General features: G+C 40.9%; 1 protein-coding gene across 8 annotated transcripts; it reads left to right on the forward strand.

Moving 5' to 3' along the window:
• Positions 1–7,746: 7,746 nt before the first annotated feature.
• GPBP1 (GC-rich promoter binding protein 1) lies at positions 7,747–41,628 on the forward strand. 8 transcript variants are annotated; one of them, XM_080574647.1, is made up of 13 exons: positions 7,747–7,903; positions 8,548–9,593; positions 10,422–10,496; positions 24,261–24,380; positions 29,673–29,796; positions 30,257–30,480; positions 31,168–31,234; positions 32,713–32,897; positions 33,690–33,830; positions 34,296–34,460; positions 37,037–37,221; positions 40,290–40,392; positions 41,138–41,628. In XM_080574647.1, the coding sequence occupies exons 4-13, from the start codon at positions 24,318–24,320 to the stop codon at positions 41,294–41,296; spliced, it is 1,416 nt and encodes a 471-aa protein (XP_080430773.1). In that variant the 5' UTR covers positions 7,747–7,903; positions 8,548–9,593; positions 10,422–10,496; positions 24,261–24,317; the 3' UTR covers positions 41,297–41,628. The 8 variants fall into 8 exon arrangements, with proteins under 8 accessions (XP_080430773.1, XP_080430768.1, XP_080430774.1 ...); XM_080574642.1 differs by having other exon boundaries at positions 10,422–10,489; XM_080574648.1 differs by having other exon boundaries at positions 7,795–7,896.
• The last annotated feature ends 30,461 nt before the right edge of the window (positions 41,629–72,089 follow it).

Genomic DNA, 72,089 nt, shown 5'->3' on the forward strand with positions numbered 1-72,089 from the left:
GATGAGAAAAACTCTGATAGCATCCTGATGTTTTAGTTGTTGCAGAGCAGTGCTTGCACAGAGCCCAGGACGTTTCAGCTCCTCGTGCTGCCCTGCCAGCGAGGAGGCTGGGGGTGCCCCAGGAGCTGGGAGGGGACACAGCCAGGACAGCTGGCCCAGGCTGGCCAGAGGGGTGTCCCACACCGTGTGGTGCTGTGCTGAACAATAAACTGGGGGATTTGACTGGAGGGGGAAAGGAGGAAGTTGGCAGGCCACTGCTCAGGGGCTGGTTAGACATCTGTCAGCGCGTGGTGAGCAGCTGCACTGTACATCGCTTGCTTTGTATATTCCTTTATCATAACTATTATCATTATTTCTCCTTCCTTTTCTGTCCCATTAAACTGCCTTTATCTCAAGGCACACATTTTACATTTTTTTCCCTCCTGATTCTCTCTCCCATCCCACTGGAGGGGGGGGGGCGGGGGGGAGGGGAGGAGGGAGGGACGAGGGAAGAGAGCAAATGGCTGTGTGGTGTTGAGCTGCCTGCTGGGTTAAACCACAACACATGGTTTTGAGGATAATATTTGCAATAAAGAATAGATATACCACGGAATTTTTAAATCCCTTAGATGTGTCTGTCTCCCTGTGCTTTAATTTTCATAAGTCAAAGTAATACAATGTTTTACAGTACCAAATAGACTTGCATATAATGTAAGGAAGTTAGACTTTTTCCATCAGAATTGCTGACTTACTCCCATGCCAAATTTTCAAAGAAAATAGTTTCCCTTACCTCCTCCTCAAGCCAGTAAGTGTTCTACCATTTTTATGAAAAAGAAAGTTTAATTTCTCCCTAAAGAACATGGAGAAAAACTTTTAACTGCTTTGTTATTCATGGTAATAATAATATTTTAGTTTAATTTTAGTAATAGGCAAAGCAGCTTTTTTTTTTTTTTTCCTGGTAAGGTTCCCCACCAGGCAGCAGATTTACAGCAAGGATATATTTTACCCAGACTGACAGACAGATACAGCCCGTGTACATATGGAGATGGTGTATGTAAGAGATGGTGAAATGTGTGCATAATTAATATTTTAATTTAGGGAACATTTTATGGTTTCTTTAGTGAATTGAAATCATTTCATTTGTATACAATCATAAAAGGTTGGAAACAATAGGGTAGTGGTTGTAGCAGGAACTTGTGCAGCCTGGCTCTCCTGGTCAATTTACTCTCTCATCTCTCTTCTACCAGAAGCAGCAGTTTTTCAGTGAGCTCTTTATTCACAATTATTCTCTGTTGGAAAAGTTTGTGCTTTTTTTTTTTTTTTTATTATTATTATTATCATTCATTTTCAAGCGCCATGGGGTTTGTAGCTAGCCAATATCTTGTTCAGTTTGCCCTTCACATGTTGCTTACAGAGCTCCTATATTGTATTTCTCCCTTTTTTTAGACTCTGAAGTCTTCTCCATCTTTTTCCATGCATCTGTGACATGGCTCCTCACTTCCTGAGTGGTAAGTCCTTAGCAGGGGATGAGCAAAGGGGAAGAGCCCCATGCACCCTCGATGGCCCAGCTTTCCCCAGGAAAGGCAACTTGCTTAGAGAAAACTGCTTTCTGATTTTCTGGTCAGCACAACATGTCTGTGTGCTGGGACATGACTTCTCTTGCAATCTAACTGAAAACAACTGTTAGCCAACTGCATGTAGAAAAACACGACTGCTTCCTCTGTATGCCTTGCTGTTGGGCAAGGAAGAGTGTAGGAGTTTTTTAATGAAAGGGTAGGTGTGTGATTAAACTGTAAACAATTAAGAGCATGACAAAAATCATCTTCTGGTAAGAACAGTATTGCAACTTGCCAGTTTATTTTCCATAGCATCAGCAGATGTGTCAATTTACAGGAAGGAAAAAAACATCGTGTTTTCCAGTGTCTCCCAGAATATTTTAAACATTGACATAATAGCCATCATAATTTGAACAATATTTGCAGGAAATTTGCTTTTGTTAGTAAAGTAATGCTACTAGCCATTCTGGCAAAGTTAGTATAGTGCAATATGATATTGTTGTTTTGGAAGGAATGAGAAGGAATATTTCCTAAACAGTAAGCCCTGTACTTGTGTGTTGAGGGTGTTTTGCCCATTTCCTCTAAGCCAAGTAATAATAATTAGCAAGATTATAAAAAGTATCATCACTAACTTTTAAAAAGTTCACAAAGATACATAAGCAGTTATATTATGCAGACGTGGAAATTAAAGCACAGAAAAGTTGAAAAACTCAGCCAAAGCCTAATGCAGGATCTCTGGCAGAAGTGAAAATCAAAACAAGACAATGCTGATTTCAAGCAATTGCATCATCTGTGTAGACTGAAGCTAGCATTTTGGTGATTTCTCATTTTGACTAATTTTCCACTTATTTACAAATAGAAAGAGTATCTACTAGCAACATGCAAAAATGACACTGTATAGGAGTATGAGTATCGCTTATGTTGGGTGGGTGTCCAGTTAGAAGGAACCGTATCTCTTACTTATCAATTCTGAAGGAATAAAGGAGGGCCTCTCTGAAGTTTGTTCAGTAGAATCTGGAAAAGAGCATTAGATATCTCCAGGAAGAGAAGTCTTAGAAAATATTTCAGTTGTGCTTGACTGTTCTCAGCCTTTTACTCCATCAACTCCTTGTATTTTTTTTCATCATTTAAGGTGAGAGAACCATGCAAGAGATAGGAGAAACTTCCGCTGCCTGTTTTTGCCCATGAAAGGAAAAACAGAAAAAGAAGAGCAGCTGAGAAAAAGGTAGATTTCACTCTTTTTAATCTTTTGCATTTAGCATTAGAATATTTGAGCATCCTGTGGCAATTCAGTCTGGTTTAAGCATGGAAGAAATTTTCCACTAGTCAGAAAAATGTTTTTGGTCTCTCTTGAAAATACTTGTAGGTGAGTCTTAGGTGGGTCATATGTGATACATTTTATTTTCTTTCTTTCTAAGGCTGTTTGGTAGCAAAAGCTGAACCTACTGTACCGGCCTTGACAGTCATTTGTTTTGGAGATCACATTACAAAACACTGAAGATCTTTGAAGCGTGAGTTATCTCCCACAATGTTTGGTATATAAGAAAATATCTAGGTTTCAAGTAAATAGATCTAAAAGCAGTACAGCTGTGTCTTTTTTTTGGGGGGGGAGGGGAGTGTAGGAGATTTAATATTAGTTATGAAATTATAACCAATTAATATGAGTTATAAAATAATATAAATAAATAAATAAATAACAAAATGACTAATTATTATTAGTTATAAAATTATAACTAATATTAAATTAATCTTTATTAAATTAATCTCAGTTCATGTAGCTGAGAAGACAGTGACAGACTTTTGTACATGCGATTTCTTCATCAGATTTGTCTGTGTATGGAAGTAATAGGTGTGTTGGGCCAGTCTCCTAAAGGAACCATCAGTAGTAAATACACATACTTTTAAAAAACATGAAAATTTGTATGTTAATTGTGGGCAAAACTTGCAAAAAATCCTTCCAAACCTGTTTTGTTCACTTTACTCAGATGTGAAAATTTCCTAAATGAATTTAGTCAGGAAGGAAATAAAATGTTAAGTTGTTGTCAATACAGATTATAGAAGAAAAAAAATGGATAAAGCAAATAGATTTTGCAGTGAAATGAACCTGCATTAAAATATGAGATCTGATTTAATTCAGATATGTGCAAGATCTTGTCACCATACTGGTCATCTGGTCTTTCAAAAATCAACACGCTGTAAGTTCCTAAGTTCAGGTGTATTTTAGGAAAAACATAGGAATTTAATTTCATAGAGAAAAGGATAGGGAAAAGATAAGTAGCTTATGAAAAATTAGTGATTTACTATTGTATGTTGTTTATAGTTCCTTCTCTTTTCATCTAAATTGCCCCTTGCGATTAATAGTTACTATTTTGTGTTCTTTGTGAGATTTAGAACAGTGTGTATTAATTTGCTGTTGTTTCAGCTTCCAGGGAGAAACAGCACATAATTTGAGTATGTTTATGATTTGCTTCCTTATTATCTTAGAGAAGGTTTATAGCATGACTTTATACTTAGAAAAAAATATCATGTAGTAACATTCTTTCAGAACGTATTTAAAGAACTGGTTGTACTCTTTTAACTTCAATTCATTAGCAGGATAATGTACAAGTAAGCATTGCTGCTTAATGTAGAAAACCAATAAAAACAGTTTCATGTTACCCTTGGTATAGTATTTCCTAGTGTTTTTGAAACAATCTTAGAGATTAATGCTTTTACTGGTAAAAGGGAAAAAGTTAATGGTTGGGCTGCTTTTGATTACAATGTGGGCGAAAAACTCAAATGGAGAAACTATTCTTCTAAAAGCTTGATTCTTAATAAAGATTTTACCTTCCAATTAGTAAAAAAAAAAAAAAGTATGACTTCTTATCCTGGCTTTTTACTAGTGTCATAAAGATATCGATTCTTCCAAGTAGAAACAGTCATTACCTTTAGAAATATGAAATGATTGACTGATTTCAATAACATAGAACAAAATTTTTACTTACATGTCATTGGTGATACCTCAGTATTACCTCAAAGTATGAATTCAGTCACCTACAGCTTTATTGAAGTCTGCACAGACTGAATGTTGTTCTTATCAAAATCAATCTATTTTTAAAATTAAAATAATTGAGAAAAGAACAATTTGGCAAGCCCTTATGTTCTAATTTTCAGACATTTTTAGCATTTGCAAGGTGTACTGAAGTGCACTGGACACTGAGATACTCAGAAAAATGAAATAATTAACATATACATGTTATGATGCAAATAATAATGTTAATTTAATATAATCAAATCCCATTCTCTTATTTTTGTAAGTAGAACCCCTGAAATCCTGAAGCAATTAGAAAAGTCATCTTTACTTTCCTGGAAGGGATAATACATATAAATAGACAAGCATAAATTCTTTATACTAGTGTTCATCGTGTTACTGCAAATGATAATGTCTGGATGTTGCTATGTACGTTTGTATAATACTTACATTTTTTTGGGTTATGTTCCTTAAAATGTTTTACATTGCGATCATGCAGCTGAAAGATATTTAAAACTTGGAAACAAGTACTGTTTATTATCTGTGTCTGTCATGATAAATTCTTGCCATGTTTGGAATCTAATTGTACAAATACTCCTGTACCGAGAAAAACGTGCGTTAGAACTTGTTTTTTACTATTAAAATTAGTTGGCCATTTTCTCTCTGTTTTTTAAATCTTGGGCTTACTGTGTCAGAATCTTTCTGGGTCAAATCTGTATTAATAAGGTTCTAAAGCTTCTACACAAATATTTTGATTTTGTTCTTCTGCTTGATTCTTTGGTTCAGATTGATTGTGTGTTTGGCACACTGGGTTTTTAGTACAAGGTTAAGTATTTTGTACATCTTGGAGTGACAATTAAATGTGTAATAGGAAGAAGTTAAAATTCTTTTTTCTTTAATATTTACAGTATTAACTTTTTGAGTATATAATATAATTTTATATATATCTTGTATTCTACTCTAGAACAAATTAAAGCCAAAGATATTTCCAGTGCCTGCCAAAAAACATTTTAAACTTTAGGCTTAGCACTTCATCTCACCATCAAATTTTATGAGCAAAAGATTTAATTTTAAATTATATATATATTCTTTTTCATGTTAAAATGAGCCCTGAGGTTTGTATTTTAAGTAGGGATGGCTAGTATTTCGTGGGAGTTAAAATGTTTCTATTTCTTATACCTCAGCATTTCCAGTAGATTTTTGTTTCATTGTATTTAACAAATGCTCTCAAATACTGATATAGACAATCCCTGAATATGGCTTCACCTATACTACATCTCTCTTCACTTATCTCAGAGTATGTAGTCTGATCTACACCAAACTGAACCTTAAATTATATGTAGTATCCTGAACAATAAATTTGGATTAAAGTTCTAAATGATTTTTTTTTTCCCCTCTCTTCATCAAATTACAGGAAGTACCTCAGTCATTCCAAACCAGTAATTTTTAGCTTTGTTCTTAACTGTCAGTTGTTGTCCAAATTCCACGAGTTACTCATTGCTTTTATCATGGCTCAGTGGAAGGCCTTTTAAAAACATGGGGGAGCATCTGTGGCAAAAATCTGGGCCTACTTGTCCAAGTCTGCCTAACAAAAGAGAAACATTCATATGAAAATAGCACATACTCAGTTCTCCATGACAAAATTGTTCTGCTCAGCTTACCTAGTTTCAGAAGCTGCTTCTGTTAAAATTAGGCCACTTTAATGCTTTAACTTTTAGTGTCTGATATTAAATGTTTATTGCTTGAGGCAAGCTGCTTGTTAGCATGGCGTACTATTATGTTTGTTACTGATGGCATTACATTTATTTTATCTCCCAGTATGTTCAAGTCTTATTAAGCAAATTCTTATGTTTATATGAGTCCCTGAGACCTATGTCAGTTTTATCTCAGTAAATGCAATTAAAATTGAACAGTTTTGACTTTCGACTAAACATTTCTCATGTATAAGTGGTTAGACATTGGAAATCAAGACCTCACAGGTATTCTGAGCAACCAGGTAGGCAGTACAGTCAGAAATGCTACTAGTGCGATGAAATAGGATCTGGAATCCTGATTTATATTTTTATATGAAAAATAGAAAAAAATGTTTGAAAAGCCAAAATATAAGTGAATTTATTTGCTTTATTTTATATATTTTCTTTGCTGTAAGTGACCATCAGTTTAGGTGGTAGCTTTTTAAAATTAGTCATCTTCTGTCACGGGTGGGAGTTGCTAAAATATCCGAAATGGGAATAGGGAACAGTGTGATGGCGTGGCCTATTGTCTGCAAAGGAGGTAAAAACGCTGCAAAGAGCAGCCAGCACGTTATGAAATTATACACTTCGCTCCTGGCATAGCTGGTTTCAGGAATCTGGAAAACACGTGTGGATAATGGGGAGCCAAGAGCTTGCAGTGCGACGGCTTCTTCCAGACAAGGTCTGCAAGACTGGGAAGGATTCCTTCCTAAATTTGAGGACTTGGTCACGGCCCGCTCCGCTGCGCTTTCTGGTCCCTGGCCACGCAAGGCAGAACTAGGAGCAAGCGCTGTGGTCGCACTGCCCTTGATTCTTTAAATTTAAAGTGTCCCTAGGTGCTAAAGCATTATCGGCCCGAAGACTTTCCTAGGCTGTCACCCCCTTCTGTGACAGCATAATCCCAGGTCCGGGCACAACCTTCCTTCAGAAATCGGATGTTTTACAGCCAAAAAATCACTAAAAACACCACTTGACAGATTTACCAGCCCGCCAGCCTCCCGCCCTTCCCCCTGCTCTTTGTGACCGGTGCCTGTATTCACGCCAGGGTTCCCTTACCAGCGAACAATCAGAACGCGCCCGGCTTTTATCGCCGTAGCTTAACGACCCCCGCAGGACCCGCAGTGCCCGCAGCGGCACCGCGGCGCTGCAGCGACGCCCGGTGCTGGAGGGGGGCGTGGCTTATGGGAGGGGGCGTGGCTTTAGCGGAGGGGCGTGGTTTAGGGGAGGGGCGTGGCAGGAGGGGGCGTGGCTGGAAGGAGGGGGCGTGGCATGACGCAGGGGGCGTGGCATGACGCAGGGGGCGTGGCATGACGCAGGGGGCGTGGCATGACGCAGGGGCGTGTCTCTCCGCGTCGCGCGCCGGGGATTCCCCCCGCCGCCCCGCGCGCGGAACCTTCGGGATCGTTCCCGTGACGTCACGGCAGGGGGGCTCCCTCTCGGCGGCGGGGCGGGGCGGGGCGGGGCGGGGCCTTCACCACCCCCCCTCACCGGCGGGACGCCCCGCCCCTCCCCTCTCCTCTCACCCCCCCTCCCCTCCCCTCCCGAGCGCGGCGCGCTCTCGCGAGATTTGCCCGCGCGGCGCTGTCGCGGCTCGGAGCGGCGCCATTTTGGGAGCGAGGCGAGCGGTGTGTGTGTGTGTGTGTGAGGGTGCGCGCGTGTGTGTGAGTGTGTGCGCGTGCACGCGGGTGTGTGTGTGTGTGTGTGTGTGTGTGCGCCTGTGGTGGCGGCCGGGCCCCCGCGGCCCGGGGGCGGGGGGCAGGGGGGATCCGGAGGAGGAGGAGGAGGAGGATGAGGAGGAGGAGGCGGCGCGGCGGGGCCGGGGCGGCGCCGCTGTGAGGGGGGCGCCCCGCGGGGGGCAGGCCCCGGCCGCGCGGGGGGCAGCGGGAGCCGCCCCCGGGCCCCGCCGCCGCCTCACGGCCTCCGAAGGCGCCGCGGGGGGAGCCGCGGAGTGGGTTTGTTTCGGCTCCGTCACCCCCAGTAAAACCCGGCGGTGCCGGTTCCTGTCCGGGTGGTTTCCGCTCCTGGCAGAGCGGAGGGAGCGCGTGGTGCCCGTGGAAGGGCAGGAGAGCGCTGGCACCGCGGCGCTGCCCCCGCTGAACGAGCCCGCTGCCGGCCCGGGGATGCGAGCGCAGGTCTCGCCGGCCCTCAGCGTCAGGGTTCCCTTGGCTGGCTGCACGCGCGCTCGTTTCCTAACGCTCGGCTTCGCCGCTCTGTCTCACGCCGGTTCGCGTCTCAGAAGCGCTGATGGCTCTGGTTCTTTTTCCCCTAGGCAATCCGGATCACAGAGGGAGCCCGGGATATTTGGAGCCTTTTGGTGGTAGGGAGGAAGAACGGTGGAAGTCGACCTGCCGCAGTTGCTTCCTTTGAGAGCGGAGAAACACCGGACGCTGCTCGGGGATTATTTGTCCAAGTGCTTCCTCCTGCAAAGGTTTCTGAAGCAATCACTAGGCATCTGGGAAAGTGAATTGGAAATTTGAAGTCGTGAGCTTTCTAGAAGTGCACAGCACCTCACCCTCGGATGCTTTTGTCCGCATGGCATGGATACGCAGCTGAATTTGTCAAGTTTGGAATGCTTCGGCTGTCAAATAAAGTGCTTTTAGGTTTTTAGTTACCTTTTTTTTTCCAAGCAACGTTCTGTCTGAGTCACAGGCGTAACTGGTTTCGTGGACTGGCTCCAGGTTAAATGTAGCCTGAGTCACTGTGTAGACATTACTGAAAAGTTTCATGGCATATATTTTTACCCTTATTTTATTTTTTAGGTTTTCTGACTTAGCCTTTTGTCATGTTACATTGAGACATATTTTCTAAATGAAGAGTCTAACAGAAATTTGTTTATCATTTCTTCTTTTATATTTTATTTAATATTTTTGTTGGAAAATGTTGTTGCCAATAAGCAATATGGCGGTATCCAGATAGCTGTTGTTTACAAATGCCTCTGCTACCTGAAGCTAGGAAATGTTCCTCAGCTCAGATGTGAAATTCGGATTTTCAGCTTTACAGTTGGTGGCATAAACAGTGTATTTATTTCACCTGGAGCTGATGATTTCTATAGCGATATGTACATGGAATAGACAAGAGAAGAATCTTTCAGAGAAAAAACAAGCCTTTTAAGTCAGAGACTTGGAAAATTTCGGAAATAGCCTTGCAGAGTCTATAAGCAAGAAGGATGGGTAGCTGATTCCTGTGAGGTCAAGTCTATGTAAAACAGCTACAAATGTAGTATCAACAAGAATTTGGGATATTATCTCAAGGAAGACAAACTGGAAGAATACAAATCACACAGTGCTAACACCTTGTGCAGTCCTCTTGGATTAGGTAAGTATTGTAGTGTTCATAAGTCAATTTACACCAGAACATTTTGTCAGTAGAATGCTTAAATCAGTAACATCTATTGCCTGGAGGATGTAGGCTTTTTTTTTAGCGTTGAAATGAGGTTGCAGAATCTAACTTTTTTGTTAGATTAAAAACAACCAATTTGTTGTTTTTAATAATAAATGGAATATCTGCAAGGATTTGAAGAATGCATGCAATTCTACAAAGAGCAATTTCTAAGCAGGAGTGTGGTTTTTCTGGGAGACTTAAAAAAAACAACCCTTCCTTCCCCCCCGCCCCCCCCCCCCCCCCAAAAAAAAAAAAATTGTAGACTGAATCCATACGTAACTTACCCCTTGTATTAATGTTGTAAACTCAACAATGAGCTGTTATGCTTCTTGAACAAGACTGCTGGATGGCTTGTCTTTCCATTTTTGTTAGGCATGTTTGCAGCATGAGGGTACTGAGAGTGTAGCTTTGCTCTTTTGTTTCTTTCCACTGTTCTTTGTCATGTATGGAAGTCAGTTATTTATTACCAAAAGTTAATTTACTGTCTGTGCAAACTGGTGTTCTAATGCATCGATATTTTAAAGTTGTGTTCAGAGTTATTACCTGTTCTATAGTGGGAATGAGACTGGTTTGAAAGTATACTGTAATAATAAATGTGCTAGGGAAGGGTTCAAAACCAAAATATATTGGCTAGCTAACCAATATTACGTGTCATTTTTGGATGTACTGCTGCCCTCTTCCCTTGTAGTAGGTAAATGTTTCTCCATGTAGATAAAGTTTAAATCTGGAAATTAATATACGTTTACAATATTTTCTTTGCAGGTGTGCTTTCAGCTGAATTGCTACTGCCTCGAAGAAAATTAAGATGGACAGAACAACTTAATTCAAGAGTCAGTGGTAATTTTACTAAATACAATCCTCTCCCCTCCCTTGGGTTACTCATAAAGCTTTAAATAATTAAAGCATTATTGGGTAGACTATAAACAGAGTGTCTGGTAAGGGGGATACATTTACCATAGCCACCACCTTTTCAAAATTTTTTCAAAGCTTCTGCAATACCAAAATGTTAGTAACAGGGAGAAGATAAGGAAAATTGGCCTCTGTAACAACATTACCAAGATATTTGGGAAGAAGCCTGGTAAAAAGTAATTTTAACCATGGGAAACTGTATCTCAGAATTGCTACAGTGGATTTTTCCCCTGTAACTTTCTAAAGTTACAGATGAAAGACTGTCATCTAAATAGATATTTTTACATGACTTCTCAGGATCACTGAAATAGTTCTACTCTGCGAGTTGTCAGTTATCTAAATGTTGATCTAGCTTCAGTATTTTGCTGTCTGTGAATGGCCTTGCTGTTTTGTTATTTTAACTTCTATTTCAGTTTCACTGTTACGAAAACATGGAAACTGTAGATGATGAATAGGAGTCTTTCTGTAATCTCCTGTGGCTCTGGCTTGGGGCTTTTCTGCTTAGTGTGGCTGGGGCTTGAGTGAATGAACTGAACCACATCTAAAGGAACCAGAGCAACACAGAAGAGTTATCTTCATTCTTTTAGTTGGAGTAGTCTGTGTTTTGCTTGAAAACCATTTGGTGAATGGAAAGAATTCATGCATAAGTGGCCATTTCATTAGATTTTGTCTATTACGTGCCCACAATGTAGTAATACAAGTACTTTTTCATAAATAATAGAAAAAGTGATGCCTATGTTATTTTTCAAGCTGTTTACTTTCAGTGATATGAGAAACTTACCTCTTGATGGGGAGCTCTCACTGAAATTGAGGAGCTGCATCCCACTAGCTACTCTTGGAATCACATCTTTATCTCTACTCCCTCTTCTGGATGTTTAAAAAAGTTTTCCTTTCAGCTTTATTAAATTATCTCTTTCTTTACATCTTTCTGGCTGCTGGTAGGATTTTTTTTCCTTTTCAAATTGTTTGCACTTGGTAAGTGCAGTTGTTTGTCTGATTTGCATGCATATGTATTTGATGTAGACTTGCGTGTGTGCTTTATGGCTATGCCCTTGTATCCTGAGCAGAATTGATAGTTGGGTGAGGCGCACTGAGAATAAAATGCCTAGCGTGTTGGTTCACATCTATACCTTCTTTGGGCTTTTATTTGTATAGTGCTGACAGTCTGGTAAGTGGTTTGCAGACAAGTATGAAGATAAGGTCCTTGCCCCAGAGAGCTTATACGTTAAGCCTTGATGTAAACATAGCTTTTGTACTGGAATAACTGTCAGCAGCATAGCTCTTCCATGGTTACATTGCTTCTGGTGGATCCTAAAATGGGTAATTTGTGTTGAGAAATTGTTGTGAATGGAGTAGGTTGCTCTATGTGGGGAGAAAAAAAAAGCCACTAGTGGAAGCTTTTAAGTGTAAGCAGAGTTGAAACTTGCAGCAGCGCTGAAGTGGAATTAAATATGTAAAATAGTATAGAGAAATTGTGCAGATACTTAGCTTTCTTAGTACTTCACAAGGTAATGTACTTTAGGTTCCTTTTTTCCTCCCTTCTACTGAGTTTCTTCTGTTTAAAATGCGTGGATAACGCAGTTTGACAGTAATACTTCATCGAGGACTTCTGGGGAAGTTGCTCAAATTTCTTTTAGTACTAGTAGTAAAATTTATCCTACAAGGAGGACTATATGCAGAACTGATTAAAGACAAATTTGAATGAGACTTGGCACACTTTCTGTTTTGGTTTTGTAACTGTGTTTTCGAGCAGTAGCGTTACACACTGACTGAAGACAATGCTGTATGTCCTGCTACCAACTCTTCCCTGATCATTTATTTATTTATTTTTTTTCTTGAGGTAAGCATACTCTGTGAAAGAGCTGAAATATATAGATTTTTTTTTTCTGCTTTATATGCTAGGGATATATTTGAAAACTGCCATCTTTTATAACTGCTTTTTCTTCAGATTGCTCGTGAAGACTCCAAAGTGTGAAAACATTCCCAGTGATTTTGTTATAATGTATTCTGAACTGAAGGGCAATGTTACTGCACTGACACTTCAGCTTTTGGACTCTGAACCTTGCAGAGGGCAAGAAGGTCAATGACTGTCTAGAGTTCCACTAAATGGTACTGCAAGTGTAGGATTTCGAGCAGAAAGAACCTTGTAGTTTACCTTCAAATAAGCAGGTATTCTATGCTACATAATAATTTATTTTTTTGTTTTTAGATTTAGGTTTTGGTACAGTCTGAGAAGGAAAAGCCTTTTTTTTTTTTTTCATTAAAAGTAGGGATCAAGACATTCTAACCTTTCTTATGAACTTGTCTCTTTCTAAAATATCTCCTAAAAGATGTTTTGAATCCTGGTACACTAATACGTTATTCCCGGGAGTGGCCTAAGCCCTGTTACTCGTAAACCATATCTATGTAGAGAAAGAAGACAATACAGAGCAGTAGTTGGGTTTTTAGAACATCTACTAGTTGTTGTCTACTAACATTCTAGGTCCTTGTGCTAAACAAGAGCAGTAAGCACTCTTCACTTGAGTCATTCTCACATAAGGAACTTGGGCCCTAAGTTGACACGAAGATGTGTTTTTCTTGTTTTGTTTGTTTTTGCCAAGTCACTGTAATGTTAGGTCTTCGGGGGCTGTATTTTTTCTAGAGAATGTGTTAGCTTAGATGATGAAAAAAATGGACCGATACAGTTTGACACCATACAATTTTAATACCTTGGTGTGTCTTAAGAGTTCTGGAGGTGTTTAAGTCTGACAGAGGATTTCATCCTATTCCCAGCACAGAAAACCTTGCTTACTCTGTTTTGTCTGTGTCTGTACATCTGTGTGGAGAGAAAATGAGGGAAAATAATCTTTTGTTCAAATAGTTATGCTTTTGCAGCAATTTGTGATCAGTAGAAATATTTCAATTTTCAAAAACTGTAAAGCTTGTATTATAGTTTGAATATTCTTTTATTAATGTACAGATTTTGGGTAGCAAAATAAGTTGAAATTAGCTTGTTTCTCATTGTTCATACTAAATAAATGACAGTGTAAGAAACTTCTCTGATAAGCTGCCTCTGAAAAGGGAATAAAAATTGAGATATATAGGGTTTAAGCAAAAGTACTGTTTAAAGCTTCCACGTGTCTTTAAATTAGCGCTATTTTGACTGGGGATAACAGGGAAGGATATGTTATCACCGGAAACTTTCTGTTTAAAAGAAAATGTGGTTTTGTAGCAGAAGGAAGAAGTTTTGACCTACTTTAATTGTCTGCTTAATTAAGAAAAATCCTGAATAATTCAGTTTACGAAGAACAGAGGCTGTGTAAGTCAGGTGGTTAGGACTGCGTAGTTACGTGGTTAGGATATGTAGTATCCTTGCCTGATTGAGAGAACAATTGTGTAGTTGTTCTATGGCTAATGTATCAGGCACATGAAATGTTTGAAGCTGGCCCGAGATGGGAGAAACGTAGGGTCAATTTATTCTGTAGTTTGGTTATTTCAGAGTTGCTCTGCCTTGTCTTCTGCTTCTCCAGAAAGCTCTTTGACCTTGGCTTTCTCTTTTTGTTGTCATGAAATGCAGTAAGTTGATGCTTGACATCTCTGATAGTATGAACATTGTTTTAATTCTGTCATAGAAAATAGTGTGCTTCCCTCTTCCTTCTTGCTGCCGATGATCAGTCTCTTCTAAGATATCATGCAGACTTTCTTATTGGTCCCCTATGAAACTCATATACACTTGGTTTTGCCGCCTTGACGTAGTAAGAAGGATTTGATATACTTGCTGTAGGTTATTACCAAGGAAGCAAAACAGCAGCAGTAGCGACAAACTTGAGGCAGTGAATAATATATAACTACTTTTTTACATTGTCATAATAACACTATAGTACACTTTAATGCTGGTGGCTTACAACCTTCTTTTACCCCATTTATAAATATATTATAATTACTGTGACAAGATGAGGGTGGATTATCAAAGAAGTTTATAGCAGAGGGGTGGAGTTAATGTTCCCACACATGGTTTGTGGTGTGCTGTACTTAAGGTAATAATAATCTGTGAGGCAGTACGTAAAAGATCGCAGGGTATGTGCTACTTAGATACGTGTACATGTTAATTTTAATTTTTTCTGAAAACTATATATGTGTATATACATGCACACACTTTTAACTTTTATTCTGTTTGTGGATTTCTCTATGCAAATCAGCAGACAAATTCTAAAGTGGTCTTCAGGGAGCATCAGAAAACTTGAACTTGTTTCTTCCTTTATAATCTAACTTTGGTAATTCATGGCTGAATTTTTTGTTGTTGTTGTTACTGACTTTATTATTCCACTCACAAGCTTCAAGCATTTTTACCTATTTGAGTTTATAATTTCATTTTGTTATAATCTTCTAGCAATCTCTGCAATACGCTGTGTCACAGAAACTGTTTTATGTAAAGTAATTTAGGCTATCCTTGGAGCATGAGAAGTAGAGAAGCTGAGAATGCCTAACTTTTCTCCTTGTATCTAGTTTCTGGTGAGATGGTTTCATCTGTCAGCTTTTTTCCTAATTTTTAGCATTAATGTAAAAATTTGTTTTCCTATAAAATTTTAGATGACTTTATTTAAGTAGGCTGTATTTAATACGATAAATCCTTGATGGTTAACAGCGTACAATCTTTCAGTAAATCAGATTTTTAGATTCTGGGGTTTGAGCTATTTTGCTATCGTTCTGAACAGCTTTTTTCTTACTGTAGTGATGCCACTGGTTTTATCTGTCTCTTCCTGCTAGGACATGATGAAAAAGCAAAGCTGTTTTTATTCATTCTGGTAGCTGAGACAACTAGTGTTGCTGTGGGCTCAAATGTTTCGTATGCTGACTGGAGATACCTCCCTCCAGCTGGACCTCTTCAGCACTAGTGGGACTGTCTTTCCTCTGCCTACTGAGTACTGGTTAGACAAGTTAAACAACAAGCTCTTACGGAGCATGGGTGGGGACAGTCTCTGATCTCATGTCCTTGTCATCTTTAAGTTCTGCTGTGCTTTTTTCTCCGCCCTCAGTGGAGGAGGATTGGGTTAGGAAACACTTTAACAAGATTCACTGAAGTGCTTGGGGCCTGACCAGGTGCACCCACAAGTGCTGAGGGAGCAAGGCCCTTCAGTGGTCATCTCTGAAAAGTCATGGTGATTGTGAGAGGTTCTAGAAGAGATCGAACGTTAATTCCTCTCATCAGAAAGAGGATCCAGGGAGCCAGTACTATTTAACACCATTAATGATGTGGGTGATGAGGCAGAGTTTATTCTCAGCAAATTTGCAGATGATATAAAGCTGGGAGGAGTGGCTGTTACACTAGCTGTTTGGACAAGCTGGAGAATTGGAGAGAGAGAGGATCCTTGTGAAGTTCAGCAAAGGGAAAATGCAAAGTTCTGCATGTGGGGAGGAGTAACCATGCATGCTGATACATGCTGGGGATTTGATAAGCAGTTTTATAGAGAAGGATGTGGGGACACTGGTGGGCAGCAAGCTGATTATTAGCCATCAGTGGGTCCTTGCAACAGCAAAGGCCAACAGCGTGCAGGGCTGTTTTAGGAGGAGCACTGGCAGCAAGTCAAGGGAGGTGATCGTTTCCCTCGACACTGCACTCGCTGGTGAGGCCACATGTGGAGCACTGTGTCCAGTTTTCGGGTCCCTGGTACAAGAAGGACATGCACTTACTGGAGGGAATCCGGCAAAGTGCCACAAGGATGATGAAGGGACTGCAGCGTCTTTCATATGGGGAGATGCTGACAGAGCTGGGACAGTTCGACCTGGAGGAGAGAGGCTCAGGGGGATCTTATCCATGTGCGTAACAACTGATGGGAGTGAATGAAGAAAGGGGAGCCAGGTTTATCTCCGCTGTGCCATGACAGAAAGAGAAGCAAAAAGGACAAGTAAAACACATGAATTCAGTCTGAACAGAAGAAAAAACTTTGAGGATGGTCAGACACTGGAACAAGTTGTACAGAGAGGTGGTGTAGACCCAGTCTATGGATGTATTCAAAACCTAACTGGACGTGGTTCTGTTTTTGAAGACGTGTGTAAACTGAAGTTGCAGGATAAAACATTTTGATATTCTAAGGAAGTACAACTCGATCATTCTTTCAGAACTCTGATGTTTTATCTTTTCCAGAAGATACTTCCCAGATTCACAACTAGTAAGCCATCAAACTCTTGTTCTTCCATGTAAAATTTGTGAGGATGCCAACAAGGAGGAGGACTTTATCTTTGTTAATGCTATTGGAAAGACTGGAGGCTGCTGAGACAGGCGTTAAGACAGCATACTGTCAAAAGGTTGTTACATGATAGCAATGTTTCATTACAGGACAATGCTTGAAATTCGTAACTGTGTCTGATAAACCAAAGAGTTGCTTTTCATTGCTAGAACACCTCTAGTGCGTAAGGGGTGTGGACCTTGGAAAACAAAAGGTAGCATTACATGTTTTAAAGCTTTGTTCCAGTGAGTCACAAAACTGTTACAGTTTAATGCATTTAAAATGAGATACTATGTAGTTTGTCTTGCTCTCTTATGAGAAACTTAAACCATTGAAAAAAATGAAAATAGCTTCAAAACCTAGTAGCAGTAAAGTGAGTAGATACTATGTTACTTTCTACTGCCTTTTCAGGATTTTGTAGTTTAAAAATCGTGCTTATTTTTTCTGTTTTGGCCTGTTCAACAAAAGATAGAAACATGGTATCTTTCTAAGTTGAAGCAGTTGAAGAATGCTTCAATTACAGCTGCTTCTCCTGCTATTTGCGCCTGCAGTGTCCCAGAGGATCATTTCTCCCCGACTCCTCACCCCTCACTGTTTGCAGGCTCCCACGTCCCCATACGTAGCCAGTACTGATTGCCTGAGAGGAGTTTTCATGGAAGTCACTTTTCCAATGCCTGAGCTGTATTACACACTTCAGAGATGCCATTTGGCTGTTTGGGATGTGTTATAAGTAGACAAACAGGGAAGAAATATTTCTGCTGCTACACAGAGCTGATGAATGGAAGTGAAGCTTGAAGAAACTCTGGATAAAAGATCATCTTCAGAGTGGGAGTGATCACTTTAATTTTTATCTAACTATAACCATTAATTTTCTCCAGACTTCAGTTTCCTTTGTTTTCCTGATATTTTTAATGCCAGATTGGAGGTGATTGTAAAGAAAATAACTCTCTCTCAACTGTGTTAGCAGGTGCAGTGCTATACGTTTTTGTATGGGTTTCTAATACATGGAGGAAGTCAGACTAGATTGTAAATTGTGGAATCAAATACTAGAGTATTTGTTTTGGAGACTTGTCTTTTTACTTTAAAGTTTTTTTACTTTTAATTGTTTCTAGCCTTTACTAGGTCTGATTGCATGCCTTACCCTTTTGTTCCATGGCTTTTGTTAGCAAAACTGCTTCCTGGTTTATCTCTGCAGCTAAGTCATCTGTAAATTCACCTGATTGTGCCTGTAGTGACTCTACAGTTACTTTGTAATGAGTCAGCTGTGTGTCTGCACTGTATACCCATTTTTGACGTGCTGTGCAGAGATGGGAGCTGGACTAACAGATGCTTGCCAGGGCTGAGCACCATGCTTAGCCTATAGCATTCTTATGCTTCACAGTTAGAAGCAACTGCCACATATTGCCAGTCTGCCTGCCCGTTTAGTGAAATCCTTCGGGAGTGAAGGAGGGCAAAATCTCTAACCAACGTAGTTCTCATGGCAGGAGTCTCTAATTTAGGACAAATGGTTTGAGAATGAGTGAGCATCCTATGTTTTTTTTTTCCACTTCCTGGTAAGCCCAGGGGGGTGGGGGAGAGATATGTATTTTTTTTTTTTAACTGCAAGAAACTATGCAAATTTTATTAGAATATGAGAGTCGATATTAAACCTGAGATGTATTCCATAGCACTGTTTTGGGTAGTTTGTTCATGCGGATCTCCTTGGTCTGTGTATTTTCGTCTAATCACAGAATATCCTGAGTTGGAAAGGACCCACATGGATCATGAGTCCAACTCATGGCCCGCACAGGACCACCCAAAAATCAGACCAGATGTCTGAGAGCGTTGTTCAAACACTTCTTGAACTCCAGCAGCTCAGGACTGTGACCGCTGCCCTGGGGAGCCTGTCCCAGTGCCCAGCCACCCTCTGGGTGCAGAACCTTTCCCTAACCCCCAGCCTGACCCTCCCCTGTCCCAGCTCCATGCCGTTCCCTTGGGTCCCGTCACTGTCCCCAGGGAGACCTTTTGTGTCCCTATTTTATGTGCTGACTGCCTGGAGGTTTTTAGCTAACAAGCATTGCGGACAAAAGTTAAAAGTTAGATGTTTTGGCTATGGCATGGTTTTTCCCATTAACAACAAATTAAAGGTTGTATATAATGTGAAAATTGTAATATAGAATGAAACTTAAGAATTTTGTATATTAATCTGAAAGTTCACGGATACAGGCTGTCTTTTCCTTTTGTACCATGATGAATTCTATTTTATTGCAGGAAAAAAAAGCAGATTCTTTTCATACATTGGTCCCACTGTGGTTTTCACATTTAGAAAGACTGTTTTCTAAACACCGTTGATTCAAAGTAGAATTTTCAGAGGGGAAAGAGGAAAAATCTTTCTGGGGGATCTGTAGTCTCATGTGGTTCCCACCTGAGGAGGAAAAAACTGGCTTAATTATTACAGTGTTATATTTGTGTACACACATTGTGTAATTAAACAGTTTAACATACACCAGTTTCTGACTTCTAAGCATAATGGGAACTGGCAGGTTCAAATATGTGTTTAAAGTCTTAAAGATGTTCCAGAATCTTGTTCTTCTGACCTTCAGAACTCTTTTTCCACCCTAAATCTATCATGACTGGTATCTTCTTGTATTCTCATGGTGTTTGGGATTAAAACGCCTTTTTTTTTTTTCTTAGTGGAATTTACTCCTCAGATGTTTATGACCAGGGTTATGACCAGTTTTAGGTCCTCATTTTGTGAGGCAAAGCAAGTCAAGAAGTTTTCTTAGAGACTTGTCCATGAATACTGAAGTCATTTGTACTCCGTAAAGTTTTGAATTTCTGTGATGGTATTCCAAATGTGGTCTTGCATTTTGTTCTGTGATGATTTAAAAAAGAAAAAAATGATAGTGTAGAGAAGGCTGACTATACTGTTTAAGGCTTGATTCTTCCATTTAATGCAGTAAGCAGAAACTAATCTAATGATATCTCTTTTAGTTCCATCTTTTGATTTTTTTTTCCTAGTACAGAATTTTGGGAGTTGACTTGATGATTTTCTTAGTCTTTTCACAGAAGTCTTGACTTCCGGTTCGTGCAGCTGCTTTAAGCTTCCCTTTTCTCAATCTGCAACTTCTTTTTCTAAAATAGAGGCAATATACGAAGCTTTCCCAGATACTCTTGAGATAGGACAAATCAGTTTGTATAAAAAATGAGTTTTTCCAGCTCCTTTAAAATTGGAGTAAAATAGGTTGTCACAAAGGACCCTATCAACTCAACTGTAAAAAACCAAACCAAAAACAAACAACAACAACAACAAACCCCCTACAACTTTGAGTATTTGTTGATTGTACTTGATGCAGTCTTCTCATTTCATCTGCTAACGTGGATCAAAGTGGGTGACTGTGTTAGCTTTATGACAAATCTCTTCACTGTATTCACTGTACCTTCTTTGGAACTAGCTGCTCATTATTGCTTTGAATTCACTGCCTTATCTTTGGTGATCTGACTTCAAAAAAAAAAAAACAGCAATAGAATTAAATTTGATGTAATTAAATACTGGAATAATTGTTGCATGTTACCTAAAACAGACTTTTCCCAGATGGATCCACAAGAAGCAAAATAGAAGAACTTTTTTTTTCTGCAATCTGTTCTGCTGTCCACATACACAGCAAAACAAATCTTGCAAAGACTTGCATCTAAATTTATGGGCTGACAAAGGAAGGCTTTTTTTCTGAAGTCACTATGCACTACTTGAATCAGACATCAAAAGTGTTGCTGACACGAGTCTGAATATTGTGAGCAGTCTGATTAAAGAAACTTACATGCATTTGAATAGTAAGAGTATGAGGATAGCAGTACGTCAGTGTCTTTTTCTAGCCTTTTTAGAACTGCGCAGCTCTGTATCAATGATAGACAACACAAGCAAAGTTAGCATTTATGATACTTCTATTAATGGCAGGTATGTTTTGAGTTTGTGCTATGACAGAACGATGAATTCATCATTGTGATAAATTTTGGGCCTAATCATCTGTTACCAAGAGAGCTTCTGAAGGCATTGGAATCGCTGCATTTAGATCCATGGAGCTTACCTCAATACACTTACTTCTGATAGCTGTCTTAATGTTGAGTACAAAGCTGTTTTATCAGTGTTAATGAACAGGGGTTGATCTGTTGTGTCGTGTGTACGTGATAAGAGAAGTCTTGCTAGCAGACAAATGAGTTCTTCATGGTCTGTCGGTGTAATTAAAGCAGGTTCTAGTTAATGCTTGTATGAGTGCCTACTGTTTATTTTCATTCTTTTCAGATTCTTAACGTGAATTTTCGGTTGAAACTGGGACAGTCATGTATTTCTGAAAGGCAGATTTATTATTTTAAAATGAGTTGATTATACGTGCTACCTATTTGCCTTAGAGGCTGTTCAGTCTCTGCAGAGGCAGATCTTGTTGGATGTTAAGCTGGATGGATATATCAAGTGACTTTCTAAATAGATGTCTTCAGTATTTTTATTAATATTTGCAATAATGAAATAAAGCATATGGCTATTAAATTTGAAGGTAGTACAAACTGAATAGAGGCTCCAATTGCTTTGGAAGATACAGAACGGAGAAATGGCTCTGAACACTGGATAGCTTAAGAAGTAATGGGCTTGAACAGAAGGGGAAAAAAACACCTTAGGACAAATCTTGTAGAAAATCTGACCTTTCAAAAATAATCCAAGAGCAGCTCAATACTGGGATGTGTTGCAGAAGAAAGTAGTAGTCTTGGTTGTTGGTGCAACTTGATTTGGAAGCAATCAAAAATCAAACTCATGTTCAACAATCAAACGGAGCATAAATGGTTTAAGTGTACCAGTCCTGCCTGCCAACAGAGTAGTCTTCCGTTCTCCCTTTGTGATCTGTTTTCAGTTTAACAAAAGTATATTCCTGAGAATGAAGAGTACTGTAGAACTGTTGCGTATTTGCCAGATCATCAAAACAGAGCTCATGCTTGTAATGATTTTTTTTTTTGGTATTAAAATACATTCTCGGACAAGTTTGTTGGCAACATTAGAAAGGTAGCAACTGTTAGAATTTGATGAAGTGTGGTTAAACATGGGGATTGACAGCTTGAAGCTGGGTGGGCTGTGCACTCCACAATGTAGCTTAAAAGAAAATATATTAATATCTATCCTTTCCTGATCTGCTGTTTGTTTGCCAATTTAGTTATGGATAGGGTATTTGTGCCTATTGGAAAATTGTGACTAAACTTGTTTCTCTATCATTTTGCTGTACTATGGGAGAAAGGGATTGGCTCATCTGACTTAGTGGCACTAACGAAAACCTATTTAGAGCTTTAACTGAGAACATTGGTAAGATTTGAATCTGCTTCCAGAACAATTTTTTGTGGGAAGAAACTGCTTTGCCCACAGTTTTCCAATACTACCATTGTGGTTTAAAAATATTTTCTAGTCCTGGGGTAGTTGGTGAACACCAAGTCTCAACTCAGCCCGTGTGATTGAGCAAAAGATAAAAGCTGGGAATGCTAGTGAATTAAAGCACAAACTCTCTTCATGGCAGTTGGGTAAACAGTAATGTTTATCTTATCCTCGACTAGTTTTCTAAAAACAGTAAAAATAATTTATTAAGAAATCACATTGTTAGTGCCCTTGTCCCATTCCTAATGTCTGGTTCACCAATAACTTGGTAATACTTCATGGATCCTTTCATATGTTCTTATGTGGTTTGTACTGAATCTGTCTGGTTTTTAGACTGTAAGTGCTTTGGTCTGAAGATTATTTTGTTGTTGTGTTGATCTTCCAGTACTGACACCTCTTTGCTCCTTTCTAAAGATTTCATGATTCTCCATCCTGGAGTGGGGAACTGTATCCGAGGGAAGGAGGGGAATCTTTTTTTTTTTTCCTTCTTAGTCAGTTCACATTTAACTTGCTGTTACTTAATTTAGCATCTCTTGCTGGCTTATATGGTAAAACTTACATCCTTTTCCCTTTCTCTATCAATACTGAACATGATTAATCAGCAAAAGTTCCTAACAGGAACTTGGTTCCTGTTTAAGAAAAAAAAAAAAAGAGAAGCTATTTTGATTATGGTTCTGTGACTCTAGAACTTCCTTTGTTATATTCCAGGCTGTCATAATTGGATTCTTTAGATTTTTTTTTCTGGAATTTCTGTTGAGGTTAATTTAGAAAAGCATGTTAGATGATGTCAGCACACTAACTTACAACAAGTTGTTTGGGTGACATGTACTTCTAAACTTGTCTTTATTGAATTCCAGCTGATTAGGTGCATCTTACCTCATAATTTAACTCTGGTATCATAGGTACCTACAAAACCTTTTGTGTGAACTCCTAGCGTAAAAAAGAAGCAGCAACTCAATTAAGCAGTGCAGATTAACACTTAGAAATCTGCTAAGCTTCTTTTTAGTTTTTGGAATGTTCTCTTCTTTCACTGGAAGTTTGCGATAGCCCAATTCAGGCCAGAATGCGACAATAATTATTAGTTATGAAGTTCAGATTCCACAGCTCTTACTAAAACTTACTCAAATTATAGCATTTTTAGATTAAAGAGACCCACATCTGTGCATACTGACTAACAAATCTGCACTCTCTTGTTCAGAGACGTGGAATACTTGTTTTTGCTTCCCTATGACATGCACTTGGATGTTTATTTTTTTTGCCAGCTGAATTTCTAATAATGCATATTATCACGCTTAAAATATATTTGAATCACTGACAGTTTTGCAGTATCTAGCTGCAGAGCATGATTCACATAACCTTATAGTCCATGCAGTGTTTCATCCATTTCTTTCCTTTTAGTGCTATAGTTCAGCTTTAAGTAATATAGTTTGTATTATCTTGCATTCTCTTGCTTCCTGAGAGATGTTTGCCTGCCTGTGAGGAGAACAAGGGGCAGAAAAAGTACTCTTGGGCTTTGCCTTAAGCCATTACCTTCTCTTGCCCATTTTCAAACTAGAAAATTTTACTGGATTTTGGCAGTATTCTGGATACTTAGTCTCTGTTTACATTCAATCTGGAGAAAATTAAGGATTCTTGCTGGCTCTAACTATCTAGTCTTTTCATGAGGAACCCTAATATGGCCTCTGAGGTTAACTTTGAGGGGCTAATTTGAAAAATCAGCTTCTAGGAAGCTGATGAAATGGTTCCTGCAGTCCATTCTGGACAGTAACAGAAAATATTTCAACGCAATAATTTTGACGTTTCTGATCAGACCGTACACAAGATGCTTCATCCCATCTGTAAAAGGAAACGGAGGAATGAATGTTACAGTTTTATTTCCATGATCCTTGGGAAATACTTGATTAGTGTGACACTTCTGTAATAAAAGAACAAATGTGATGCCATGATGAGATAAGGCTAGTTAGATTTCAAACCATATCTGTTTGAGAAGGCAGTACCAGAAAACAGAAGGGAAGTAATGATGAAAACACCACAAGTGTAATATTTTTGTAAGTTAAACATCTGAAAAGTACTCATTTCTCATTTTTCCAATTGCAGGGACTTGCCATGAGGTGCTGAAGCCTTGTTTCATTGATTCGGAGAGACTGGACCTAAATGGCGCAGCATGACTTTGCTCCAGCCTGGCTTAATTTTCCTACTCCGCCATCGTCAACAAAGGTACGTTCTTTGCTGTTCTTCTGATCAGTCAGTTTCACTATTAGAGAAGTCTAAATGTCATAACCTTAATCACAGTAAAAATACATATATGTTTTTGAATGTGGGAAGGGTGATAATAAGATACCTACCAAGTCTCGGTCATGATGTAAATAGTTGAACCTTGATTCTCAAGCTCCTATCTTCAGCAGGGGTTTCTGCTTTAACAGCTGAGTTGAAGGAAGGAAGCACCTGGACACACTGTCAGAACTGTTGTTGGATTAAAACTTCCTCCATAGGTAGTTTAAAATAAGAAACTGAGACTGAGGTGTGTGCTTGATGGTGTTCTTGCTTCTGATTTTGCTTTGTGTCTTACACGTTTTAGAGAATGCTTTTTCTTACTGCATCATCCAAGTGATTAAAAAAAAGTGCTTTTGAAATAGGCTTTCTGAAATGTCTCCTTGGTTGGTGGTGGTAATGTGTGGTGCTTTCAAATAGTTGTGCATCCTCACTGCGGTTGTTCAATCGAGACTGCGATTACTCAGTTTATGAAATGGAATAGTTTGCTTAGGAACAAGAAATAGCACAGAATCATAGAATCATTAGGGTTGGAAAAGACCTTCAAGATCATCTGGTCCAACCATCCCCCTACCACCAATGTCACCCACTAAACCATGTCCCTAAGCATCGTGTCCAAACTTCTCTTAAACACGCCCAGGGACAGTTACTCTAGTGCCTCCCTGGGCAACCCGTTCCAATGCCTGACTGCTCTTGCTGAGAAGAAATGTCTCCTAATTTCCATGCTAAACCTTTCCCCTGGTGCAACTTGAGGCCATTCCCTCTAGTCTTATCACTAGTTATCTGCAAGAAGAGGCTGACCCCCAGCTCCCCACACCTTCCTTTCAGGTAGCTGTAGAGAGCAATAAGGTCTCCCCTGAGCCTCCTCTTCCCCAGACTAAACAACCCCAGTTCCCTCAGCCGCTCCCCACAGGACTTGTGTTCCAGGCCCTTCACCAGCTTCGTAGCCCTGCTCTGGAAACGCTCCAGGGCCTTGATGTCCTTCTCGTAGTGAGGGCCCCAAAGCTGAACATGGTACACAAGGGGCGGCCTCATCAGAGCTGAGTACAGGGGGACGATCACCTCCCTGGTCCTGCTGGCTGCACTGTTCCTGATCCAAGCCAGGATGCTGTTGTCCTTCTTGGCCACCTGGGCACACTGCTGGCTCATGTTCAGGCGAGCATCAATCAGCACCCCCAGATCCTTTTCCCCTGCGCAGCTTTCCAGCCACTCTGCCCCAAGCCTGTAGCGCTGCATGGGGTTGTTGTGGCCAAAGTGCAGGACCCAGCACTTAGCCATGTTGAACCTCATCCCACTGGCCCTCTGCCCATCGACCCATCCTGTCCAGGTCCCTCTGCAGGGCCTTCCTACCCTCCGGCAGATCAACCCTTCCCCTCAACTTGGTGTCATCTGCAGACTTAATGAGGGTGCACTCAATTCCCTCATCCATATCATCAATAAAGATATTAAAGAGGATGAGCCCCAACACTGACCCCTGGGGAATACCACTGGTGACAGTTGAACCCATTGTGATTTCTAGGGTTTCTTGAATATGACTATCTTATAAATGTTTCTTTTTCTGCCATATCCTCCTATTCTTTCTTAGTGTATGTGAGTGTAGAAGTAGAGGCAGCACTGGATATTTCAAATTCATGTCATCTGTTTAATTTCCCAATTTATCTGTTTACCTTCTTTGTTCTCATATTCTTGAATGCAATGTCCTTATCAACAACTATGAGAGTGACGTTGCTTGCATGCACTTAAACTTCTTGCTGTCTTTCATGTCCATGGAAAATATTTAGCCTTTATAAAATTTGGAAGTAGGCTTGTGTGATTGTTCAATGCACAGTCAGCAGTCAGTATGGGTAGCCTACATTGTTTTACTTTTGTATCTACACACAGATGCACGCATGCATTTTTTTATTGAGGTCATTCAACGTCCTGATTCATCTTATGACCTTTTTATCTTCCTTTTATGCTGAACTAGCTGGCTTCTTTGTTTAGGATAGTCTATCAGCAACTGTCAGTTGCTGTTAAGAGACAGCCTTATCTGATTCCAGACAGTTCCTGAGATCTGTTTGATTTAATTATGCTTGATTTCTGAAATACTCAATTTTTTGTGACCTGCTCTTTCCAATTTAATGTTTTCAACAGGAATAGTAATCGGAGTTTAGTTTAATATAGTGTCACAATTACAAAACAGTTTTGCTTCACATATTCCAAGAATCTGCTGGAAGAGATTTACCTGCATACTTAAAATGTCAATACAGCAGGATAGAAGTAAGTTCCAGCAGTATTCAAATGTATTTGAGGTGTGGGTTGTTTTTTGTCACCTCCTTCCTGAATAGTAGGAAGTTTCATTGCAAGCATCTGTTGTGGATTCTGTTCTCTTCCATGAGATTTTGTCTGAAGGAGATTAGATAAGCTTCCTTTTATCTCTTCCAAAAACTTTGTAGCTATTACAGTCCTTGTGCTTCGTTGTCTGTATTGCAGCTTATTTGCTTCCATTACCTCTTCCTTCAGTTATGAGCGCTTTGTGATACATGGTCCATTTGGATATTAAACACTTGAACAGTCTTTTTGGCCCTACTGACATATAATAGTTCATAACTTACATCATAAGGCTTGTTCTGTCATTCCTCTACAAGAAAGATCTCAAATATTGTGGTCCCCTGCCTAGCCTTCCCTCCTCCCACAGCAGTTTCTAGAATGTTTGTTTCTGCTTCATGTTACCTGAATGAGGCAGTTGAAGAGAAGAACAGATAAAAGGGATGGAGATGAAGAGGAAGGATAGGATGAAGAAGGGAAGGAGTCTCATGCAGAATGAAGCTGGGATAAGGCTGTGTTATGAACAGCATTTAGAACTGAAAAGGAGAAACTGAACTTGTTTCACTGAGAAGGCACTTTGAGGAACTGTATCTTCAGGATTTTGATTTCCTGTCCATGCTGGATAGCTGGGGCTTTCCCTCACAGAGGTAAAAGATAGTATTAGAAAAACGTGATGGAACAGGAATGAGCTTTCTTAATGTGACTGACTATATGATATCTTGATTGAAATCCACCTCATCTGTTGCTGCTGATTTCCATTTAAGAATAAGCTTTTATATCATCTCCCTGTCATTTACATAGCAAAGTCCACTTAGCTGGGTAGCCGCTGCTGAGCAGCCTTATTTCAGGTCTGGAATTAATATATTTGCATCAGTGCAGTACTGTAATTGGGCAAATGTGAAGCCATCGTGGGATATGGACAAACGATTTCTGAAACGATTTCTGTAAAATGTATATGGAGCAATTGCAGACAGACTGGTAAAGTCAATAGTTTTTGCAAGGTTACTGTCACTTCATGTTAAGCAATAAGGGTTCTTATACTTCGGAAATCTGTTTTGGTTTGTTTCTTGGCTGGCTGAATAAAGTCAGATAACTTCTGAACTTCTAGAAATTGCCAATAGATTTCCTGTTGATTACAAAGCTTACTGTCATCTTTGCCATGAGAGGCTTGATAGACTAATACCTCCATCATGTGGGGAAAAAACGAACTGCATGATCTTTGAAAATGACTTAGTAACTTTAGATATATCAAGTACAACTTACATTTTGTGAAAGTGTGATTGTTCTTCAAAGTTACTCAAAAAATGAATCTCCAAAGGCAATATTAGAAGGTTGTCATATGTATATGAACACACAAAGCTGTCTTCTAAAATTACACCTATAATCAGAAAATCTGAAGCTTTCTTAAATTTTTTGGTGGCTTAATCAAAGCTTGTTTGTAAGGAATTGATATTGAGGTTCCTTATAATAATATCTCAAATATTTAAATCTCAAATCTTTTGACAGTTTCTTATAGCTTTCTGTTTTTTCCATCCTCTCCAAGTTCTCAAGGAAATAGTTCTCTTCTCAGGTCTCAAATTGAGAGGGAAATCCCTTTTCGTTTGACTTCTGTACAATTTGATAGTATGTGCTTTTTATTTTAAACATCTCTTGCTTACTCAAATTACACAAAAGCAGTGGATTTTGAACAGCACCTTGAGCACTGCTGAAGGCATTATTATGATTGTTATTAAGATTGTCATAAGAACCTAGGGATTGTTTTTTGTGTGCTTGTCTATTGATGGGGGTGGTGGTGGAAGACTGATTGTCTTCAACGTATTTTCCAAAGTGGTTAAGTCTCTTACCGTGACTTACCTTTTCTTTTTGTACTCACTCTGATCAGAATCAAATATTAATATAGCTTGTTAAGATGTTAATGGATAATAACCATTGAAATTAAACTTGTGGCTTTCATTTTCAGGCATGCATCATTCGTGCTTACATTAGAATGATGTTTTCAAGGTTTGAAAACTTAATTGTTAAAGTTGCATACCATCTCTAGATGGTGCATTAGCTTGGGAAAATTCGTGGGTTAATAGCAACAAACACAACAAATAAATACATGTGAAGTACCTACCTGAATACATATCAATGCCAAAAAGCATTCTGACTGATAAACTGGCCGGAATCAAACCCCAAATTGAAGAGCTGTAGTTGCTATTAATCTAAATTTTGCAGTGTCAGTGTTAATGGTACTTGGTTCTGGGCTGTGCAGATTTCAAACTTTGCAATAGATTATCATCTGAGCCTCACCTTTGAGATGGTCAGGTCTCTAAAACTAAGTTTCACGTGGCATTTAGCATATGACAAACTTAGGGTATTTTTGGTTAAAGATAAAATCTATGGAGTTTGGGAAATTGCTTATCATGGTGAGAACCTCTTGCCTTTTTCATAGCCTTGCAGATTATGCTTAGCCTTGTTTTTTATTTTGTGTCTCCTCCTCATGTCCTTTTATTTCTTCAGCTCCAGCCTTCCATACAATCTCTTCTAAGGTGATGCTCAATTAGCCTTAGTTCCTTAGGCTACAGGTTAAAAGTTGTGGTGTTTGCCTTCCAGCCTTCTAAACTATGATTTATTGTCCTTTCTTACCATTTTTATATTTTTCCCGTGCTGCAACACATACCGCTTGTCTTCATCTTGCTGCCAAAACAAAATAAAAACTTGGCTTTTTTTGCCCTGTGTCACAAACATTGTCTTCAGCATTGTTTCAGTGTCCTTGGAGTGGAATATAGAGCTTCCAGTTCTACTGGCATGAAGGTGGTAGACATAACTCTGAACATATGCATACTTGACAATTGCTGTATTGTCTGCCATACTATGTGTTACAGCTCTGATAAATCAGTTTTGTTATTAATCAGGTATCTCAGGTCTACTACTTGTGTTCCTTTACAGTCATCACTGAACTTTGAGAAACATTCTGAAAATTTTTCATGGACAGAGAATCGTTATGAAGCAAATCGCAGAAGACACAACTCTTCAGATGGATTTGATCCTAACATTGGACGGCCTAATGGAGGTATAACTTAGCTTTCATGAAATGTTTTAAATACATCTATATCATCGCCCTGTAGCCCTCTGACTAGGAGAAGAATCTTATCATAATAGCTGTGATTTGCTAAATGTTGTATTCTGTTGTAAAATATATGTAATGGAAAGTCGGATCTTCTGGGAGAGGGTGTGGTGAGTAAGGGCTGGTAAGAGTAGTGTGATTCCAGGTGCATTTCTCTCTTAAGAACGGTAAGAATATTGAGTTAATTCTCTAGCCAATGACATACAAGCAGTCAGGAAAGGGGGCTGATTCTCACAGTTTTGTGGGATTCTTCCCTGCTGCTTACGTGAATGAAAACATGTTCACTGTGCTATTACATCCCAGAGAATAGAGCTGCTTGCTTAACTCCTCTAATAATTTTGCAAAACTAGAATGTTCCTTCAATACTGCTTGTAATTTACATTTATTTAATATTTAAAAATATAAGGGCATTTTGGGAGAAAAGAGAAGAATGGTTGGCGTTCACAAGGCAGAAGTGGTACAGAAAATATAAACCATCGTGGGGGATACCATGGCGGAGGTTCCCGCGCTCGTACCAGCACTTTCCACTGTGGAAAAAGCCAAGGACTGCATGAAAACAATGTACCTGTTAATGAAACTGGGAAAAAGGAAGACAAAGAAGTACCTAAACAGTTTGAGGCTGAGGATTTTGTAAGTTAATTGTAATTATAATAAACAGGGTTTCATTGTTTCTGCAAGTGCCATTTTGTCCATTACAAGCTACTTCATGAGATTTCACCAATTACAGATCATCATATAAGGGATCACCCTTCCCGTAGGTAAGGGGGTGTTAGTCATTTCTCCACTAACCTGTTTCTCTTTTAATCTCCAGTTTTTATCATTGTATTTTTATTACTGTCACTTAAATGATTAAGTGCAACTACAGTTAGGTTTATAATATTTTACCACAGTTTGCTGTGGCATGTGTATGTATTAAATTCTACACAGTTCTCTTACTGGAAATTTGAGGTACTAACAAAGTGGTTTTTCTGCTACCAGCCATTTGAGGTCCCAGGTTTCATTCAACCTAGAATTTTAGGATGTAAGAGGAAGAGTGAGCTTACTGTTCGAAGAACCATAAGTTACTGTGTGTTTTTTTTTCCTTTCTGTGGACATTTCATATAATGGTATTGACTGGTGCTTGAGATGTTTTGTTGGAGAAGAGAAACAAGCGAGCATTGATATACTTGGGTTGCAGGGGGAGGTTTCTAGTCTGTCTTCATTTAAAAATCTTGGGCAGCAGAGGTTATATTTCTGATACTGTTATGATTCTTTATTTCGTTAGTTCTGTAATTCAAGACTTCTAAATTTTTTTTTAATGATAAAATTTCCTTTCAGCCATCTTTGAATCCTGAATATGAGAGGGAACCAAACCAGAATAAATCATTAGCTGCAGGTGTGTGGGGTGAGTATTTCTGATGTTTTTAAGTACAGAAAATACAGCACAGATCCTAAGTTGTTTTATTAGGATCATAGACATCTCTAATAGAATATAAGGATACAGGTAGAGGTTGAGGAAAATTGTGGAAATTTCAGTGTCATTACAACGTATCTTTTTGTAAGAGAGGTAATGCTTCTGTTTGGATGTCAATCTGTTGGTCTTTAGATGTAGCCACAATTAGGGTTCTTGTTCCCCAACAAGTATGCATCTTTTTGGAAAGATGTCAAGAATTTATCTCCCAAGAGGAAATGTACTGCAGGTGGGTCACCTAAACTAGTGATGTGATTGCTAGCTGAAGACTTGGTGAGAGAATGCTTCTGACTGATTACAGCTGTTAAAGAGCTTGGAGAGAAACCATGCCATGGAGATAAAATGGTCATTGCCATGGTCTGGAATAGTAGTCATCTCTTCTCTCATGTTTATAAAGACCTCAGTGTGGAATATTTGGCTATAAATTGAGTGGCTAATGTGCAAGTAATAATCCTTTAGTAACCTTGAAGGGAAATATGAAAGGCATGTTATCTTTTGAAGATGCAGCCAGGATGGTAGATCACATTTTGAGGTGCACTGAATACGATACAGACAGCTGGTCAAAAGAGGTGATTCTCTTGTTATGTTCAGTGTTGGTGTGGCCTCACCTTAAATATGGTGTGCAGCTCTGGGCTGCACAATGCAAAGAGGACGTTAAGGTCCTTGAAAACATCCTGAGGGGGGCAACGGAGCTGGGAAAGGGGCTGGAAGGCAGGTCTTGTGATGATAGGCTGAGGACACCTGGGTTGTCCAGTCTGGGGAAGAAAAGGTTCAGAGGTGAACTCATTGCTTTCTACAGTTTACTGAGGAGAGGAAGCAGAGAGGGACGTGCTGGTCTGCGCTATGTGGGAACTGATGACAGGATGTGCAGGAATGGCGCAAAGCTGCAGCAGAGGAGGTTCAGACTGGACATTAGGAAAAATTTCTTTACCGTGAGGGTGGTCAAACACTGGAACAGGCTTCACAGGGAGGTGGTTTATGCCCCGTGCCTGTCTGTGTTCAAGAGATATTAGGACAATGCCGTCAGTAGTGTTTTATCTTTTGGTTAGCCCCAGGTGCCAGAGCAGTTGGACTAGAGGTCCCTTCAAACTGACTAGTCTAGTATCAACTAATAGTATTTGGTTTTAGATTTCCAAACAATTACTGTATAACTAGTTTCTTTGAAGAATATCCTTTCTGAAAGTAAAATTCCTGCATTGCCAAGTAGGATTATTTTACAAACGATGGTTGTAGAAAATGGAAAAGAACTTCTGTTTAGCCAGATTTGTATAGTGTGGTATTTGTGGAAATATCACCAGACTAAGCTCCTGCTTTATGCCTGTTTGTTCTAGACCACATGGCTATACAGTACCTTACGAAACAGAAACTTAAGACTTTATACACGTGCATGCTTTTTCTTTTTTTTTCTCCAGAATATCCTCTAAACCCTAAATCTAGATCTCCAAGAATGCTGGTCATTAAAAAGGGCAATACAAAAGAACTGCAGATATCTGGATTTCCTGTAGTAGGAAGTCTTCATTCACAGCCAGTAAAAAATGGAACTGGCACAAGTGTTTATAAAGGATTAATCCCTAAACCTGCCACTCCACCCACAAAGGTGAGTTTTGGATACTAATGGCATTAAAGACATGCTGGGAAGATTAAGCATGCTCTTATTCAAAATGTGGTGATTTCACCCTTGGGAATTCTGTTCCTAGAGTATGCTTTCAGGTCTTGAACACTTCAATTGCCACATACTTCAGAAGTGGAAACACTTTTTCACTAAAAAAAAAAAAAGAAAAAAAAAAAGCTGTAGTTGAATCTCAATTTATTGCATTACCATTTTTGAGAAAAGTGAGAAATGTCCAAGTGAAAAGGATGTTTTGAACTTACAAAATAGCAATGCTTTTTGTGTTTATTTTTTAACAGAAAAAGAGGTACCAAGTGGAGACCTATAGCTGGCATAAAAATACCTTCAGAGTTTATCCCAACTATTGATACAGATAGTGTTGCAATCCACTAGAACTGTTCTGGTCCCTTTCCATATGCAGATTCCTATGTTCATCTTTTCCGGGGGATTTTTTCTGTGCTACTGAGAGCATCTGATGGAGCTGTTCTTAACTCTAGAATTTACTGCATAAAAAAATCACATGCAGCTGCTGAAGACTCTCATCTGTTGTATTAAGAACCAAAATAAGAGAGTGATAATTGTTTTTGAATTTAACTCATTATATAGAAAGTGTAAACAGTATTTGTGAGAGGATGAGTTGCTCATAAACAGTCTCTGTCCTACAAGAAAACAGGTGTTTGCTCTAAATTATGGTTGTAGTTATGATTTCATTTTGCTTAGTTGTTTTTCTGAAGATTGATGGAAATAATTTTGTTAATGATTACTTACATTTTTATTTAGCCTTCACAGTGGAAAAGCCAAGCAAAAGAAAATAAAGTTGGAAATCCATTTCCTCATGAATCTGCATATGGTATTGGCAATTTCATTCCTTTCAAATCAACTGCCAAGGCATTTCCTGTATCACAAAATTCAGTGAAAGAGGTAAAGCAATGTTTGTGTTCTTAATCTAATAGTTCGATTTTTTTTTTTTAATTTGCTTGATTAGATAAGAGAATATTATTTTATGCAGAATTATATGACATAAGTGTATATTTTGGAAGCTTATATGAGAGGGGGGAAACAGAAGCTACCTCACCAGCCTTTAAGTCCTGCACAATTTGCTTTGTAGGTGCACTAGGGTGCATAACCTTGATAAATTTAAACTTTTAAAACTGCTAATATACCTCAGAAGGTTTGTTGTTTGTTAGCAGTACTCTTGAAATCTGTATCTCTTTGTTTAGATGCAAGAATCGTATATATTAAAATACAAATATTTTCCCTCTGCTTTTGACTGGGGGTATACACATAACCCCAAACTATAAGTTCCTGAGAAACTGTCTTTTTTTCAAACTTTTCTAAATGAGTGAACTTCTAATAGTCTTATTTTTTTCTAACCCCCTGTGTTAGTGTAATCGGTCAAATTCTTCATCCCCTGTTGACAAAGTTGGTCAGCCTCGTTTAACAAAATTGACAAGAATGCGAACTGATAAGAAGAGCGAATTTTTGAAAGCATTGAAACGAGATCGAGTGGAAGAAGAACATGAGGATGAGAATCATGCTGGGCAAGAGAAGGTAATTTTCTTCATACCTGTTGTAGATCCCACAGTAACACATTTCAGACTGAACGTAACATACATTACATTTGTCTGTAGCCAGCTGTTAAGACATGGTCTTGGATGTTTGAATGTAAGAAAGGAATTACCTTTTGATGAATTTTAAAAAGTTGCTCCAAATACTACTGTTTCTCCAGTGCATGTAGTTTTTCTTTCTGCAGGATGTGTTGCTACGTATCAATAATTCGTGCATACCTTGTCTTTAGCAACAATAAAAAGAATAAAGAATCTTTGTACATTAACCCTAATCTTTCTGGAGGGCAGCATTTTGCACCTCAGCTGTTAGTTATGTTGCAAAGCAATTAATGGAAAAACTTGGTTCTGTTTCTCAAATTGTTTTTGGAATCTAACTGGAATTTAAATTGGAATCTTAGATGCCAAGAACATCTCTATTTTTGGCCTTACTGTAGGAACAATACTTTGATTTATGTTTATATAAAGAACCTGTTTCTGCTTCTGAACTGAGAACTTGGAGGCCTACACTGTATATATTATTAATGTGTCAAGTTTCTTTCATTCACGATCTGTATATGTAGTGCCTGGCTGGCACCTGAGAACATTAATGTTTGTGCTACCTGCCACCAGTGAGCCATAAGCATAATTACCTCATGTAGTTCAAGTGAACGTAAGTAATGTATTACTCAGGATGAGGTGATTACACATCTGAGTGGTAAAAGTATTAAAAAAAAAAAAAAAGGACTTGAAGTGTTACGCAGATTCAGAGATACGAAAAAAGAAACAGTGCAACTGTGCATTGCTTGTAAAAGTCAGACTGACTTTTCTGACCTTGTTTCTATTTCAGGCAAAATAAAACTTGCTGTAATGGGATTGTACAATTTAACTATGTATCAGTTAGGAAAGGTCTTCATCTTTTTCTTAGGCATTCTGTTGCTAAGCACCCTGAGATGGGTGTTGAGTGCAGTGTTGTTTAAGAAATGTTAAGGTTAAAAGGTCTTGGGAAACATTGTCATGAGCTTAGAATTCTCAAAATATTATGTGAACACGATGGGACTTTCTGTTCACAAAATTGTCTTGAGTTCTTTGTCTTCATGGTACTTATGTCAAATGCATATGATTGTACCACTCTACACAGCTCACTTTCTGAATCAGTGTATTTTGGAAGGAAAAAAAAAGGTGTTTAGAAGTGGAAGCCATAATATCTTTGGACAGGTGTATGTAATGTGTAGCTTGGAGTATTTATTAGTGATTGCATGCACCTTGTTTCACTAACTAACAGGTGTGAAAAGATGTTAAAGCTTAACAAGGCATGTAACTGTAATAGTTGTCTACTTTCAACATTCATTTAAATGATCATCAGTAGGCAATGTACTGTGCAACTGAGTTATTAGGTAGATAACTGCACAACAGTGTTCTGTAACATGATAGAATTAGAAGGCCTGCAGTGACAGATTTCACCTCTGAAATAATGAGGCAAATTGTGATCATAGCTGAGACAGGCTTTGAGGAAACTATTTTGCCCTAGTATGGTAAACTCCTTTGATATTTTTATGAATTTTCTCTGATAGTCTGAGATACATTCTCCAGGTTAATGATTTAACAGCTGAATATAGATTTACTGGGATACTTTTTTAAAAGAAATTTTTGGTGAACATTCTAAAATTTCTGGAAGCCGATAACTCTGAATGGGAGGGGAAAGATGGTGATGTAAGAAATCATATTTCTGAGTTCAAGTGCAAAACTGGCTGATTGAGTGATTGCCTTCTGCTATGGATAATGCTATTGTCTGGGGCTTTTGTTTTGAAAAAATGTTCTAGCTAGATAATGATCATACTCTCCTTTATTTTCATAGTTGCTAAGACTTCTGAGTCTGGCTAATTACTGAGTAAGAATTGCAACCTGCTGAAAAAGTAGAATAAAAAGAAACATCTCAGGTTTATAGGATAAAAGAGCTTTTAATATTTGAGTGAATCTGCAAAATCTGCTTTCTAAATAAACTCTCTCTCTCTAGTTCTTACATCATGGCTAGTAAGTTACAATTGCTGAAACAACAGCCTGTGAAATTCTGTGGTGTGTGCCTGTGTGTAGGGTAAGCTGTTGTCTGAATTTAAGGAGTTTTTCTGAACTTGTGACAGGTGAATTTCTGGTTGAGATATGGTGGCTGTGACCTGCCCCTTAAACCAAATAAGCATAAGAATTCTCATGTTTTCAAACTTTGCCTGACACAGGATGTTTATTTAATAAGGAACCTTGTTTGTAAGTTCAACAGATAATTTACTATTTGTAAAAATATGAAAGACAGCTTATATAAACTTGAACTTTTAAGATATTTTTACATTTTTTCTACAATGTTTGGGCAGAACATGGGAGTTGCTGTCTACTTTAGTCAATCAGTGGTATAACTTCAGATTTCTGTAACATCTATGTATTGTAAACCCTTGAAAAAAGGAGCAGAATTACCCTCTGTAGTATAGGATATCTCCATTTAAAATTAAATTAAACAATCAGTGAATTGCAGCATTTTACTTGTAAGTGGAATTTACATGTAAACTCTGTAACATGTAATTATTTTGACAGGATGATGACTCCTTTAACTTGTGTAACAGCAACAGTCCTCATCATGAGAGAGATATAAACCGAAACTTCGAAAATGAAATTCCTCAAGAGAATGGCAATGCTTCAATTACATCTCAACAGATCATTCGATCTTCGACTTTACCTCAGGCAGATGTTCTTTCAAGCTCGCTTGAGGCAGAGCATAGGTATGTACTTCTTATATAAAATGTTTATTCATGGTAAGTTAGCATGCCTCATATTCTTACCAGCTCAGAATTCAGCATTTGAAAACTGAGAACACAAAATACTTAATAGTACCATAAAAGGTTTAACTTATAGACATGTACTAATGTAGAATGGAATGTACTTCGTTTCTGTTTGACTTGTGTACTGGCATCTTTAACTTACTTTACTAAATATTTGATATATTTCCTTATAAACAAATAAAGCAAACTGATCCTCATATCTAGGAGGAACAATGCATATAATTGCTATGAGTATTAACAATACGTTAAATGCTGCATCTTATGTACAACTCTGAGTTTTTTCTTGTTGTTAAAGAAATGGATTATTTTTATAACTGACTATTTGACATAGTGATATTGCAAGACAACTCAATGGAAAGGGAGAAAGTAACTTCAAAAAGGTTTGAAACATAATTCTGTTATCTCATAAGAAGTAACTGTAGTAGCAGCTGGTATAGATGAGAATGGTGCTGCTGAGAAATCATAACTCCGTCTGGAGGTGAGCTTGTCATGAGTTCTGTTAAATTCTTACTGTTTCTAGTAACGAAAGAAACCCAGCATCTTTTTCCAGTGATAGACTGTATGTATACATTGGACTAGACAACTTCTTTTGTAGTACTTGTAGAGGAGACTTTCTTGATCTCTTCTTTGGTGTGAGTGTTGGAAGTGAAATGCAGTCTGGTCTGTTCTTCCATTTCCCTTGCTCCCTACACACACCCCATTGACTATGGAGACAGAAATGTTGGGACTGCTAGTGGCTGCTGACCCTGATTTTTGACTATGAGGTAGGAGTCAAATCTAAGTGTCACTTGTCAACTCAGGTGACTTTGAGTGGCCTTCATAGGGTTGCTGGGCAAGCTTCCCTCTGTGGTATCCCAGAGACATTGTGTGTCTCTACCATGGCTTTGTCCTCTAGTGTATATACAGTGCTTTGGGTAGGAGTTTTAGTAGAAAAATGGACTTGAAGTGACCAGCTTAACTCACAGGATGCTTGTGGATGCCTAATAACTGAACTGGCACATGTTGTACAGAATACTTCTTGGGTTTCCTTCCACTAGGGGAGTTTCCACTGTGCAGTGATTATACACTCATCCTGTTGGTGTTAAGTTTCCTAATTTAAAGTGTAATTTTTTTTAGTACAGTTCACCCTCATAACTGTCCTAGAAACTAACGTGGCTGTAAAGAGACAGTGGTCCTGCTAACTTCAGATGATGTTGCAATACAACCTATTCTATTGGGACCTAGAATTTTTTGAAGGGAGGGTTCCATTGAAGGGCATTTCTTGCTGACATCTGGCTAAATGAAGTATCAGGCAGGCTTCATCACCTTGAGTTCATCCAACTACTTCTGTGCTGACTAACTTATTTTAATATATTCAGTGTTCTTCATCTCTGTGTCAGTTTCCTGCACCAGTTCTAGCATATACTTTTAGAAGCCTCTTTATTTTTTCGTGAAATAGCTTTTACTTCCTTAAGATTTGAGGTCGACAAGCAAATGGTTTGCCAGGGGAAGATGCTAATCCTTTTGGCAAAAACTTTGCAGCAAGAACACATACCATCTTCATTAAATACCACAGTGTCTTCATCAGATAGCCATGTTACCACAGTGTCTTCACATCTAAAACCACTGGCATCATATGCAGATACTGCTGTCCCACTTCTGGCACCAGCCAAAACACTTCGATTATTGCATTTTTTGATATCTCAAGCTAAATCACCAGAGGAATGTGTCTGTTTCTTTCCCTGCCCGTATCCCCAAACTCACTCTTATTTGTGGTCTGTCTGTGCTGTAATATCAACATCTGCTGTCAGGTGAGACATGGTAGCCTGTCTGTCTCTGACACTAGAATTGTGTTAGAAATGTAGAAACTATAGGAGGCCATTGCATTCTGAATCATGCCTCTGTTATTGAAGAGGAATGGAGCTTCTCCCAGGTGCACTGTCTCTGTGACTTGATGCAGAAGATGCTGTAGGTTTGAGGTGAAGAACCATCTCTTCTTTTGGCTCCTATGGAGGGACAGCGCTAGCATTGTCATGGTTGCTCTGTTACACAGGAAAAAAACTGCCCATTTCCTCAGTGTCCATCTTTGCTTCTCCACACCATTTTTGAGGAGGCATGCTATGGTTCCACCAAAGCACTTATGCAAAGGAAATGTATTCTTACTTTTCCATCTTACGTAGATTTCTTGCCTTAAAAAGAAAGTTGACTTGCATTCTGCTTTCTTGCAGATTGAACCTTAGGAATATGACAGATACCATTGTGTAGCCAAGGTCTCTTCATTGTACTCATTTACCTTGGATGACTTCTTAGATAAATAACCCGACAATGCAGTTTAATGGGCTGGAAAGACTGTGGTGTGACAACACCAGATAAGCTTTCAAGAGAAACTCCATGCATCAAAAGCTGAACTTGCATATGGTCCAAATTATTTTCTCTTCTGCTTGCTTTATTGCTGCAGTTCTGGACAGCAGCCATCCAACTGAGACAGACTAGGAGAAAGTGAGGGTTTTTCTAGGCTGCTTTCCATAAGGCTTTACTCCAGATATTGGGCAGCTTATCCTAAAAGTCTCCATATCTGGGAATGCTGTCAGTTGATTAATAAAGATGCTGGAGTGAGATAATAGGAAGTTTGGCATTTGTGTTGGTATGTTCACTGGACTGGCAGAGGTGGCAGGGTCTATTTTGTATGTGAAACTTGATGGCAGGAAATGTAATACTTGATATGTACAAGCAATGGAGTGAATGTATGCTTATGCGTTCTGTAGATTTAAGTATTACTGTTTAGTTTTGGCAGCTTTTAAAATCAAATGTGTCAGAACAGGGTCAGCTGTGAAGGACCTTAAGACTTCTGAACTTTTGTGCTTTATATATCTTTTCTTAAACTCTTACATAAAAGTAGGTTAAAAGGCTGTTTAAAAAATATTTGTGGGCTAATATATTTATTACACTTCTTTACATATCTGTATAGGCAGAGCTTGAAATGTCTGAGTGTGCAGAAATTCTTTAATGTTGTCCCCTTTATTTTAAAGGTTGTTAAAGGAGATGGGCTGGCAGGAAGACGCTGAAAATGATGAAACATGTGCTCCACTAACAGAGGATGAGATGAGGGAATTCCAAGTCATTAGTGAACAGGTAATGCTAAGTTAATACTCTGTGATGAACTTATAGATGGATGCCCTAAATACCTACCTTCGAGCAGGATCTCCAGTAATTCTGATGGTTAGGGTCAGTGCCATTTTCGTACCATTTTCCTTTCCTCCCTTACCCTTTCAGAAGAACAGTGGCTTTAAAAAGATATGGGGAGCAGTGCTTATTTTAGAGACAGCCTATGCTAAAAATATCAAGGGAAGGCGAGGGGAGGGCTTCTGAGTAGTTTCAGCATTGCTAGTTGCAGAATTATACAAGCTTTCCAGTTCTTCAGCTCAGCCTGAGGAAAGGGAATTTTCTTGCAAGATTTTATTGTGGCTTCCTTGTCTGTCTTTGCTGTAAATTGAGGAACACAAAATTCACTAGTAATATAGTCTGAATGGGCAATCTAGACTTGATTTTTTTTCTATAGCAGACTGGAAAAAGGGACTGCATCACAGAAGAGACTGTGTGTGTGTGTGGGATCACTGGGGCAAAATATCTGAGGAGGTAGATGGGAAGAGGGTAAACTCTTGTACAGTGCAGAAGCTTAGCTTGGTCTGGTTGCAGGCTCTTGGATGCAGGTCCAAAACTGAAGGCTCTCAGGTAAATTTTCCTTTGTGCGTGTATATAACAGGTAGTGTTGTGGATCTAATGTAGTCCATAGACAAAGGTGTAGAGAACACTGAAATACAGCAGATTATTGTGTTTAGCTTTTTCTCTCTAAACGTATCATGTTTTCTTGTTTCAGTTACAAAAAAATGGCCTCCGGAAAAACGGCATTTTGAAAAATGGCCTCATCTGTGATTTTAAATTTAGCCCCTGGAAAAACAGCACTTTCAAACCTGCTCTGGAGAATGAGGATTCTGAAACGAGCAGCACTGATACGTCAGATGATGACGATGTGTGAAGATTTCTGTACCATCTGTACAAGCTTGTTTTGATCTCATGAGAATATGGGGATGTATTATCAAAAAAAAAATCTAAGTTATGTAGTAACATACCCTGTTAGAAGAAGAATGATGGGACTTCTCTCTGAAGAAAGCAAGGAATGTTGTGTCGGGTGTGTCGAACATTACTATATTTCTTTGTTAACGAATGTTGTAGAATGAGGACTTGAGTTGCCCCAGCATTGACTTTCTTCATCACTGCAGCATTTCTGACTAGCAATGTGACAATGTAACAAATCAGACTTTCTCATTTAATAATAAAAACAAAAAGAATTGTGTAATGTCTTGCAAAGCTTCTGTCTTAAAATGTCCACATATATAAGGGGGAAAAAGGGCAGCTTGACACTGTGTTTTGCTTGCCAGGTCATTTCTTTCTTACAATGGAAATCCTAGAGTCCACTTTGTATGCAAAAAGGGCAATGTAGCATGTTGGCTAAAATGAGCAAACTGCACTAAAACTCTTTTCCTTAATTGAGCTGTTGTGCTGTTCTACTTCTTCCACACGTAATTGCTCTTTAGCCATTGTAGTGTAGTCATTGTTATTAATGGAAAAGAACCTTGATGTTACAGTTCCAAATTTTTACAACTAACCTTTAAATTGAGAGCTTTATAGAGTATTGCAAGGCCCAGTATTCTCACAATGAACCCACTCTTGTGGAAAAATAAGCACTTTGAATTTACCATTCATGTGCGGAAAAATAATTACACTGACTGGATTTGTCCACTACATGGAAAATAAACTGATTTACAGAGTATTGTCTCAGTGCATAGCATCAAGGGTATTGTTTTAAAAACTAGTAAATTTTGCTTGCATTCATGTTAAATGTACTCCGGCAGCAGTCACTGCATTTCAGAATGAAGTAAAAATACTTCTATTACCAGATCCTGCTTTCACAGCAACGGAGAAGTGTGTCTATGCAATAAGCACCTGTTTTGCTTGCTTTCTGTCAAACTTCTTACATATTTTAAAGCTAATACTGTATTATGTACAGTTTATTTGGATCATTTTAGTGTTTTAACTGTGTTCTGCAAGGTTGTACAAACTACGTAGCATTAACCCATAAGCACAACTGCACTCCATGGTGTCACATAAATTTATAACAGCCTATATGTAGACATTCCTCTTTCAAGGTATTTTTGAATTGCACTATTTTATAGTAAGTAACACAATTTTAAACTCTAAAGCATAAATAGTTGTGAAGATGAGGTTTTGTCCATGTTTAATCTTTTTTTATTTTGTTAAGGGAAAGACTTACAATGTGGCATCTACCACTTTTGGGCCAAAGACATACTTTTTTTTTTTTCCGGTTTAGCTTAAATAAGGGATTCTATTGAAGAAGATTTTTTTTTTCTTGGAACAGATGTAAATGTTGTTCTAGGTAATTTTGGCACAATGTTTTGAAATATGGTGGTTTCTTGTCTATATTTCAGAGGATAAATGTTTTTTTGAAGAGAGAAGTGCTGTATCAGTAATGAAGTCATTCCTACTTGTATGCCTTAAACACCTTCTTTCTCTTTCCCTTCTGCTTTTTTTAACTAACGTTGACACCTTTGTACCATTTTTTTTTTCATTTTTGGTTGTTGCATCTGTTCAACAGTATCTTCTACCTATCCTAGCTACTTAGTTGCATATAAATACACTAATTTTACTACTAAGTAAGCCTTGATATCTCAGTGGTACATAAACTCACTTGTTTTTGTCTTCAGTTTAATGATAAATGTCATCTCTATAATTAACCCTTTGGGGACAAAGTTGTTTTGACTTTGCATTCTGGCTCAGAAGCTGGCATCAAAGGTCTGCATAACCCTTATCTTAACTAGTTATCAGTCTGCTCTGTTACTTCAGTTTGTCCTTCTCTGTTGTAAGAGGTGGTAGTGGGGAAGTTTTATGCTTCTGCTGAGGAATTGGATTGCCTTATGATGTTTACTTACAACAATGCTGAGTAACACACAGGTCCTCTTTTTTTTTTTCCCCCCTTAATAAAAACACTTTGTTTTGAGTGACACTTCCCAACTAAAGAAAGTTTATTTTCATGTATTAGTTTCATAACATGCATGAAGGCACTTGTTTACACTGCATCCCTCTGTTTTGTGCATGAGGATGTAAAGCAGAATGAAATTCGATTCTGTGATATGTATCAATGTAAATTCCCTCTTTGCCTTTGTTCCTTTCCCGGGTCAATTTTAGTAGTTAGCCCTTCTCTTCTGTTGTACCTGAACCATGTTCCATTCACAGGATACATGCTTGTTTCTTCTGCCTGAGCAGCTCAACACCAGCAAGGATGTCTGCCCTAACAGCTTAAAAAGTTGTTGGGACTAAGTTTGTCCATTCCTTTAGCATGTTCTCTCAAGCTTTGGGTATTAAAGACTGTCTGCTGGAGATAATTTGATAGTATTGGGCCTGGAGAGCTTGACTTCAATGAATGTAATCACTGAGTACTGCATGCAGTCATGACACTGCTGTAGGATTTGCAGTAATTGCTTCTGTTTCTCTTCCTAATCCTGTCTTTATTGACCATTTCCTCTTGACACCACCTTTCCATCCCTCTTTAAAAGGAGAGAAGACTGAATCACTTCTGCTGACCTGTTGGCAATGGATGTGTGCAGTGTCTGCTGCTCTGAAGGGTACCTTTTATAGTAGGGTGCTGGGGCTTTTACCTCATCTGGAATGACTGGAGGCTTTCTTCACCTATTTGTGCAAGGCCTTTCTGTCTCCCAGGTGGTAAAAGAAGCTACCATTCCTGAAGAGAGTGTTGATTACAATGAAGTAGTCCATTGGTGCGTATTGGACCCAATCAAGAATCTAGGTAGACTTTTGCAGCTTGTATTCCCAGTCTTTGGAAAATGTTACCAAGTACGAATGAAATCAAGTTTTGTGCTCCTACGCAATTACCTCTGGGGAAAAAAAGCTTCTTATTTATGACAGAGACTTCAACTTTAGTGATTCCTATCCCTTCTGTTCTTCAGGAAGTACTTTTAAACTGCTGGCTTCTAGAAACGGGAAGGAGTGAGTCAAGGCTGTCTGTTTTTCCTGGCCTGTTTGCTGCTAGGCAGTGAGGCAGTTTACTCAGCAGCATGGAACTTCAGATCTCATTAAGGATCATGGCTGTCGTGCACCAAGAACTGTTGGCTCATTAGGATGATAACTGTGCTGACTAGCTGGTCAGTTTCCTCGTGCTGTTATGCACCCTCATCATTGAGCTGTACTGCAGCTTGAGTGAAGTTTTTGTTCCCTGGATCTTATTGTTCAGCCTTCCCCAGAAGTAGCTGGCAACTCATTTGCTAGGCAGCCACTGGCAGCAATTTGTGAGACGGTCTGTCTGTGAGAAACATTGGTGGGTATCGACAGCTTTCTTCTATCAGGAGGTTTGTGCTTCTTAAAGATTTGAAAGTGACTTCGGGGGTCTGTCTCTGTGTGTTGCCATCTAGGCAACACCTTCAAAGACTGGAAAAAAACACCAAACACCTAACATCATACCTTCAAACAGTTTGCCAGTATTGTTCTGCTACTGTATTGTTCTGCTACTGAATTCAGTGCTTACCAATGTCTGCTTCCATTGCTTGATGGAGATTTGAGATCTCACAGGGCCTGTAGTGTTGTGTTTCTAAAACCACTCCAAAGACACCTGAAAGCATGCTTGTTTGTTTCTGTATGCTTCTCCCTTGGACATCCTCTTTGTACATAGCTACTTACTGCCCTGGCAATGGCATGGTTGTTACAGAGTAATGACATTCCCTTCCACATCCCGCAGGGCATTCACTCTCTTATCCTACACAGGTCAAGGATACAGCTTTGAAGCGGAGGGGAATATTTGTCAGTAACTAGCGTGACTGCTGATGTCTGGAGAAGCATCTCCATGTCAGGCCGATGGAACCTGGGTCCACAGAAGAGTTGGAGTTCACCCCAAGAGGTGCAGGGAGGTACATGGTTTGACTGGTGCTAGGTGAGGACTACAGAGCTTCAGCCCGGGAAGCAAAGTCTGAACTCCGTCCACTCCGCCAGGAAGCAGTCAAACCTGAGAACTGATGGAACAAGTTCCAATTGTTTAAAAGATGGACTTGTATCACCCTGGTTGCCTGAGCTATTGCATTTTACTAGATTACTGGACTGTTTGTGTGCTGTCCTGAGTTACATTCTAAGTCTACAAACCCCTTTGCTTCAGTACCAAAAGGCAGCTCCTGATCACCTGCTCTGAAGCCAGACAGTATCCTCGTTTATTGCTTTGGTGTGCTTCAGCTGGGGTCAAGGGAGGTATATGCTTTTTCTCATGCCTATTACTCAGCATAGCCAATAACAAGGAATGATGTGCAGCTTTGATCCTGCTTATACTGGTGTGGCAGCTTTGGTACAGTGGCTTCCTTTCGATTCTTGTGTCTTCTGCGTGACATCTCAGTATCTGGGAGCTCTGTGCTACCCTAATCTTTGCACCTTCCATCTCATGTTGCTCCCTGTTGCAAGGCTGCTGAAAACGGAGCCGTCTTTCACAAGCTGTGGAGCGTCCTGTCTGAGCTTGTGTCTGCATTCTCACTGTCTCTGGCTTAATTTACACCTTCACCAAATGCTGTGCTACTGGAGTGATTTTTAGAGTCAAACACATGACAGAGAAGCCCTTCAACTGCCATTTGTGTGAAGGGTTCTGCATGGCTTCTCTAGCTGTGGCTCTACAGTAGTATATTTTTGGGAAGTGTTGTCTGCATGAATGTTCACCTCCCACCTTCTTTCTCCTGTTATTCAGAGTCTGCAGGTAGCCGTTCGTGTAGGATCCTGTGTTTGGGGAGACAGCTGAAGAAGTGTGGGTTGTAGTCTTGCCCTATGTACAGATGGAAAATGACCTAGGATTGAGTGCTCTGGCCTAAATGTGCACAGACGTGCGTGTACGCATGCAGTTTGAATGTAATAGAAAGGGACAATGTAGAACTGTTCACAATAATTTATTTTCTTTCATTATTGTTTTTACATGTTGGTGTTATTGGTGGCTAGTCATGAGTATAATTTTCTTTCCCACCCAGGATATATAGAACTTATGTCCACACTGAAGAGCATCAGTTACCAAATTTGCTTATTATCCTGTAACATTGTTTTAGGTAACAAGAGATACTGTTTGAATGGATAGTGTTTGAAATGAGCTGGACCGCAAGGAATTGACACGTACTGTAGGCAGCCACTGAATCAAGCTGCTGTTTATGCTAATCTTCATAACCAAAATATCTGGGAAATACTTCTGTCTGCATTGGAAACTATTTCAAAAAGAAGCTTGAGTGTGAATGTGAAGCACGCATGTTTTACTGAGTCCTCATGAGTGTTTATCTCTGATTTGATTTTTTTGTTGTTGTTCTCCTCTCCTCCTCCCCCCCCCTTCCCCCAACCCCCCAAAAAGTGGATGTGCACAAATAATCTTTGTACAGAAGAAAAACCTTTGCTTGGATGAGGTTAACGAATTAGTTGTTCTGAAACTGCAATTTGGAAATATGCTTGTGTTCCTGTTAAGCTGTAAATGAGTATAATTTCCAGTCTTCTGTTCAATGAAACTGCTGGAAAATGAACCCATTTTTGCAGGCAGAACTGGTGATACTGGCCGTGTTTATGGTTACCTGGTGCTCCCACTGCAGGGAGCTGTTTTCACTCACTTAGCTGTGAAATACTCAGTTTTGTGGGAACAGTTTTCCTGTGACTAGGTCACCAGGGACGCAGCTGTAGGGTGGCAGAGCCCAGCAGGCAGGCTGAGGGCACCTGGAGCTGGAAAGAGCTTGATGGGAAAAACGGGAAAAGAAATGTCTGCGGCAAGAATAAATGGGAACAACCAGGAGCAGGCACAAGCTGATAATGTAGGGGAATAAAAGGTCTGCAATGAGTTTCCATCCAGATTTTGTATCTGCAAGCAAGAATCTTATTTTCTGGAAAGTGTTCCTCGCTGCTTTTAATGGCTAATCTTGTGTTAGAAGATCACAGCCAACCTTTGCTCTATGTGATAATCTCAAGTTGTGCTGTGAGAAAACCAAAATCTCAGCTGGCTCAAATAGGGGCTTGGTGTGGTTCTAATTTCTTTCTCTCTCTCTCTTTTTTTTTTTACATGTTTCTGTTCTATGTTAAGAGAACATCTGGTTGCTGTCCGTCAGGACACGTCAGTTTTAAAATTACCTATGTACATTTTAACAGATTTTTTTTATTATTCTAACAAGACAGATGAAGCTGTAGGAGAGTGAAGATGGTAGTTCTTGGATTAAAGACACTCTGTACTTTAATTCTCCTGAAGATGTGGATTGATCCTGTCCTTGCCTTTGCAAGAGAATTGACGTGTGCAGCTGCTCTGCTCAAATCAGATCAATTTAACTGTTGACTGTGAGACACTTTTGGAGCAACTCTGTATTGTCAGCTATAATCCAGAACTGTGAAAACTACCTTGAACACATTGTTCTACAAATGCTGTATTTAAAAAAAAAAAAAAAAAAGGCAAGAAGGGTGTTGATTTAAATCTTCTGAATAGCTTCTGAATAGTTTCTGAATATTTTAAAATTAATCTTGATAACAATGGATAATACTGTGGCCTAACCTCAAGGGCATGAAAGTAAATTAATGTTGGTGAAGGGTACCAAAGACACGCTTCCAAGGAGGGGAGTAGTTTTGTGTTTTGTGCATGGCTTGGGTGATGTGTTAAGTAGGGAAAAACGAAAAGCTGAGTAAGGCAGGTGTCCTGTCAGGTGAGTGGTATGTGCTCATGCTATTAAGTCCAACCAGTAACATGCTTGCAAGAGCTTGGATGCTGCACAGTCTTGCGTTCAAGTCTGGCCTTCAATCAGGTTCTGTATTTCTTACTGCGCAAGTGCTTGACCTTAATTTTCCCTGAATACCTTTCTGCTTCACAGGGCTGGTCCTGAAGATAAATTAGTTTCCTATTGTGTAGAGAGGAAAACTGAGACTGAAAAACAGATTAAAAAATAGAGCTGGATTTCTGAATATGCACAGCTTGGCTTAATTCACTTGGGCAAAACTGGGCAGCAGCACCTTATGTTAAATCTGCATTTTTCTCTTGAATTTTTTCATCTGCTTGGCTGCTATTAAACATCCTAAAGGTACATGGTCTCACACTTGGATTTTCAGCAGACTTTGTGGTGCAGAAGCAAAGAAGCGATGAGTCAGTAGCTGATGAGCAGTGGTGGCGGAGCTGGAGGCCTTTGTGACACAGCCACGTGGCGCAAGCAGTGAAGACCCCCGCTGTGCCTCCTGCCAGCTGGTGAGGACAGGGACTGGTCCGTGTCTGACGGGGCTTGAACAACACTGAAGCACTCAAAGAGCCAACCCAGAAGCAGCTAGGGGAAATGGTGACATAGTTTTTGATTTGCTGAGCAGTGAGCTGGTGGTCAGTGGTCAGGAGTCCTTGCCTTGGAGTGGTGCATGGGGAGCAGGAGTGGACCAAAGACGGGTACTTGATCAAGCACTGTCAAGGTTGGCAGAGCCCAGCAGCAGCAATGTGCTGACTGCTGTCAACATCAGGTATCAATTTAAGTGGAGCTGATGGTTGTGCTCATGGTGATCTTTTTTTCTGCGCAAGAATGCCTGACCCCTCAGGGACAGACTACTCATTTCATCTTTGGCTTACTTTGGCAGTGTCCTAGGGTCAGTCTGTCCTTGGCCAAACGAGGGCTGTGCCGGTGACCTTCCCCTACCAGGTGCTCGGTCTGCACCTTTGCGTGGTGTCATTTCTGAACCTTAGCTCTGCAGAGCGATGGAAGTCTGTGCTTTCGAGGATCTTTAGAGAAAGAAGGGCCTGGGTTGGTCAGAGAGAGCAGAGGTGAGCTGCTGCTGCTTGTTCCTGGGGCATCTGGTCCCCAAGAGGAAGGTGTTGCTCAGTGTTTTGTAGCCCAGACCTCATAGCAAATGACACCAAGGATGTGACATACCAGAGTGACGGGAAGACGAGCGAATGGCTCCACATGGTGTAGAAGTGGTACTGCTTAGCAAAGAGAACAAACTTACCTATCAGTGCTCTGGTTTCTATTTTCTTACTTTTAAATAGTATCTTCTGTCCATTTCACTCCTCACTCTTTATTCCTAATTGTTAACTCACCTTGGGTCTCTGACACTGCACTGGTTCTTCTCCTGGTTTTGATCCTCCTTGCTCCTTCCATTTATCCCCTGGTTATGTTAAATTGTTAAATGTGCTTTAAAGCCCCCTGCAATGTCAACACTCCCATCCAATGAGTCATTTTTTTATTTGGCGTCGAGAGGATGGCATCTGCCTTTGGCCAGTGATGTCAGACTGTGTCATTCATGCACTCAGCTTTGAAAAGGGCATACTTATACTTTCCTCTGTGCTGTTTCTCTGGAGGTCAACAAAACTACATCATCATCTGTCCTAGAGATGGTATTTTATAACCTCTCCTCAAACCTTCCCGAAGGAAATTAAGCAAAATGAGGAGCATTGACAAGTCGGGCTGCTCTGATCTCTGCCTGTCTCAGACCCCACTGCACGTTGATGCCCTCTGCTTTCCCACCCGTACGTCTCCTGTAAAAGCAGTTCTTCCCCCTGTCTGTGCATTTATTGCCCCTTCTTATGTCCCTGGATGTACGGCTTCCAACTGGCACGGTGGCGCTGCTCAGGCTGATGAGAACAACGTTGCAATGGCTGATATTTCGTTTGGAAACCTTCGGTGACACCAGGAGGTCCTGTGCCGAAAGATCCCTGCCGCTGCATGCCCTGGCGTCCCGGCAGCTGGCGCCTGGGCGCCCGGTCCTGCGGAGTGCCCTGGGCACCGGGCACCGGGCACCGAGCACCGTGCCCGTGGCCTCCCGGAGCCAGGAGAGGGTGCTGGAGATCTTCGGCTGGCTCCGACCTCTGCAGCGGGTCTGCTCGTGGGTTTTGTGCGGTAATTATTTCGGTTAACGTCGTTTTCTAAACGAGTGTAACTAGACTTTTTTTTTTTTTTTTTTTTTTTTTTTTAGTACTTTACTGTGTAGAGGCAACTGTGCTGTTCATAGAGCTGCTCTGTTTTGGTAAAATCATGGAGTTTGGCTGTAAGCAGAACACTGGATGCATAGGTGTATCGTAAATCAAGGAGGGAAACAGTTCTGTTATATTGATAGCTACACAAACTCTCTGCATACGCGAGTTTTAAAAAAAAAAAAAAAGCCATGAGAAAAATCATTTGTGTTCTCCATTCTGCCACGATTTTCCCCTGCAGTACATCCCCTGTTTAAAAATTGCCAGTAACATTCATCTGCCGTGGCGGCAGTGTTCCAAACTTTGCAATCGAGTTTGGGGAAGGCTGGTGTTTTTTGATCCAAACTTGGCCTCTTTTCAGAGAGGCTTTGTTGTCTCTACCAGAGTTCACAATAGAATAGGCATTTCTTCATTAAAAAAAAAAAAAAGAAAAAAGAAAAAAAAGAAAAGTCAAAATTAAAACCAGGTTTATTCTAACTGCTCTGCAGAAAAAGCTGACACTAGAGGACGGCAAAGAAGTGGATGAAACATGCTCCTATTTGTCTATTTACAGATAGAAAGCTTGTCATCGGAGTTGAGCTGAGATGGCTTTCTACAGCAAACAACTGCAATTTGCAGCTCACTAAAGGAGTTTTCTTTACCAGTGGATTTTTATAAGATGTTTTTTTTGTCTCTCTCACACTGCGTTTCTGATGCTAATGCATGCTTGTTGAAGTGAGCCATCAACAGTTATAACAAGCTTTTCAGGCTTTTGGCCAAAATTTTCAGATCTGTGTGGCTAGCATGAAACACCTTTATTTAGATATAAAACTGCCTCTGTTTTCAAAGATGGAGAGCAACACTGTTCCTGTTAATCACAAGGAGTAACAGATACTCAGCGTTGTTGAGAACAAGACTTCACAACTTCATTTTAGACTTTTAAGTCAAAGTGGTTTAACTATCTAGGCATACGGGAATTAGGGAGTAAGAGGTATTAAAATGCCAGCCTGTGACTGGGATGTGAGCTGAGGCAGGACGGCATGACTTCTCATGAATTACTTCTGTTGTCACATGAGTTAGGTAAGAAATGCTGCAGGTGTTTCTGTCCCGAGTTAAATGCCGTCACATTTCCAGCTCACACGTTTGTTTGCAGCTGTGAGCCACTCCTACTGCTGTCGGGAGTGGGGATGTGTGGAGCTGGAAAGCTTGCGTAAGCACAACCATAAATAAAAATTGTAGGCTACAAGTGTAATGGAAGTTGTACACTTCCACGGTACAAAGGTATTGTATGGTAAGACCTGGGGATTCGTGGAGCCTGAAACTGAAAGAGGGGAGGCTGGGTTTTGTCCTGGGATGGGTCCAAGTGAAATAAATCTTCCTGCTGCTGTCTGCAGCTCCTTGGGAAAAGGGCAGAAATAAATCTCCAGGTATTATTCTTGTTACCACTGTGGTGAAAGAGTTACTCCCCTATCTGCCCACTTCTAACTTGAGTTACAGATGATACTCAAGAGTTTTTGCTAGATGTCTGAAGCAAAACCTTCATTTTGCTCATCTAAAATACACCACTTAAATCAGAGCATTGAATTTCACTTCTTTAAACAATAAACAAACAAACAAAAAATCCACAACAACCCACCTGTGAATAGTCACTTAAAACAAGCCCTCTGCCTTCATCTTCCATCACTTGCTCAATGGCTTCTTTCCCCTGTAGGAAGAGCCTGGGCATTTCTGTTCTCACTTTGCTTCAGCAATGATATCATGCACTGTTTTGAACCTAAGGATTAATTCTGATTATGCCAGAGGCAGAGCAGTTTGCATCTTTTGCGCGTTGGCTGTTACAGTGATGCTGCACAAGGGGGACCACACAGGATGGACGATGCATGCACCCCGCTGTTGTAACCAGGCAGAATCACTGTGCAGCAGTGCCCGAAGGAAGTCCTAGAGTACCGCTCCCACAAAATGATTTTCAGACACATTAAGATAGGCCCAACTAACTTCTCCCTTCCTCCAAAAGAACATTTTGTAGACTCATTCACTTTACAGATAAAAGTAGAATACAAAGAGCAGACCAAAATGTGAGGGGTCAGGCTGCCAGGGGGTTTGAGTGAAGGGGTTTCTGCTGGGTGTGCTTCCAATTCTCTGTTTTCCAGAGAAACTGGACAATAGGGCAAGGTGTAACATAGGAGAATTGAACAATCATGTTAGAACTGTCACTGTGAGATGTGGTGTAGGATGCAGTATGTTCTGCAGATGAGAATTCTGAAGTAGGAAACGTACCTTTCTTCTGCTGAAGGCTTGAGGTTTTTTTCTTGTTAAACCTTTTGTAACCTTCTGTTGGAGATGGAGATCTATTAAAAAAAATACCTAAAATATACACTGCGGTTTTGCTGGTTTTTAACCCCACAGAAAACTCTTCAAAGCCAATGCACAGCTGTGTGCATCTATGTATGTAAACAAACATATTTTTAAGCTCTATGAAGACTCCGAGACCTGGTCCTGTTTCGGTTCTTAAGTCACTTGAACCATCTCATTTTCCTTGGTGTGCTTCATTTGCTTCTGCATTCCCTGTTAAAGGGTATATTGCTCAGCTCTTTATAACCATCGTTGCAGTCACCAAGACACAGGTATCTGAAGCCTCTGCTGGAGACACCTGGCTTGAAGAAACACGAGCAGTGCCCAACTGTGGCACGTGCTACCTCGTGTAAGCAGAACATCTCCTCCTCCCTCCACGCTGGGGCTACCTCAGACAGGCCATAACAACTGGTCAGAGCTGAGCATGCTTGTTAGAGATTAAAACTGTGTCTTGGTGAAGCAAAAGATAAACTCCGTGTTGAAGGCTAAGTGCTCGCAGTTTAATTTTAAGTGCAGTATGTACGGACTGAAAAAGTCTGAGCGAGGACCTGGAAGAGCAGATTATGGGTAGTTGTGCGGCTTGTTTAATAGTCCACAAGTGACACCCATGGATCTTTCTACAAACATCTTTGCAAAGTGAGGAGGAGGGTCTGTCCCTCTGCCATGTTCTGCCCCAGCTTGGGAAGCATCATAGGCCACGAGGCTGCTGCTGGCAGTCACTGCTGCCGAGTGCGTGCACTGAGTGCATGACAAGCAGTTCCACTTTTCAGGATTTTTCCCAAGAAAGCCAATTCCTTTTTCCTGAAGCATGTGATTTGTATTTGTGTTTGAGCAGAGAGCTGGCTTACTACGCAGGGAAATCAGAGACAGACTTTCCAAAGGTTATTTACCATATGTGTAAAAGCCACAATGTGTAATTTAGAAATTGAGAGCTCCTCTTGCAGTGTTTGTACATACAGATTAATATATTCTGGGGTTAAAGCGAATGCTTAGTTCAATGAACTTATTCTGTTTGTTTGTTGACTTTATAGATGCTACAATGGACGTGGGTTTACGTTCATGAAACAGAAGTAGCAATCAGCATCTCTTGGCTTTCGTGCATTAGATCTTTACTAAATGGAATGCAAAAACACTTTGCTAATACTTAGGTTTGTGTTGATATTATTGTACTCTTTCCTACCCATCACATAAAAAAAGGGGGGGGGGTGGAGAGGGGAGAGGGGATGTGGAGACAAGACAATTTTTTAGCCTGTTTTGCTGTAACTCATTACCTGCAGGTGTTAAAGCCTCATTTTGTTCCCTGTTTATTGAGCAATGAAAATAAGTCACTTTGCTTCTTATTGATTTTGAGCATTTTTGTGTTCGTATCGACCTAAGCAATTTTCACTTGTCTTCCTGTGTCTTTCAGGTATTCCTACAGGCAGCTTACATTACTGCACAGTTCCCATGCACGAGAGTAATACTTGATCTTTGGCCATGCACAGGCAGCTTGATTAAAACGTTTTTCTTTCCTACTTCTCAAGAACCCTGTATGAACGGAAATATTTCCTCACATATTTACATACAAAGACAAGGTTTTCTTGGAGCTGACACCAGCTGGCAGTGTTCATCTGAGTATGACAATTTACTTTTTATGAGTTTTAAATCTCTTACTGTATTCTGGTTTTACATCCCTCCCCAGCGGCACTGGGTAGATAGAGTTGGTCACATTTTAATTTTTCTGAATTTTATAGCATAGCAGAACTGAAGTTATCCCATTGTCTTCAACAGGAACTGACAAGGCCCAGATCTTCAGATTTCACAGACTCCCAGGACGGATGAAGTTGGCAGGGACCACTGGTGGCCATCTGGCCCAAGCCCCCTGCTACAGCAGGGCCATCAGGATGCCCAGGACCACGTCCATACAGCTTTTGAATGTAGGGAGATCTCTGAAGGTGGGCAATGGGTTAGAATTTGTCACAATGACTTTTGCCTGCTGAATTAATGCGTTCCTGGGCTCCCACATTCCCAGGGGTGCCATCTTCTGGTCCATGCTCCACAGGTTCCTTCTGTGGTGGTACCAGGCACCTGAAGCTGGAGATGAGCTTGGGGCTGTGTGCCACTGTGGTGTGGGTGCAGCCAATTTAAGTGGCTGTGATAGAGCCGTGCATAGCCCTATAGGCTCTGCATCACCGTGCTGCACTGTTGTACATTGGGTGTGACACTGAAATGCATCCCATCTGCAATGAGAACAATGGAGCCAAATCTTTCCAAAAGGCTTAAACTCCTCTTGACTTCACTGCAGCAGATTGGTTGAAGTGGCCCAATTATTGCTGCATGCAAAAGCCTAAAAACCCACCCTGGCAGTTATGGGGTGTCTGGTTTTGGCTGTTGCTCTGCCACAACTGGAGCCAGAGAAGGGTTTGGCCCTAATAGTGGCTTGTATCTGCAGAGTCCCTGGTCCTCGCAAGGTGCTGGACAAACACCCGCAGCAGGGAGCTGTGTGTTCACGGCTGCCAGCCCCCCTCCGTGCTTACCACCGGGCTACGGAACAAAGCAGGGGAAGCAAACAAAGGCAGAGGAACAGGCCTTTCTTTGTCTCTGAAAAGTTTGTAGGAAAAATGTTTAAAAGGCCTGAATGCCTGGCATTTGTCCCCCTCAGAGGTGGTCCTTTTCCAGATGAAGCTGCTCTCTGGGGTTTAGATATCCGATAGTGCTCTGTTGTTAGCTGTATGATAACTCATCCTGTGGGTGGTGGGGATTGGGAAATGATTTTTGGAAGGAAATTCATATTCCCTGTCCCGAAGGGTGATACCAGCTGTGGAGGTGACAACCTTAAGATGATGGATAAAAAGACAAATGTCTTAGATTACTTCAGGTTCTTGAAAATTTGACTGTAGACACATGGATGGTTTTGCTAAGACAAAAAAGGATATCCAAAAATAAACCAACCCTCTTTCCCCCAAACCCAACCCCCAAATAAAACAAAACTACCACAGTTTGGGAAAAAGTTTGTGAATAGCTGGAACTGGCAGACGGTGAAATGCTTAAGTTGTGGGTCTAATATTTGCACTGGAGTGGTGGTAGCACCTAAAGACGTGGTGATATTAAATATCCTTTAAGACCAGAGAAGGTAGAGCTAGTGCCCTCAAAGAGCTTGCAGACATTAGTTCAGGTCTTGTCTCCCAGGGTTTAGGAACGTGAAAGATTTTGTGTGCAAGATGTGCTGCTTGTTCCAAAGCACGAGTGTGTGACCTGAAATATTAGGCACTGCAAACAACTGGAGGAAGTGTGAAAGTAACCTGGAGGACAAAGACACTGACTCTGGTCTTCTGCCATGCCAAGGTATGGAGAAAATACGCCTTCCTGTCATCCCCACACCACTACTTCAATTTCTTCCACTTTTCATAGATTGCTCTATTGAAACTAATCAGCTCCAGGTTGTCCTTATGGCCTTCAAAATGGGTTTGTGGGCAAACATTGGAAACTGCAGCCTGAGCCACCACTGACGGAGCTGGTGGCAGAGGTGGAGACAGAGGATTTTCTGCTGGTGCCTGGGCTTCTCTGCAGGCAGGGCTCCATCCTGGCTGCAGGTTTGTGACTGCATTTGTGATACTGGGCAATGTTGCCAGGTAAACCAGCCTCTGTACGGCAATGTATTGATTATTCCTATCGGCCCAGTTCCAATGGCCTCTGTCTTAGGCAGAGCTATAGTTTTAGCTGGCTTCCTCCTGTTTTTAACCATCACTCTGGCCAAATACCCTGTGATGACTCCATTGTATCCTCCTGGCCTTCAACGCTTATAAACTTCCTCTTCAGAGGGCAAGTAAAATTGTGATTAATTCTTTATACTAATTAAAAATGGTCTCATAGAATTGAGCTATTTTCACATTTTACTCAGCAGCCCTTAATATAATGTTAATGGTTGTACAATGTTACTTTTAATAATGCTATAAAACGGATCTATTTCATGTGGTAGGTAGTTCAGTGGAGTGGATAATAGGCAGCAATGTATTTCCCGATCTAGGCTGGCCTTCCTCTCCTGTCATGCACTCTTTGAAGGTAAGAATTTCCTGAATCACTCAGTTTTTGGGGAATATCTTTACAATTTGTGTAGAACTGCATACGATTGTTAGTATTAATTTTGCCAGTGAGAAAATGAGAGATCTGGGTTTTTAAGGGTTAAGATTGTGGTCTAGAAGAGATGGAAAACAAGTGGGCTGCAGTTCTTCTCATGGAAATGTGTCTGATGCCATGAGATCTGTGTGGGGAAAGTGGTGCCCTGTGTAACTCTCTGCCAGCTCCCTTCCATCACAGTCAATGAGATGTGCATGCAAATTAATGAGCCCTTTAAAAAACAAAAAAGTCCTTAATCAGGAGCTGGTGCTGTAATAACTACAGTTCCTTGAGGGCTTGTGAAGTAGTTACTGATTTAAGGACATCTTTGGCTTGGAAGTACGTATATGAGGGAGTATTTGGAAAGCAGTAAGTAGCTCTAACCTTTTCAGAGGGCATGTTTATTTGATTGTAATATAAATCATGCAGCACTGTAAAATCAGCACTTCCAACAGCTGGGAAAAGCTATTCCTCATGTGTATCCTGGTATACGTGAGCTATGTTTAGTGTTTGAAGAGGATACACCTTGGGAAGGTTTGCTATATTTAGGTGTTGGCGTCAGCTCCTAAACTGATAGCTTATCTAGGAGCACGTGCACCAATTTCATAAAGCTTGCTCCTGTGGAGACAGGGAACAAGCTCCTCCTGCACGTGTGGTGTCACTCAGGGCTTCGCTTGCAGAGAAACCACACTATAAGAAGCTGTAATTAATGCAAGTAAAAGGCAAAGCTCAGTGTTTGGTTTGGAAGATGGGATTTCAGGCAAGCACTAATCATGAAGAATTTGTACATCATCAGAAAGAGATTAGATCCTCTAGTGCTGGATGTTGTGGTTGGTATCTTAATGCCGAAGTTAAATGGCTGATCCTGCAGGACTTCCACCTTATGGTAGAAGGGAAAATGGTTTAGATTACTTTTCTCATCTGCAGTTATTTACCCAAACAATGGCAGAGCCTCCCCCAGGCCCATTTAACAGAGGCCATTAAATCTTGTGATGATTTATTTTTCCTTCACCTTGCAAGTCTGGCAATGCTGTGTCTTCTGAGGACATGTGAAAGATGATGTATTCCTGGCATCCATCAGAGTTTTGCAGAAGGATAACATTTGTTGTGCTCAAAGACAATCACAGGTTTCAAAAGAAAGTTTTCCATACCTTAAATTAAAGTTCCATCTACGTCAAACTCTTGATTTCCAGGAAAGACGAAGACTACTCTGCAGGATTATATCAACACTGGATTTTTTTTAACCTAAACAGTATCTGGCTAAATGCAAAAGCCCTAGCAGAAACTGCTGACCTTTTGCATGATTACAGCCTCTGCCCTGCTGAAGAGCCATAAATGAATCATTCTGCAGTGAAATGTAAACAGGATGCTGCCCTTCCATTGCAGCTTTGTTTACCAACATGTGCTCATCTGAACTGCAACGATATTAAATTAGGTGACAACAGCAGTTTGTAGCAACGCAGGGATCCAGGGCCAGAGCTGTGGGAGGGGGTGTTGCTCTCCTTCCCCACCCCTTTTCACCAAGCACACACTGAAGCTGGAGGAGTTTTCATCCTCTTTCTGCCAGGTCTGAATAGTCTTATTTTGAGAGTGGTTAGGATGAAAGTTGGCAGTAATGTCTGAAGTGCACAGAGTGTGTGATGTGGGACTCTTCCTCCTGTTCAGGTTTCACCTGGAACCACAGAGCTCAACCAAGTCTCACAACAAAATGAGAGTGGTTGTCTCTCTCTTCTCCTGCCAGGTTTCCTACCCACATGAAAGAATGGCAGCAAGATGACAAAGTAAGTCCTAAAGGTTCAAAGAATATGAAATCAGGGAGCCAATATACCTATGTTGGTCTCGTTCACAGCCATGCAAGTTGGTTTTGTCTCCCCTACGTTTCCCTATACTTTCTGTTTTTTCTTGCTTGGGTGTGGGTGAAACCATGGAAATCCAACTTTGTCCTCTGTCTTCTACTATCATGATAGCAATGGGAGAGCAACCTGAAAACCTGATGGTGGACTGAAGCAAAGTGTATTGTAGCTCAGCCAAATGGTTCAAGAAGATCTTAGCCAAACTAACAGAAATAGATCAGATACACAAACTTTGCCTCTGTAGGTACAGAATTTAAGAATCTGAAGCAATGTCCTGAGGAACTATCACTGTGCTTCAAGTCTTCTTGTACCCACGTTTCTGTGCCTGGCTACTTGGGAGGGGCATGGCTCTCCTGTGGATCTAGTCTGAACATGAAATTATTCTTACAGGGAGATCTAGTGAAGCTTGGATTCATAACAACAACTTCATTTTTCTGTACTTGGTGAACTTTATTGTGCTTGTGATTAGGATTAACAGACTTTAAAAGGAGACACTGTCTTATGGTCTTGGCATCCTGCCACTATTTCAAGATCTGAGGTTCTTAAGATTGTTTGTTTGATATGAAAACCAGCATCGATATGTAGCAAAACTGTAGTACAGGGTGAAGGGAAATAGGAGAGTGGGTAGAGAAGTCCATGGATGGAGATGTTTTGGGAATGAGGAGTAAAAGAGTGCGATGATACACTGATGTTTGCAAAAACTGGATTCTCAGTTTCAGCTGTAGTAACTCCTGGGAGTCTCTGTGCCTTTTGCTCCCAGTTCACTCTCTCCTCTGGTGTGAAGGAGGGGTTGGGATATCTGAGGCAGCATCAGCAAAGCTGCTCTCGGCTGTCCAGAAAAAGTTTCAGGGCAGCATTCTGCACAGTTTCATCCCTTCTCCTTTGCTGCCCAAGGAGCAATGCTACCCAGAGCTAAAACAGGATGAAAACAGGACAATCCTGGGGATAGTGCTTTTGGATGGTCGAGTTTGTTTCTTGACTTTCCTCCTTGGAAATAAAAATATCTACAGTGGAAAAGGACTCTAATTTACAACACAAGCATAGAGTTAAACAGAATGGAAGGAACTGGATACAGGAGTCTGAAACGATTCTGGTTTGGACCACAACTTTAGGTCAGCTCATGTGAGCCAGTTACACGTGCTGATGAGTCCTTCTCCCTCACGCCTGATTGCATGTGTATTTGTTTAGTTATGGACTTCAGTTTAGTTATTTCACCAGACACACTGAAAGCTATCTGGACTCTAAAGCTGTCCTGGGATGGATGTAAACAGCCAGAAATCCTGGCCGTAGAGTGGTCACTTGCTCAGGAGACAGAAAACGTGGGAGCAGGGGCAGGCATGTGGGCATTTTCTGCCTGGGATGGTGGTGGTGAGCTTTTGCTGAGCCTTGTTTACTATCTCCAGTACGCCAAGAAAGAATCTGAAGACCGAATCACTCAAATTAGTTTTTTTTTTTTTTTCACATTACTGTTTTCAAATTTTGCATGTTCATGTGAACATATATATGCTGTAGAACACTGTTAGTAAGTGATGCACTTGTCATTCATGAGTGAGAGAATAATGTCCCCAAAAGGCTCATGAAATGACTTATAATTTTCAATTAGGAAGCACAACTGGACCATAAAAAGCTAAGGTCAATTCTCATATAGCAATAAAAGAATAATTTTTGAGTTTTGGATTTGAAAAGTTTGATGTTACATCATTCTGAAAACATGGTCAGTGAGTCCAAATTTCTGCAGCTGTTAGAACCGGGGAAGGAGAGTTTCACTTTATGCAACTACAAATATCAATTGAATTGCAGTTGCAAAGTGATCTTCTTTCTGTTGCATCAGTTTGAGTATTTATAATGTAATGTTTCCCCAAACAGGTCCTGAGGTGCACATCTGGTGCTAGTTTGTGCCATTGGGATACCTGTTGCTTTACCACAGGCTTTTTGTTACCAGAAAACAGCAAAAGTCATAAGGATTTGCAACCTGATGCCAGCAAGCATGCACAACACAAGCACCTTCAAGAATTTACTGTTCTTTTTTATTTTTTATTTTTTTTAATTTCATGGTTATTTCTTAGAAGTAATATTTTGCTGAGAGGCAGCAAATGAATTACCTATTGGTGTATGTTTCTACTTTTTAGTAGCAGCTGTGGAGTTACCTGTGTCAAATTTTGCTCAGAAAAGTCTTAGATTTACTCTGATTCTTCTGACTGGTAACTTCTGGTGCTTTGGGATCAAGCATCGTCCTGGGCCAGACAGAATGACTGAAAGAAAAAAACTCCTTCTCTTTCATCCATTCATTGCCCATCTTTATCTCCTAACCTGGGCATAAGATACAAATTGCAGTGAAGTTTCACAGTAATGGCAGAGCCAATCTACCAGGTCATTGCTACTGAGGAAGGGTTTTACTTCTGGCTGGCTGCCTGCTGGTTCTGTGGTCTTCCATCCTGCAGTCATACTTGAGTTGGCTCAGATGTTCCTGACCCCTCAGCAGGGCTGCCTCAGCTCTTTAAAAAGGGGAAAAAAAAAGAGTTTTCTTTTTTTTTTTTTTTTTTTAATATGTGTATATATATATATTCCGAAAACAGTGGCAACATTTGTTTTCTGGTGACTGTGAGCTGTTTGCTTGCCTGGTCTTGTAAAATGTCACCCTCATTTTCAGGCAGAACCAATCTGCTTGGATGCAATCCCTGTTGCACTTTTTTTTTTTTCCTTCTTTTTAAGAAAAGAAATTATTTGTGTAGATCTGCAGCTGAGATTCTTCCATACGCATTCACGTTAACATGACCTGTAAATGCAGCATCTCATAAATCACCAGCGTGATCTGAGACCAGCTGATCCAAAAGGAAGCACGCTGAGTGCATACAAATTGCGTGCTGTTTGAAAACTGCGTGGCTGATGGAAAAGAAATGGCCTTAGTGTGTATCTTATCCTGACAAAGCTCGTGGCCTGTTTGTTTTCTAATGTTTTGAGCTAATGGGTTCAAACCCAGACTTTTTAATATTACGCAATGAAGTAGTGCAGAAAAATTAAACAAAACAAAGACAATTTAACTTTCAATATTCTCTGCCTTTCCTCTAAAACAGTCAGAGCTCCTTGCAACTCATGCAAACAGGATGATTGAAAAAAGCATGTGGTGGACAGGTGGGAGACAGCAAAGAGGAATTTCTTAACTGCAACAGTTGTATGAGAAGAGCGAGGAAATGTACATGAGAGCTTGCCTTCGGCCAGGGGAATGGATTGGGACAACTTCCATGCTTGCTAAATTTTGTTCAGCCTTTCATTTTATTTCTCTTCCTCCTCAGCTGCTTAGTTCATTCTGTTGTTCTGGGGTGACAGTGCTTGGTTCAACCTTTCAGCCGCCGATTAAGCCTCCCAGCACCCAGGACTGAACCCAGAACTGTGCTTGGTGGGATGGTGGAAGCTGCTCAGGAGCTGGTGCTGGCAACAGGCTCTTCTCTGAACTGTGATATCCTGGAGATTGGTCTTCTATAAATGAAAAAATTGTCCTCCAAGTCCTCCGGGTTTGTAGTGAAAATGAAACATTGCAAATGGTGCTTCCTAAAAAGCGCCCACCATGGCACTGGAAGGTTTATCCCAGTGGGAGCAGCCCAACCTCCTGAGTGCCACAGGGCTGGTCTTGGATTGGCATCCCCTTGCATTTTGCTGGGAGGCACCACTGATCACTTCAAGGCCATGTCTTCCTCAGATTCCCCAAAACTAAACCAAACTGTTCCCAGGGCTATCACTTATTTGGGCATTTTGAAATCAGCATACAGCACAGAAATAATTCCCGTTAACAAGTCACCAGCCCTTCTCTCCTCTGATCCCAGTGTGTTTAGACGTAAAAGTCATCCTTCTCTCCTTTTGTCCACTCTCTGAATGTTTCTAGATATCACTACTATATAGTATTTAAATAGTTACTTGCATGGGTAGGGACATATTTACAGAACAATACAATAAATCATGTCTTTTTCCCCGTATGAAGCTCTGCATGTCTGTCCTGTCCTCTGTCCTTTAGGAGACACAAGAGTGCTGTATGGAAATGCTATGGATTGTTTTTCCCAGTGGTATCGGTTCCCAGATCTCTTGGTTTGAAGGAAAGCAGTGTGTCATGTGTTAGGCATTTTAATTATTTACAGAGTACAAAGTGCCTATCAAAAAATCTGCATTGTTTTTATGTTAGTGGGCACTAAAAATTGTTTTGATGCATGTACAGAAGAAGCTGCACTTCTACACTTTTTTTTTTTTTGTAATGTTATACTTGTGCAGTCTTAGTTACATTTTCTTAATGTACAGTATCTGAGCCCTTATATTCACAACAATAACCTCCACCGCTACTGCACAACTGTACCTTGAAAACTGTTTTCAAGCCAAATTCTAGGTCAACAGACTCTTTCTGACTCTCAGAATTTTGGTGGATATACTGGGGTTTCATTATTTCTTGGCACACTTTTATTTTGCTACTGTTGACCCGGTTCATGAAGCAAAGTATGTCTTCTCCACTTGGGAGCTGTGAACAGTTTGGTTCAAGTACACTTCTAGTACCCTGCTAATGGAGGGGGAGGAGGTGTGGGAATGAGCAGCTTCTGTGGGTGCTCAGCATTGTCTGCATATTTATCAGCATACAGCTACACAGCTCTTTAATTAAATCAGATAACAGCTAATAGCTCAGAATAGTTATTTTTCTTGTCTATCATCCCCAAGGCCACCTTTTAATGAACATAACAGTGAGTTTTGAAGCTGCTGGTGCAGTCTTGCCTCACAGCTAATGCTGGATCAGAGTGCTGAAAGGTGTGTGCTGCTGTATTCCCAGAGGAGGACAAATGAGTGTGGTTTAGCCCTTGCCAGGTTGCAGAGATTCCTCCTGATACCAGTGTGCTGCCAGCATTGCCTTTTGCTTCCATGAGCCGCTTGTAATAGCGAGGCTGCGTGTCTGCTGGTGTCTGACAGCTCTTCTCCAGCTTTCTGCCTCTCCACCCCAGCCTCTGTGCCTGCAGAACGTCAGTGATGCCCTCTCGGTCTCAGCTCTTATGGTGCTCAGCAGAAGGGACCCTCCGAGTCCCTTCAGGCACTGCTGTAGCTCCAGTGACATCAGCTGGGGAATCATGAACCTCCAATGTGAGCAGCAGGTCTTATCCACCTTGGCCTACCACATGCTACTTCCGACATGATAACTTACACTAAAAATGACCCAACTATTGTGACAGGTCACTAGGTAACTTGGTAGCAAACGAACAGTTTTCTTCATGTTCTTCCCCTTCCTTTTTGCTTGTCATTGAAAGAAATACTACACCAGCATGGGAAGACAGTAATACCCTTTTGCCTGTGCCATACACCAGAAGGGGTTGATCTGTTTTTCCTTTGATCTCTATTCCCTTGTTCAAAGCCAATGAATTCAGCATACACCAACGCTGGTGGAGAGCAAATGGCCTCTCTGTCCAGTCCTACCTGATGCTTGTCCCCTTCCCAATATGACTTCCAGCTGCTGGAATTTTGCAGGTAGGATTTGAAACAGCGAGCCTTTGACCTACCAGAGCCATTACATCAAGTCAACATCACTGTTAACCTCTCCGTACAATTCTTATTTGTTTTATGGCCTTGCTTTAAGTGACAGGGAAATCTACGTATTGCTGGGGTAAAGCACAAGTTAATTATATCTGTAAAATCCAATAATAAATAGAATTGTTGACATTACCTGCCACAGCTTCTCAAATAACTGACCTCACTTTTGCAATGGCACAATTACTCCCTTTTCTGCCTCTTAAGATGCAGCATTTGCCTAAAATGTGGGAAGGGACAGGAGAGACTAAAGGAATGGGAAGAGGCAGTAAAGTGTAAAACACAGGAAAATGACCTCTAAGTAGTGAAGCCAGGTTCATGTTGTAGGAAACTTGTCTCCTTTGGCTGCAAAAAATACATTATTTATTAGGGCTGCTTAGTGCTTTTTATTAGAAGACCTTTTAGTTTTTAATTACACTGCCAGGCTTCAATTGCATGGGCTTGAAATTAGGAGTACCAGGAGTCTGTCTCGAGCTGACTTGTGTATTTATTTATTTTTAAAGGGGATTGTTTTGCCCACAGCTTCCTGGGGGTTTCAGGCACGGGCTATTGGGTTGGAAGAGTTGGGAGTGGCTGGGGACAGCAAACCCAGAGAGTGCCAATTAGCCTTGGATGGGGAATAAAATTACCTCTTGGGATGAGAAGAGAAGTGGAGCAGTGGTTATTAAATGGTGCAAAAGGGAAAGACACTGCTGTGACAAGGTCATGTTGAGCGTGGTGGAGAAGAAGGTGTCACACCTGGGCTAGGCTGGGCAGAAGGGTCTGGGTTACCAGCACCCTCTCTGCTGGGGAGCTTAGGAAGGGGCAGCATGGAAATACATCCATCCATGCACAGCTGCACTCAGTTGTTGCAGCAAAGTGTGCCCCAGGAAAGCTCAGTGGGAGAGTAATAGTAATGTTGAGTGCAGTTTGAATAGCGGGCAATACATAAAGCAGGAGAACATGTCCCCAGCCAGGAACAATCAGAAATAGTTTGAGCAAAAACATTTGTAGGAAAAGGGCTGGTTTAATAGCATCACCCAATCAGGTAGTTCTGGACAAAACTTCAAAGTTGTCCCGAACTGTCAGCTCTTGGCTCCTTTCCTTTAGGGAAACTGCATAACATTTAGAGTTTACTGCATAACATTTTTTCACTCTAAAGATTTTTACTGTGTGAAAGAATTCATGAAACGAAAAAGGCAAAATCAGAACAAAACATTCTGAAAATATCAAAGATGATTATTAACACAATGGCAATTTTCAGAATGTCAGCCTTTTACCTGAAATCAAGCTGAGAAGCAGTTCTAAAACATCAGACTTGTTTTGGTTAGAAAAAACATTCAATTCCCACCTACATTGCAAATGCAGCTCTAATCCTGGTGTTCTTCACCATGCACATACTGGCTTTTCAGCCTTAATAATACTCTTTTGCTGCTGTTTGTACATGAGTGTGAGCCCAAAGTGTTCATGTGGAGGTCTGGGGACTGTAATTATTTCTGTGCTGAAATTGCTGAGACCTCTGTGTTTTGCTGTTTCCTTCCATGCCTTGCCATGCCTTGGCTGCCATGAGCATCCCACGGTGAAGGTCTGTGTATCTCCTCTATCTGTAGAAGAGATAAATAGGATGGAAATGTGGAGTAGAGGTGGAAAATGCTGCATGGGAACCTCTTGTCTTGGGCAGGTGGTAGATAAAAGGACTTGACACAGCTGCTTGGCTGCAGAGCAACAACTGGAAAGGTCAGAGGGACACGTGAGACCCCTTGCAGCCTAAGCTAGATGGCAGGAGGCTGTAGTCAGGGTTGTCTGAGGACTTTGATGTTGCCATCATTGCTCTACTGCAGTAATTGGTAGCTAGACCAGTTTCAACTGAGTAGAGGCCAGTAACTGTGTGCAGCCCAATGTTCATCTTGTGTTGGGTATTTTTGTGAAAAAACTTCCCTGGCTGCCAATCTGTTGCCCTTCATTAATAAGGTCTAAAGCAATAAAGAGGTCTGTGGCTTATTTTGTAAGCCTGTGTTTATATTTGCTCTCCTGAAAGGGCCTAGTTTTGACATATTTAATTAGTGGTAAGAACCCAGAATAAAGGCTTGCAGGTCGTAAGGATACGTCAGATCTTTAGATGCATCTCGTAAATATTTACTTTCAGAAACTTGCTATGGTTTATTCTGGCTCAGATAATACTTTGGTTTATATACTTTCATCTGCTGGGCTACAGGCCCAATCCTAGGAAAACCTGAGCAGACTTAGTTATGTAAAACGATTGATTTCTGCTTGACTGTGATGCACTCTACCCGCTTGGTTTCACATAAGTCTTGTGGTAGTGCCATACAGCTACTTGTATATAATACGCATAAAAATTACTGCACCTTGCTGATAAGTAGTCATTCCTATAACTGTGCACAGCGGGTACTTAACCTCCTAAAGTAACACTAAATCTAAAATTAAAGTATCTGAAAGGACGAAAAGTAATAAAACTTCAGAAACACTTCTCAGGCAGGATATGATAAATTTGTTTCTTGTGTTATTCTAATGCCTCCTGGCAAGTCATTTTTAGTTAAGAAAGGGATTTTGTTTGCTTTGTGGTTTTTCTATTAAACAGAACACATCTAGGCTGAAGCTGCTGAGATGCAATAAACCACAACCATAAACAATCACATTTATGGAGTCACTTTTCAAACCAGGACCACATCTTTGAGAAAATCTGTTGAAATTCATATTTACCCAATCCATCTGGCAGTGCTGGCATGTCTTGTGGTGGCTTTCATTGGAGATTGTTGTGAAACGTTAAATTCACTCTTTCTCCTTCTTTCCACACATTCCTTCCAAACTCCATCTCCCCCACCCTGACCTAACAACAAAGAGATGAATCTAGTCTCCACCACAAGCACTCTGGAACAAAAAGAAAGGACATATTTTTCTTTGTGAGAAGAGAAGGTTGGTGATGAGTCTTGGCTCTGATTTTTGCAAGCACATACAAATGCAGTTGGTTTCCTGGGGTTTTTGTATCTATGAAGTTAAAAAAGTTGCTCATGTGAGTAAAATTAAACACATACTTTGGTTTACAGAATTGAGGCTATGCTGTCAGATGTTTGGATGTTTATTTGCTTTCAACAATTAATTAAAAATGATGGAAAACCGCTTTTAATGTGCCATTAGGCAAGAAGTCATTAGAATTCGTAATCTATAAAAGGCATTTAGGTCACAGATAATTTCCAGACTGAAATTAATTCTGTAGCATCTTAATGACTGTGTCCCCAGTGCATGTTCTGGCAATTCCAATAATTCTATCAGGGCTTTTTTGTTTGTTTGTCTTTCTGCTGCTGTGTCTGAAAAAAACTTCCAGGGTGAACACTGGTACTGCCAACATGGACAGAGCACTACGGTGACATGTTCTGTAGGTCTTTGAGGTAACAAGTGGCAAACGTATTTAATTTTTGATAACAGAATAACAGGCATAAGAACAAATAACTCCTACCCAGTAGCATTCCATTTAACAGATACTCTGTCATTGTGTTATGTTAAAGATGTATTTAGTTATTTATTTATTTTCCTGGAGAGACAGTGGGAGATATGGTAAGACAAAATGCTCTTGTTCCACTGGATGACTGCAGAGGAAGGAAAATGCAGAGTGCGTCTAGACTGCATGTAATAAGAACTGAATGTGCTGGGCTGTAAATCAGAGAAGATACCATTAGTGCACGTGGCTCAGATGAGAGCTACAGCACTTACAGATCAGGCAGGCTGTGTTGCTCCCTTATCAGACTGTAACACAGCAGCATGAATAGATGCACAGACACTGCTGTAGTCAGTGAGTAATATCACTTACATACAAGCCTTGCTTTCACACACACATACAAAACAGAACAAAAAACAAAAACCAAAAAACCCCACCACTGCTGCCAACAAAACTATACAGCTGCTCTGTTATCTTTATACTACCAAGGATTTCCACATCAGTGAAAAGTGCTCTTTCTTTTTTTTCTCTTTTCTTTTTCTTTTCTTTTTTCCTTTCCTTCCTTTCCTTTCCTTTCCTTTCCTTTCCTTTCCTTTCCTTTCCTTTCCTTTCCTTTCCTTCCTTTCCTTTCCTTTCCTTTCCTTTCCTTTCTTTCCTTTCCTTTCCTTTCCTTTCCTTTCCTTTCCTTCCTTTCCTTTCCTTTCCTTTCCTTTCCTTTCCTTTCCTTTCCTTTCCTTTCCTCTTCCTTTCCTTTCCTTTCCTTTCCTTTCCTTCCTTTCCTTTCCTTTCCTTTCCTTTCCTTTCCTTTCCTTTCCTTTCCTTTCCTTTCCTTTCCTTTCCTTCCTTTCCTTTCCTTTCCTTTCCTTTCCTTTCCCTTCCCTTCCCTTCCCTTCCCTCCCCTCCCCTCCCCTCCTCCCCTCCCCTCCCCCTCCCCCTCCCCTCCCCTCCCCTCCCCTCCCCTCCCCTCCCCTCCCCTCCCCTCCCCCTCCCCTCCTCCCTCCCCCTCCCCTCCTCCCTCCCCCTCCCCTCCCTTCCCTTCCCCTTCCCTTCCCTTCCCTTCCCTTCCCTTCCCTTCCCTTCCCTTCCCTTCCCTTCCCTTCCCTTCCCTTCCCTTCCCTTCCCTTCCCCTTCCCTTCCCTTCCCTTCCCTTCCCTTCCCTTCCCTTCCCTTCCCTTCCCTTCCCTTCCCTTCCTCCTTCCCTTCCCTTCCCTCTCCCTTCCCTTCCCCTTCCCCTTCCCTTCCCTTCCCTTCCTTCCCTTCCCTTCCCTTCCCTCCCTTCCCTTTCCCCGCCCCTTCCTGCCCCTGCCCCTGCCCCTTCCCTCCTTTCCCTTTCCCTTTCCCTTTCCCCTTTCCCTTTCCCTTTCCCTTTCCCTTTCCCTTTCCCTTTCCCTTTCCCTTTCCCTTTCCCTTTCCCTTTCCCCTTTCCCTTTCCCTTTCCCTTCTTCCCTTTCCCTTTCCCTTTCCCTTTTTTTTTTTTTTTTTTTAATTTAAACTTTAAGTGGTAAACTGAGTCTCGATGGGAAGTGACTAAAGGTTTTCTGTACTGACCAGTGTTCATGTCAATGTAGGTGCCTTAGGAGTACAAAGTGTTGAGGTATGGGCTCCAGGTCCCCTTACAATAAGCTGGAGAGGGTGTGCAGGGGGAGCCTCTGTATATGTATGTTGTGCCTTAGGACAAAGTCATGATACGTAGCTAAAAGTGAAGTGAGTCTCAATTAGAAGGAGCAGCATGTTCACAGCTTGTATATATCTGCATCTGTATTTTTGGATGAGGCCCCAGGACTTGTGGGAACGGTTAGCTTTTGTGTACGCATGAGGTATGTGTGTGTTTTAGCAGAGGGCTTTTTTGCTTTTTTGAGAGCAAACAAATGAATAAACCATGCTACAAAGGTGTGTTTATATTTTCGCTTTTGTCTGTTAGGGACTGCAGTGATTTTCTTTCTGCGCTTCCATATGTTACAACACTCCAAAAAGCCAGAAATCCTTGTGATCATGGGATAGGATTATGTCTGAAAGAATTGATGCCATGCAGGCAGAGACATCTTTCTTGGTGCTCTCATTACTAGGAGTCTGCCTACCTCAGCTGTATCCTCTGGGCTTCAGCCAGCTCATGGACACTGTGAGGATGGTGCGACAACTGACATTAGTTGTGCTTTGTGAACAAAAACATAAGCAAGTCATAAGGAAATTAGAAAAGAATTACATTTCAATACAGGCCTTGACAGAGACATTTTCACTCCAGATGTAGTCTGATAGGTGCCAGATAACCTGAAGGAGTACTGGCATGCCCAGAAATTTGTCATCTCTTCTTCCCAGCTACATTGTTTGATTTAATGAAGCATTATCTCTCCCTGCAGACCCTGGCTGGCTAAATTACTCTACCTGTGATTGCTACTGCACTGCCCTTCCTGGACAATAACCCCCCAGCCGCTGCCTTTTCTGAGTGGCCTGGCAGATGGTGTGCCTCTGTCCCCATGGGGTCTCCATGCTGCTTCTACCAAAGGTTTATTTGCAGGACAACATGCAGAATGGAAAACACCACATTATTTCTCAAGGAAATCACGAGCATTTTGTGAACTACAGTGGCTACCCAAGACAACTGTCTGATTGTGTACGGGTTGGTGGTATTAATTTTCTTGCCATCAGACCCAAGGTAACAAAACAGTGTAGGGGACCTTGCACAGGGACACAGTCAGCCCTCTCTGGTGCCATGTCTGCTCCCCCCCTTGCAGGCTGCCTAGGCCGGTCTCCTGGTAGGGCTGCTCAGCACTTCCCAGTCACTCCTGACCGACAGATAAATCCTAGAGAGGTACATGGTGGCAGTTGTCTGAGGTTTTTCCAAAAGGTATGTGTAGGAAGATGAATTTAGCCAGTTAAATTGTCTCTGTTCAGGGCAGATATGTACATGCTGTTGGCTCCTAATTCAATCTGAGGGTATGTTCCACAAGTGTGTTCCTTTTGAATTCTCCCTTTTGATAACAAGATGTCTGGTGTGTCCTCTGCGAGCAGAGCCCAGCAGTTGCCCCATGTCAGATCAGAGCCAGCTCCAGACGGCTCCAGAATAGATCTGCTGCTGGCCAGAGCTGAGCCAGAGAGCGAAGCTGGTTGGGCCTCTGGGAGGGAAGATTGAAGGGGAAACCAAACCAAACCAAACCAAACCAAAACAAAAACCTGCTGCACTACAGCAGCTGGGACAGAGGAGTGAGAAGCAGCCCTGCAGCCCCCAGGTGAGTGCAGGAGGAGACGAGGAGGGCAGGAGGTGCTCCAGGCACACAGCAGCAGTTCCCCTGCAGCCTGTGGAGAGGCCCCTGGTGGAGCAGGCTGTCCCCCTGCAGCCCACGGGTCCCACACGGAGCAGATCTCCACGCTGCAGCCCGTGGAGGAGCCCCCGGTGGAGCAGGTGGATGTGGCCTGGAGGAGGCTGCGGCCCATGGAGAGCCCCCGCAGGAGCAGGCCCCGGGCCGGAGCTGCAGCCCGTGGAGAGGAGCCCACGCAGGAGCAGGGGGTCTGGGGGGAGCTGCCGCCCGTGGGGGACCCGTGCTGGAGCAGTTTGCTCCTGGGGGATGGACCCCGTGGTACGGAGCCGTGTGGGAGCAGGTCTTGAAGAGCTGCTGCCTGTGGGCAGCCCCCGCAGGCTCAGTTCGGGCAGGACGGCATCCCGTGGGAGGGACCCCGCGTGGAGCAGGGGCACAGAGGGACCGTGAGGGAGCGGCGGAGATGAAGCCTCAGGGACTGAGCGCAGCCCCATTCCCTGTTCCCCTGTGCTGCTCAGGGCGAGGAGGTAGGAGAGAGTGGATGAGGGGAAGGTTTTTTAGTTTGCTTTCAGTTTCTCACTGCTCTACTCACTAGTCATAGGGAATAAATTAAATTAATCTCGCTATGCTGAGTCTGTTTTGCCCATGACGCTAACTGTCGAGTGATCTCCCTCTCCTTATTTCAACCCTTAAGCCCTTTCCATCGTATTTTACTAGCAGATAACTAATGATAGGACAAGAGGGAATGGCCTCACATTGCGCCAGGGTAGGTTAAGGTCGGAAATGAGGAGACATTTCTTATCAGAAAGAGCAGTCAGGGATTGGAACGGGTTGCCCAGTGAGGTGGTGGAGTCAGCGTCACTGGGGGTGTTTAAGGAAAGGTTGGACGTGGTGCTGAGGGACATGGTTTAGTGGTGATATTGGTAGCAGGGGGATGGTTGGACCCGATGATCTTGGAGGTCTTTTCCAACCCTAACGATTCTATGATTCTATGATTTTCTCCCCCTTTGAGGAGGGAAGTGAGAGGGCGGTTGTGATGGAATTCAGCTGCCCAGCTGGGTAAAACCACCACAGTGACACTGCTGCGTGCTTGCATTGCTCTAGCCTCAGAGAACATTGGTGTTGAGAAGAGCTTTGCTGCAGTAAACACTGCATAAATAAAGGGAAAAACAGGAAAACCCAATCTACTAGATGAGTAAGCTGCACCCTAGGAGTTCAAGACTTACAGGATATTAAGATTTATAGGTGTTTTCTACTGTCACAGGAATTACGTCATATAATCCTACTCATGAGCAGAT

This window comes from Anser brachyrhynchus, assembly GCF_964034855.1.
Source record: "Anser brachyrhynchus genome assembly, chromosome: Z".
Classification (NCBI taxonomy): Eukaryota; Metazoa; Chordata; class Aves; order Anseriformes; family Anatidae; genus Anser; species Anser brachyrhynchus.

Coding starts and splice junctions, on each gene's coding strand:
- GPBP1 (XM_080574647.1), top strand. CDS start 24,318: ATGGCGCAGCATGACTTTGCTCCAGCCTGGCTTAATTTTCCTACTCCG. Junction 33,831..34,295: donor CACAAAATTCAGTGAAAGAG/GTAAAGCAATGT, acceptor CCCCTGTGTTAG/TGTAATCGGTCAAATTCTTC. Junction 40,393..41,137: donor TCCAAGTCATTAGTGAACAG/GTAATGCTAAGT, acceptor TTCTTGTTTCAG/TTACAAAAAAATGGCCTCCG.